The sequence below is a fragment of the Ixodes scapularis genome, unplaced genomic scaffold, assembly GCF_016920785.2.
Source record: "Ixodes scapularis isolate PalLabHiFi unplaced genomic scaffold, ASM1692078v2 PGA_scaffold4__175_contigs__length_147842914, whole genome shotgun sequence".
NCBI lineage: Eukaryota > Metazoa > Arthropoda > Arachnida > Ixodida > Ixodidae > Ixodes > Ixodes scapularis.
The window spans coordinates 96,950,989-97,018,043 of NW_024609879.1; the positions used below are offsets into that span (position 1 = coordinate 96,950,989).

Consider the following 67,055-nt stretch of genomic DNA (forward strand, 5'->3'; position numbering starts at 1 on the left):
GGGAGAGAGGGGGCGTGGGGACTCGTCCTTGGTAGTCATCATAATTACACACGGAGTCTCCGGCTCGTCTCGGCTTCACCCTCCCCTCGCGTCGGCTTCGAGTGAAGGTCGGTAAACAGGGAAGCGAGTGACCCGTCTCGGGTAAGATTTCTGGGAAAACCGGGTCGTCTGGTATACGAATGGGGCTGCCAGTGACATTCCAGAGCAATCTGTTTGCCGGCAAATAATCTACCAGAGACTGGTAAACTGGTTTCGGATGAAAACGGGTGGAAGTGCCCACCTTTTTCATGGTCAAAACAGTTCACTGCACGCACTTCCTGAGGATTGCAACGTCGTCCCGAGCTAAAACTCGCACTCACGCCAATGCCGCTCGAGTGGTCTCGTACCTGTTCTGGCCCAGACTTTTGCCTGTCGCAAATATCAAGTTGCCGGTGATCGCTGCCCACCTTTTGGATCGTCAAAACAGTTCGCTCCTCGCACTTCTTGCAGAATTGCAACGTCGTTTCGAGCTAAAACACGCACTCACGAGAATGCCGCTGCATCGGCGGCCACCATTACAAACACAGTCCCCCTGCTCGTCTTGGCTTTCTTGACTTTAGCCGTTCCCCTTGCGTCGGCTTCCAGTGATGTTCAGTATCCAGCAAACGGGAGTGGCTTCCGGTAGGATTCCAGTGGCGGGTAATCGAAAGTGGTTCTGGCATAACTTCCAGCGAAAGTGGCAACGCTGGTTTCTGGTGAAAATGAGTGGAAATTAACCCGTTTCCGCCGATTGTCACGGGAAGTTTTTGCCGGATTTTAACCGCAAGTGGCTCCGGTAAAAGGTCCAGCGAAATCTGGTTACTGGAAGTGGCGGCCGGTAATATTTCCACCAAAGACTGGTAAACTACGCTGGTTTCTGGTGGAAATGAGTGGAAATTAACCCCTTTCCACCAAATGTCACTAGAAGTTTTTGCCGGATTTTTCAATAGGGTAGCGTAATTTTACAAACACGTCACATAAGTAACACATAGGACATTTCGAACACCATAGATTTAAGTAGCTCGTGTCGCAGAAAAGCCGGTGGCATGACGCCAAAATCCTGATTGGTCGACAGGGCCACAACCACATGAGCTTGCGCAACTGCACAGTTCACGTCCAACGACATATCGAGCTGGAATGAAAGTAATTAAAATATGGCATGCAATCCGAATTATTAAACGTCGACCGCATGTCCTAAACGATTTTACTTCAAAAAGTAGTGATTTCGACTCAGAAAAAAAATTGAAGAATTTTAGGCGAATTCGAACCCACGACCGTGCGGTTGCTAGGCAGACACGTTGCTGACTAGGTCACGATGGTTACCAAACGACAAAAGATCCGGCCTTTTGAAACTGAAATTTTATCGCAATCACGTTATACAACTAGTACAAGAACGCCAATAAATAAATAATTGTTTTTATCACTCTCGATTTATTGTTCTAGAAATAAATAAAGTTTTATACCTGTTCAATATTTTTAGATCATGACGGTTTGTCACGGTTTAGACTTTGACAGTCCCATGCTGCCTTAGGATTACGCATGGTCGTCTCAGACAGCTTAACAAAGCGACATTTAAGCACGGTTTCTAAAACGCAGACGCAATATTTAGCCACAATGCTTAGGAATCAATATATTTCTGGTTTAATGAAGTTAGAAAAAACGAAAATCTAGCAGATACGTTTTTTACCCTGACCCCTTTAAATTAAAGAGCCAGTGTATAAATATCAAAAATTAAAATTGAGGGTAAGCGTAATCTAGTCGATTATTCTATATTCATCTCGGAGTGATTTCTCTCATTGGTGGTCGGTAGGCATGATTAAGGTGGTAAGCCGTCTGGGGTACCTCAGGGGTCTGTTCTACGTCCTCTTTCGTTTTTAATATATATTAATGACCTTCCAATATCGGTAGCTTCTAACATTCGTCTTTTTGCCGTTGATTGCGTAATATATCGTAGCATTATTTCTCCCGCCGATAATATTATCTTGCAGAACGACCTTATAACCATCGAAAAGTGGTGCACAGACTGGCAAATGTCACTCAACGCTGATAAATGCATGCTCCTTTCATTCCACCGCCGCACTAACCCAATGTCATTTGTGTATTGCTTAAATAGTTTCGCCCTAACATCCTGCACATCGCATAAGTACCTTGGTGTATATCTCACCCCAAACCTCTCATGGGCAACTCACATTGAGCATCTAATTAAATCTACTAACCGCTCTTTAGGTTTCCTCATGCGTAACTTAAAGTCAGCCCCACATCACCTCAAACTTCTCGCCTTTAAAACACTTGTTCGCCCTAAACTAGAATTTGCTTTATCTGTGTGGGACCCTCATCAGTCATATCTCTCTTCCGACATCGAGGCAATTCAAAATTGCGCAGTCAGGTTCATTCCTTCAAATTATTCGTATAACACTAGTGTCACAGCGTTGAAGAAACAAGATAACTTACAAGATCTCAGCATACGCCGCGAAATAACCCGTCTTCTGCTCTTTCATAAACTATTTAATGACGCTACTAAGTGTGAGTCATACATTCAAGTAGCTGCTGAACGCCATCTCCGCAATTACCATCCTCACCAAGTCATACCTGCAAAATTTAAAACAACTACTTTCATGAATTAATTTTTTGTCAAAACTGCTAACGACTGGAACGATCTTCCCCTTGAAATCACTTCACTTGCTGACCCGTTCAAATTTAAAACAGCTCTCCTCTCATTTTTTTAACTTGTGCATATGTTTACGTTGTCCGTACAGCCAGTATTGCTATCATCAGTATACCAGTCTAACTAAACACCAGTATCATATTTAGAATTTTTCTAGCATTTATCCAGCATTTTTTTGAACCTTTCATTATTTTTTGTGTGCGTTTACTGTTTAATTTTTATTTGTATTGTATAATTTGCAAGTCCTTATTTGAGTGTTTATTTGTTACATTGTTTATTTGGTATTATACACTTGCATTTGTTTATTATATATTACACGACCACCATGCCCACCCCTTATGTAATACCCCGCAAGGGGTCCTTAAGGTATGGGAATAAATAAATAAACTGCATATCCGTCTTAATGAGGTGATGCAAATTGCCAATCTTTGCCGGCTTGCACCACCGTGGCTGTATACAAATGTGTTTTCCCCGCTCTTGCAGTGTCCTGTCCTGCAGTGACGTGAGCCCTCGCCATGTCTTTCACGCTCGGCGGCTTCTTCGTCGTTCTGTATACTTGTATAAATTCCTAAATCTCGCAGCCCCTTTTAGACGTTTTATTTATATTGCCTGCGACAGTTATTCACTACTCCAAGAAAGACTCGTCCCTCCCTTGTACGAAGACTCACCTCCCCTCTTTTATCTCAGCAGCAAATAATACACAAAATAAAAAAATACACTTATACTAAAATTTCGGCGGAGTTGTGTTCGCTGCAGGTCGTTCACATTACCGAACATTTCGACAGAATATTACGATCTTGATGCCGAACCAGTGACGCCACGGGACTAGTGATCACGTGTGATCACACGAAAATAGTGATAAAAGATGTAGACTTTTTAGCATACTCACAAATTAGTAGTAAGCCTTAGGAAAAACGACTCTCGAATATTGGGGAAAACAATCTGGTCAATAGCACTCCCTTTCCATAGTGATGGTTACAGCTTATTATTTTTGAAACATGTAATTAAAAACCAAATAATGGATAAAAAGCGTAAATTACGTTTAATTTGTTCGTCATTCTACCTAACTCAAAGCATTAACAGTAGTGCATCTCAATTTCAGGCTCTCGAACATTTTCTTTGATTATAAATTTTTCCCTCGTTAATGAAAGCTCAGTCAGACGTAAAACAACCTACAAAAATCTTGAGACTGAGGGACACATATAAAGGAGGACTACACATCAACGCTATCTCAGACGTATCTGAAGGTTCATTAACTCCGCCAAATGTTCGGTTTACCAAACATACATTTCTACTCAGGCAACTGTTTCGTTTTCTTCCATCCACTGTCGTGAAGGCTTGAATAAACGTACCTTAGAAATCCTTTTTACAGTTGGTGACATGTTAAGAGTTAAGGCGAAGCTCCTCCCGGCCTTCCACCCCTTTCCACTTTAGCAGAGAAAACGCTGGAGAGGAGGTCTTATCCTCTCCAGCGTTTGCTCCGAGTGAAATGAGGTGGGAGGAGTTTCCCCTCAATTCTTAACCTGTCACCGACTGTAATAAGTTGAAATCATGGGAAATATGTATTTCCGAAGTAGTACGTGCATCACACTGAACGCAGTAATTCAATGGGCAACACATCCATCCATTATTGAGTTATTTTCATACGTTCAAAACCGTCTGAGTGTGGATCTCTAAAAAACAGATTACGATGTTTTTTTTTCAGCTACATAATCGTTGAAATCTATCAGAGTTATTTTTCCGGTGAGTCTTTATTGTCAGAATAATGGAATTGTAAGGTTTCTTAATAAAAGTTTGGATATCTTGGCGAAAATATATGGTGAATGTTATTACATGGGTGTCCGAAATGAACTTTTACAAAAGCCTTCAAAGAGAAATGATAAGAAGTATATAAAATTCAATATTGAACCTAGCTTAAGCTCCTAAGTGGATATGAAGTGCAAGAATGTTAGTAGTAGTCAATTTATTAATTAGCTAATTTTAATATTTTAACTTATAGAGTTTATGCTGCCACGCGTCTAGATTGGAAACTTGAAGGCGGCCGTATTCCTTGACTGTTCTAGTCTCTATTTTTTTCGTAACCATCATGCGCTCCGAGATTTGCCTCTCAAACTTGCAATTCAGTACGGTTATTTATGCGTACAAAACCAGAAATATTGGTTCAAAAGCCGTCCCCAGTGCGTCCCAGGTAGGTCATTGCGGATGACATTTCCTTAGGGAACAAAGCGAAGCCGATTTGTTATTTTCCAGTCAAGGTCTAAATAAAAACTTTATTTGCTTTACCCCGTTGTCATACGGAATCTCATACGAAATGACCTGCGTCACCCTGGGAGCGCCTTCGTGGTAACCTCCGCTGTTTTATATGCGTAATTAGATGAACTAAGTGGCAGGCTCGGAAAAGCAGATGTCGTAACTTCTTCTGGTTACCAACAGTCTACGAAATGTAACATGCAATATGGCCACCTTGAAGTTTCTAACATAAACGCGGGCTATTAATGCATTACTTAAAAAGTTTGTTAAGGAATTTCAGTTGCTTAGAAAATGGACGGCTACAATAATTTTAACAATCAGTGTGTGCGCGGAAGCATAACCTAGGCGTAAGGAAATGAAGTTTGGGTACCTCGCTTAGTTTGATTCTTGTATTATAAACTTTCTATTGGACACTCTGTATAAATAGTGATAACCTTGTATGAAAATGCTACTCCTTTTACAATTGTGAGGTATACTGAAGGCACCTGCCCCTCCTCCCCCCTCCCCTCCAATACGAAGGACCCGCTCGGTGCGCGTGTGCGAGACGGTAGCTAGAGGGCGCGTGTCACACGTTGTGGACAGATCTGTATCACTTCGAGTGGAAAGGAACTCGATAATACAGCCAAACTGACCAGACGTAATCTATTATATTCGAGCCAGATAGAAAAGCCCAAATCGCGAGCAGTGCCACCGCCATCCGCCGTCTCGGCCACACGATTTCAGTGCGTTTTTCATACTGGTGGGGACTGTACAACGTCCGAACCGAGAGGAGCTGCCGTGGCACAAAATAACAATCCGACGTATATCATTTGTGTTTTAATAATACTATTAAAAATAATTCTAAATAATAAATTTTTATTTCCAACCCAAATTGATGGCGCTCTGTTTATGTTTATATTCAAGCCCATGTAAGAGACACAACCTTATGCGAAAGAATGGTGCCATGTCTTCTAAACTACAGACCGAAGAAAGTTGATAAGATGGGAGAGCTCTTCAGTTTTTTGATTAAAAATAGGTAAGTAACCCTACTTTGTCCTCCAAAGTTTCAGCCGCCGCATTCATCAATTTAAGTCGGTTATTACCCTTTTAGGGTTGTTTCAAAACTTCTATTTATGAGATTACTACAGTAATATTTTTCAGTAAAATGAGAAAATAATGCTTCGTGACCGTACTGAAAAAAAGTGTTTATACGGGTTGACCCCTTCAAATCATACGATGTTATCGGCATACAGAACCTATATTCAAACTGGTTTAACTGTATGAATACAAGTTTTTCAGAATTCAGGCAGGAGCCTATACACAATCAGGTTTGCCTGTCCAAAAGTTGGCCTAAGCTATCCAGGTGAAACCAATTAGATCAGTATTCTACAATCGACGAGGAAGAGATGGAGTCTATCAACATTACAATGTGCAACGAAAACCAAAACTCTAACGTATTAAAAATTATCTTTAATATTTTTTTTATTTTGATGTATCGTGCAGGTACAGCACGCCAAATTATTCCTAATCCTTGCCTCCTCCGTGTTCATCTGACGTATTTTGTAAAATAGGGCCACGCCTTTCTTGTTATAGTCTTTGTTATGCTGCAAGACATTGAAACAATTGATCAATACTCCGATAACTTTTCAGCATGGTTCCTCATCTGTAGCGCAAATTCTAACTTTCCGAGGCGTCTAAGCATAAGATTTCTAGTGGATCTAGTTATAAAATTTCCGAAAGTTGTTGCACTCTCACAAATATATCAGATCCCTTCGTTAGATTTCCAGAACCTCTGAAGATGACATGACAACAGCAAAGGGATAGGGAGACATTCGAATAAATATATTTCAAAGCACGTGTTTTACTTTCTTTGAAAACTTCCGTCCAGTCGGCAGAGCCAAACGACCGATAACAAACATTATATCTTGAAATCAAGGACAAAACGTTTTGTCTAGTTATCGAAGTGCTTATGAAAAACGTGGTAAAATTTTACACGGGTATCTACTCTAGAAACCCATAAAAGTAACAGTAAGAAACCTCTATTATTTTACCACATTTTCATCCAGTTTTTGTCGTAGCCCACTAGTGAGGAAACTCGTTTGGTCGAGCCAGAAATTCTAAAAACACAAAAATAGCAGATTAGGAATTCAAACTGATTTGCCGTCAAATATACTCTTGTTCGAATGCGATTCACCCAATTAAAATTTTCCAAAGGTTTAAGGTTTACAGACTTGTGTAAATACAAATACATGTGCGCCTATATAAAGTAACTATTTTTTTACGTCGTCTGAGAATTCTGGGATGCCTAACGTGGTACCGACATTGCGTAATTTTTGGGCAGTCTTGCGATTTCTCTTGGAGGGTACAATCGTTCCTTCGTGTATACCGAATATATATGTTAGTTGTTTTTTTTTACCTCGTGTATATCGGGATTTCAAGAGCGCATGAAAATGGACATTGAATGTGAGATATTCTTGAAGGGAATGCCGGGTAAAATTTTGAAATGCTGGGCCGGTGTGCCTGTATGACATACCGGCCTAGCGGCGCAGCCCACCGGTGCGTTGCTAAAGGCCACCGGTAGTGATATAGTCACATCAATGAAGATAACGATATCGGTACAATATATTGCCGTTTTTACTACCTGATCGGTCCCCTTCATTATCGTCACGGCGTTAACCCTATCCCTGTACCAGCGACCAGTAAACGTGTGGGCGGCCGGCATCTGAAACCGAATGACCCACACTCATGAACCGAAAACCGGTCTATGAATAGGAGTCGCCGGTACGGTGAGCGCGGCGCGGCGGCTGCTGACAAGCGCGGCGGCTGCTGACGAGCGCGGCGGCTGCTGACGAGCGCGGCGGCTGCTGACGAGCGCGGCGGCTCGGTCAGCTCCAGCTTGTCACTTGAGCTTGTTCTGGACCAGGCCTCCAGCAGGTGGCTGCTCAGCACGTGGTCCATGGTTCTCTGGGCTGCCCCTGGCGCGCCGACGTCCTTGGTGGCCCGGTACACCATGAGACCGGCCGCCGTGTCATTCCGATGGCGGCTGTGGTGACGGTGGTGTCCATGAGCCAGCTCCACAGAAAAACAAGGAAGCAGACGACATGGAGCTCAGTTGAGGGTTGAGCCTAACGTTATCTTCGCACCCCTTCCGGAAAGTTTGAAATAACGGATCTGAGGTGGGCACACAATCTTCTCCCCCCTCTCTTGAAAAGGGGGCAGATCCGTGGAAGTAGACAACTACCCCCAAAATGCGAGAGAGGCCAAGGAGACAAAAAAAAAGGTTCCTCTCTCTTTGGTGTCACCGACGTCGCAGGTTATACCGCCGCCTCGGTGGAGACAAGGGGGTTTCCGGAACGGGACTGCCGTCAGTGTCGTTCCGGTCCTGCGAGAAATCTTCGTCTTCTGCTTGAAAAAATCGTTTAAGGTCGGTGACATGAACAGGTCCGGTTTCCTCACTAGACTCACAGTTAACTAGTTTGTAAGTGAGTGGCGAGCAATTTTCACGCACGCGAAACGGACCTTCCCACCTGTTGGCGAGGGAGGCTGCGAAGCCTCGAGCGGCGTCACTCAGTGGGTGAGTACGCCGGAGCACAATATCTCCCACCTCGAACTGCAAGTCACGTCGCCCCCGGTTGTACTGTTCAGCCTGCTGTACCCGGGCGACGTCTAGATTTTCTCTGGCCTCTCGAAGGTTATCGGAGAAACGCTTTCGCAGGTCCTCTGCGAACTTCACGTAGGGGCGAGGCCTTCCTCCAGACTCTGTAGAAAGGAGGCTGTTAGAAAGCGGGAATGCGAGCTCCTTGCCGAAATTTAATGGGGCAGGAGTGAGACCCGTTGACAGACTAGTGGTTGCACGGGTTGCGAATGCCAGCTCGGGGCAGTTTCACGTCCCAGTCCTTGTGGCGCTCGGTGTAGGCCACTAGCATCATCTTAAAGGGATACTTCAACCAAATTTGAAATTTTCCCGTCGTGTTCAAGAATAGGTTGAATATGATCCACAATATCCGTAAATGACAATGGCACGTTTGTATTTTGAGCCTGGTGGCTGTATTTTTTGTTATAAACGGCCCACTCTGGCAAGCGCTCGGAGGAGGCCCAGCGGAGACCACGTGACATCCAACGCAATCGTGACGTAGGTCGTCTCAAGACGAGCAAAGCTACGGCGAGGCTGACGTCAAGAGGATGGCCTAGTCGTTCCAGCCACCGAAGCGGCTGCTTTTGTACAAATTTTGAGTGACGGGTTAATCTTCTATAATCTTATAGGGGGACAATAGCGACTTCTGTGACACACAAAAGGCATTCTCGGGAAGAGGGGAGTTCCTCCTGCCCCTCTTCTCTCGTCGTGGCCGGAGGTGAGACAACCTCCGTCACTAGCTGCCAAGGTTGCTAGACGGGAATTACAAGCGATGCGTTAGCGACATTCACCAGGTGCTCTTTCCTAATCATTTAATTCGTTTTAAAATTCCTTTTCGTGACTTTTTTAACAAGATATTGGTATGTTCGATTTGATGGTGCTTTTTTGAACACATATAGACCAAAAAATGAGCGCCGAAATTTCGTTGTAGTATCCCTTTAAGGTTTCGATTTACCCTTTCCGTGATGTTTGCTTGCGGGTGGTACGGGGAAGTTCTTTTGTGCTTGATTCCCAGTACCGCGCATGCGTCCACAAACACCTTACTCGTGAGATAGGAGGCATTATCGCTTACAAGCTGTGCAGGAAAGCCAAACCTAGCGAATGTTTCGAGTAGATACTCCCAGATTTTTTTCGAATCTATAGTCAGTTACAGGTTAAGAAGGTAGCGGCAAATGCCCCTCAAAGGGAGTCAGATATCCCTCCGCCACCTCCGCATCCAATAGCGTCCCACCGTTTCCGTGACGTCGCGGCCATTGCGCGAGGAAGGTCTTGCCTTTCTTTACATATTTGCTTTATCTTTCGACTTTGACTTAGCATTGTGGAAGCCACGAGAGGGAGATTAGAGTTCTCCCCCACCGATGGAAACAGATACGACTTTCGGGGATTACCTTCCCCCCCGATGGATACAAAGGCTGCTTTCAGGGGCTCGGTTCCCTCTTAGATCAATACAAAGGTCGCTTTCTTAAAAAGTGGGATCGGAGACAAGTGGGAATCCATTGAAGCGGAACAAGGAGCATTTCTAGTGGACTCTTCTTTCGACTGCGGAGAGATTTGAAACGGGCGCATCACACTTGTGGGAGGAGCTTCTCCTACCTTCTTGACTTGTAACCGACTATAGCTTCCGCAAAGGGAATAACTCGACCCCCTTCGTGAAGTGGTCGGTTACCACGAATAAGTACTGATTACTCCGGGTACTACGTGGGAAGGGGCCCATGACGTCACAGCAACAAATCTGCCAAGGGCTCTGACTCGCGATTGGTTGCATGAGACCGGGGGGCTGGCCACCACGTGGTTTTTCCTTCTGGCATACCGAGCAGCTACGAGCGTATCGGAGCACATCCTGCCTCATGCCTGGCCAGGTAGCGATTTGGGATAACTTTTCGTAAGTCTTGCTCCCACTGCTGTGTCCTGCCAAGGCAGAGTCATGCATGTATCGGATGAAAAACTTACGTAGCTTGCGGGGTATCACGGTCCGGAATGCCGAGCCATCCGGATCGTCGTCGGCCTGGGGGATGTAGCGCAGCAGGAGGCCGTCGTCGCTCATCAAGTAGGAGTTGAACTCCTCGTCACTTGGGCGGTCGACTGGACCTCTTGCTGCCAGCCAAAAGGACACGCGTTGGCAGAGTCCGTCATCCAGCTGCGCCTTGCGAAGCTCCTCGCGGCTCACCAATGTACCCCACCGTGAATCTGGGGAACCTCGTGTCGTGGCCGCGACGGTCACCAAGCCATGGGTATCCTGCGAGTGTTCCTCGGGAAGTGGAGCACGAGAAAGCGCATCAGCAACTTTGTTAGTTGACCCCGGGCGGTACACAATGGAGTAGTCGTACTGTTGTAGCGTAAGCGCCCAACGAGCAAGACGTCCAGCTGGATTCGTAAGTCCCCTTAGCCATGATAGCGCTAAGTGATCAGATTGAATCTGGAACGTTGCGCCATCTAGGCACATATCGAAGCGCTTCAAAGCATGAATAATGGCGAGACATTCACGTTCTGCGACACTGTAGTTGCGCTTGGATGGAGTTAGCGTGTGGCTCGTGAAAGCAAAACTGGCCGAAGCACACCGCCATACTCCTGCAGCAAGACAGCACCCAGGCCACAGTCGCTTGCATCTGTCTGCAGAACGAACGGCTTGTTCAAGTCTGGGAGCTGTAAACAAGCGTTGTCAGTCACGGCTCTTGAAAGGGCTGCGAATGCGCATTGTTGTTGTTCGGCCCAACACCACTTGACGCCTTTTTTTAGAAGGTGATTGAGCGGTTGCGATATCTCGGAACAGTGTGGAATAAAATCCCTGTAGAACGCAATCATTCCGAGGTATCTTTGTAGGCTCTTTACGTCATGTGGGCTTGGGTATTCCGTTAGCGCGCGCAACTTATCTTCGTTGGGGCGGAGCGTGCCGTAATCCACAACGAATCCAAGGAGGTTAATCTTCGGCGCGGCTAACTGAACCTTTCCGGGATGAATCGTGAGCCCAGCATTACGCATTCGCTCAAGTACAATGCGAAGGTGCTCGACATGCTCTTCGATAGTTCTCGAGAAAACAACCACGTCATCCATGTATGCCATGGCAAATTCGTACTTCGAGTTCCCAAGTACAACATCCATCAGGCGTTGAAAACTGGCTGGAGAGTTAGACAAGCCAAACGGCAGTCGGGTGAACTCGAACAACCCTCTGTGGCAGATGAAAGCCGTTTTTGGGACGTCTGATGGGTGAATCTCGACCTGAAGGAACCCGCGACTGCAATCCAGCGGTGTAAACACGGTCGCGTTACCGAGCGCGTACATCACGGAGGAAATGCTGGGGAAAGGGTAGCTGTGTCGTACGGACACATCGTTAAGCCGCCTGTAATCCACACAGAGCCTGGCTGTTCCGTCCTTTTTTGGGGCGAGAACAACGGGGAATGCCCAGGGGCTCTTCGACTCACGTACTGAACCGGAGTCGATCATTTCCTCGAGCGCCGCATCAAGGAGTGCCCTTTTGTGGACGCTGATCGGTCGAGGGTTGCACCTCCGAGGCGGCGCGTCACCGGTTTCAATACGGTGCAGCAGAATGTCAGTCTTTCCAGGTGTTTCCGTGAACATCGGTAAGAAAGACTCCAGGACGGCTTGCAGCTCCTGCTTCTGCTGGCTGCTTGCGGGGCACTTTCGCAACGATTCTCGAACGCCGGGAGGCAAGACGTCGGGCACCGTGGTGAAGTGGGCTGCAGTGGTCGAGTTAGGGATGCAGTCCTCCCTTTTGGTAAACGGAGTCAGCTCCGGTTGTTGTCCCAGCCGGTATCCACCACCAGAAAAGTCGAGTGTCATGCTTTTGCCTGTAATGAAATCTCGGCCCAAGATCACAGGTTCCACAAGTCCTGGCATATAAAGAAATCGCTGACGCCGCTTCTTTCCATTAAACCGAATCTGCAGCCTCACGGCTCCTCCAGCTGTTGCCGCTGTACCAGAAGCTAGCTGCAAACGGGTTTCGCACTCCCGGAGGCTTATCTTTTTTGCTTTGCAGAGTTCGAAAACGAAATCCCCTATGAGCGAGATAGCGGCCCCAGAATCCAAAAGTGCGGCAATGGGAGAATCGAGCAGTGATATTGTCATGCGCGGTTCAATGATGTTAGGCTCGGGCTGGATTCGACATACCGATGGAATCTGTGCCGCGGCCTGACCGCTCCCAGGGACTGCACCGGCCGTCGGCGAGTGGCTGTCTGGTTTCAGCGTCGCCGGCCGTAGTAGTTTCCCTGGTTGTTTTGGTTCCGGCCCTTTGCCGCCGTCTCGTGCCACCTCTTGCTTGTAGTGTCCAGAAGCCTTGGACACTGATTTCGGTGATGGCCGGGCTGCTCGCACTCGTAGCAGCAGTCCGACGACAGTTGCCTGCTTAGGCCACCCACACCGAGGTGCCCGTCGGACCGCCTCCAGTGATCGGATAAGGAACCACTATGGGAGGGCCTCCACCAGGCTTGCGACTGGCTGTTGTGGGGAGGGCTTGTTCCGTTGCGGCGGGGGTCAATGCTGCTGGGCTGCGGGTTTGCGACCGCACCGTGCCAGTTTTCGCCAGCACTTGCAGGAGCAGACTGATGAAGATGGTTCGCTTGAGTGGTGATCTCCGTCGGGCCCCAGCTTACGATAGGGCACGGCCAACGACCTCCCACCTGTCGCAGCGACCCCCGCCCGAAACCCTCACGGGCCTCGCTGTGACCTCCGGGGACCTCTCGGGGAGAGTTAGGCGAACATACGCTTATCCCGCACGGGATATCACCATGCATGCCATGCCAACTCTCCTGGTTGACATGGTGGGGAATGGAGGTCTCGTTCGGACAGTCCACTTGCGTGGAGGCCTCGGGGCCCCGCCATGCGCATGCCGGTTCAAGCGCGTACTTGGCTGGTGACGGCGGCACGTAGTTCCGCTCGGCATGAAGAGCTTCCTCGATGAGGCGGGCGCCCCGGGCTAGCTCTTCAAGGGTCTCAAAGGTGCGGTTCATCAGGTAGACGTGGTACCTTGGGTGACACTGTCTTCTGACCCGAGCTACTCTGTCCGACTCCGGTGAATTCGGGTCCGCCCTCTTGAAGAGCTCTTGCATGACCCGAAAGTACCGGACCAGACTTTCATCCGGGTGCTGCGTCCTTGCCTCGAGCTCTCGGAGAATCTGCGTCGCGTAGCCTGCAGGCAGGAACTCTTCGCGAAGCCTTGTCTGGAAGTCCGCCAGGCTGGTGAAGGGGGCCTGTGACCCCAATCAGCACCTGGCGCTGGCTTGCAACGCCAGCGGGACAATCCGGTCCACGATGAAGGCTTCTGAGGCACCGGAGGCCAGGTGGTACGTCTGCAGCTCGCCCAGGAAGTCTGCCACGGACTTGACGTCGTCGTACCCCATGTAGACCGGAACAGTCAAGTGTGGTCGGGGCTCTCGCGGTGGGGTATCCTGCTGGCCAGGCGTGTGGGCCAGGCGCTGCATCACGGAGTCGCACATCTCCGTGACCTTCGTGAGCAGGTTCATTTGTGCCGCTGCGGCCATCGCGGCTTCCTGCTCCAGTTTGAGCATACCTGCGAGCACAAGAAAAAAAAAAAAAAACGCCCCCGAAAACCCAGCACAAGCGCGCAAAACGATTGCCGCGGTCACAAAGACAGTCAGAAACACGCCAATACAACAAACGCGGACGTGACGGAAGCACGGAACGATGATAGGAAACACGGGGTATGGGAAAAAAGCTTACCGAAAGAAGAAACCAAGCCCCGTGAAATTCCTGCGAGTGGGTAGCATACCACGGTTGGGCGCCATTGTGGTCGGTTTGCCTTGCTGCATACCCGACCCGGAGGAATAACACGGAGCCGGCGGTTTCAACAACAAGAAACTACATTTAATTGGACATGGACAAGACGATTAACATTGCTACCGGCGCTGCTGGAGTCCAGGCAGCGACTCTCCATGCGCCGCCTCTGATGCGCCTTATCAAGGCGGCGCATCCGATGTGCGCGTGGCTGGCGTGACGTCGCCGCCACGCGGGAAAACTTCGGCACCTTTGACTCGCAGTCGGGCAACTTGGCTGGGGAGCCGCCAGGGTGCCATTATATCTCGAAATCAAGGCCAAAACGTTTTGTCTATTTATCGAAGTGCTTATGAAAAACGTGGTAAAATTTTACACGGGTATCTACTCTAGAAACCCATAAAAGTAACACCAAGAAACCTCTATTATTTTACCACATTTTCATCCAGTTTTTGTCGTAGCCCACTAGTGAGGAAACTCGTTTGGTTGAGCCAGCAATTCTAAAAACACAAAAATAGCAGATTAGGAATTCAAACTGATTTGCCGTCAAATATACTCTTGTTTGAATGCGATTCACCCAATTGTTAGCGCCGTCCTCGAAGACGACGAAGAGTACCCCAAGAGCGCTCCACGATCCGCGTGACTTAGAGTTCTTTCCTCGGTAGCCATACCTGCCTGACGTATATTAACACAATTAACATTTTCCAGAGGTTTAAGGTTAATAGGCTTGTGTAAATGCAAATACATGTTCGCCTATATAAAGTAACTATTGTCTTACGTCGTCTGAGAATTCTGGGATGCCTAACGTGGTACCGGCATTGCGTTATTTTTGGGCAGTCTTGCGATTTCTCTTGGAGGGTACAATCGTTCCTTCGTGTGTACCGAATATATATGTTAGTTGTTTTTTTTTACCTCGTGTATATCGGGATTTCAAGAGCGCATGAAAATGGACATTGAATGTGAGATATTCTTGAAGGGAATGCCGGGTAAAATTTTGAAATGCTGGGCCGGTGTGCCTGTATGACATACCGGCCTAGCGGCACAGCCCACCGGTGCGTTGCTAAAGGCCACCGGTAGTGATATAGTCACATCAATGAAGATAACGATATCGGTACAATATATTGCCGTTTTTACTACCTGATCGGTCCCCTTCATTATCGTCACGGCGTTAACCCTATCCCTGTACCAGCGACCAGTAAACGTGTGGGCGGCCGGCATCTGAAACCGAATGACCCACACTCATGAACCGAAAACCGGTCTATGAATAGGAGTCGCCGGTACGGTGATACCGGCGGCCGGTACAAACCTCTGTAGAAAAGTATAAAATCGTACAACTGTTCTCAGTTGCGGATATAAGGTTCACTTACCATAAACATCAAAAACCTGTCTCTCTATAAGGATTATTGAAAGACATAAAATAAATTTGACTCTTCAGAGTTCAACATATGTGGGTGGCTTCTGGTAACCGCACGATAATTAATATTTATACTATGAAAGAATTTCACTTATTGAAAACTTATTGCAAAATGTTTCTTTACTTGTCGCTTCTCTAAATGAAATTATATACAACGGCCTATATTTCTCATTTTGTAATCAAACAAAAGATCGCATGGCTTATCACCAAGAAGAATCATTTCTTCTCAAAGTCGCAAAATAAATTGATATAGTGTTATATGAGAACCTGCCAAAGGTGTTTTATTTTTTGCGTCGAGAAAAAAAATATGTACTTTACACTGTGAATATTATTACTGTCCAGAGATCAGCCGAACTTCATTGTGGTAGACATATGGTATAATACATTGCGTTTGCGAACTTGATGTGAACGCTGAGTTTAGCTCAAACCTTCCTACAGAGAACAACGGTTGTAGCGCAGGTAAAGTAACTGCAACACCGGAATATTTATACCATTTAATTTTAATGGTCGTTATAAAACAACTTCTCATCAAATGTGTCATAATCTAAGTTTTCACTGCAACTTCATCAGCTACAAAGACATCTGGAACAAATGCACATACGCATTGTTCCGCTTGTCTGCGACCTGCTGACACATGGATATGCAATTATTGGTACCTTACGCGTTATAATAAAAACGACTGCTTGCTTTGCACCTGGGGTTGGTGCTACCCTACTGAATTCGGATAAAATATTTTATACATGCTTTTCAAAGCCAGTGTGATAAAACCAGAAGATATTAAACTCGTGATTCGTTTTTATTATGCTTAAGGTTTATGAATTCGTTCCTACAATTACAAAATACATCCAAGAAATCCAATATTGAAAGAGATCACAGCAACAACAAAAGAAAAACGCTTACGTGTTGCTTTGAAACTGTTAAAGTGAAAACAAATTTATTTTTCAATAATTTATAAAACGAGACAAACCACTAAGCAGCCTTCGCGGCTGCGAAAAAATACCATGGTTGCAGATTTTCATTCTGTAGGCAGGTTTCAAAACAAGCAGAGGTACCCCGATTTTGATGGTAAACTCTTGGTGTGAGAGTGCATGTAAGTAAGATATCGGTTTTCATAAAACGATATTCATGTGATCGACGAGTAAGCTAATCCTCAAAACTTCCCTGCGGCCTGCCAGGTGTGCTTAATTGATTTGCCAGGTGGTTTGAATAAAGTTAAAAATATATTTAAATATGTATAGCTACTCATACATTTAAGTTATTACACCACGGATTAGAGCAATATTAGATTCAGTTGTGAAGCATTAAAAAGGTGATGTACTTATTAATAGGGATTCGGTATCAATCAAGTGTGTTTCAACTGAACTGAATTTATTTTCTAGCATTACGTCGGGGAACGCGGAGAAGAAGGACTTTAGGTAAGAGGAGAATTCAATGATTTTGAAGGTCACTATTTTTGCTTTAAACAACTTTGGCCTATGCAAAACTTTATATTTAAACAGTACACAGTTTATGTGAAAAATCGCGCCTCCCTTTACCCTTTCTATTGTAGAGAAAAAAGTTTAGTGGTAGCAGATTTATATCTGAAATTGACCAATCAGGTTAGAGCAGGGCAAATATGTCCTTCAACAAAGTCCACTGCTGAAAATTCTACACAAAAAGCATTGCGCAAATTCGTGCTACAGTTAGAGCTTACTTCTTCTTTTGTTTAGGTTTAAATAAAATGATTATTGTTGCTCTACTTTGAAACGTTTGGCCACTCATTACATTGTAGATTTTATGTTATAATATTTTGAACTTTTAAATTTTTATCACTGAAAAGTTTAGGCGAAATTAGAAAAACTCCTTGTTTGGCGAAAGCTTTATCTTAGGGGTCTAAACTGGGCCTAATACGGCTTTGCTCTTAGGCATTAGTTAGTACCAGAGAACTCTTCTTTGGCGTTTCTATGGATTATGCTTGGGTCTCCACTTGACTGCCGAAGTGCCAGACTTGAACCAAAGGTGCCATGTAAGAACCGAGGAACATGCAGTAAAGCCTAAACCGGGCAGTTTGGCAATTTAGGCACGAGGTTGCCACATGAAAATCAAACAACCAGAAGTGAAGCCTAACTTTGACACTTGTTAGGCGATTGAGGCCCAAAGATGCCTAATCACAGCTAAACTACCAGCAGTGAAACCTAACTTTCGCGCTGGTTTGGCGAATTAGGGCCAGGATACCGAGACTGGCCAAGAAAGGTCAATTTTGCCTTTCCCTTGGATCTCTTTGCGCGTTTTAATGCCCTAAATTTCAAGACAAAAACCTTATTTGACCCAAAGAGCTGTGCTATCGGAGGCTGTTTAATACATGCAAGTCTTACGAGTATAAGATGAAGTAAGAGCAGGATGGATTGCACTAATATTTCTACCACGGAGATTCAGTTCTTTTTTCGAACAGCGTCACATGTGTGAGCTGTAGAACAACAATTCGAACTGCCAAACTGAGCTATTCAACTCGTACGACGCTCACGTTATTTGACGAAGAACTAACCGGCTGTATTGAGACATGACATCGTAATTTTTATCCCTTTGCATGAGCTTTTGGTTTACGTGTTGTTCAGTATAGATGAATTTATGCCTGTGCAGGTAATCACTCTAGTGCGGTTTCTTTTATATTTACTATAACAACTTGATATTTCATATTACGTATCTTCACTGCAATTTTTTCATTTCAGAAAGTGCAGGCAAAATAAGAAACCCCAAAGGCTCATGTCAAAACAATGAAAGCGCTGTTTGAATTAAGAAATGTAAATAAAACAATATCTAAACTTGCTTGTGAGGAAGTTTGTAATTAAATAGTTTTGATAATTGCTACCTTTGTTCTCACTTTGACGCCCCCTACACATACAAAGACGTTCATTCAATACAAACGGTTTTGAAAATCTCTGCTGGATATCTTGCTATGTATTAATAACAGCACTGCCCGTATTCAGAGAGTATTTGTGTTATGTGGTATGGGCGATGAAACACCTGGTAGATTAATTTAATAAAGAGTATGGGGTGTTTTCCCCTAAACTCAAGCACATGTTTAGGGTTGAATTTTTAATTAAAAATGTTTACCACAATTCTTCAAATAAACGCCAGTCTAAAGGGCAAGACCGGCGCATTTTTAGTTTTCCAGGTATTGAACATTGGAAGTGGTCGAGGCGAAAATGGACGTTTCTTCCCCCTGTCGGGGATTGTAGGTTTGACCGCTCGCTATTTTGTCACTCCTCGCACTACTGCACTACAACTCTTCTGTTACACTCAAAATAAATTTCAGTATGGTCAATCTATAATTTTAACTTGTATTTTAAAATAGTTTTTTTTTTTTCAAATGTCGAGCTATCTTCCTTTCATTACCTTTGGCAAGTTGCATGTGTGACACCTCTAGGTGTTTCGACATCTCAGTATTTATGTGTTGTAGAATGCCATTTTAAATTGAGAAACTTTGTCAAATTAACTTGTGTTACTTTGGGACTCAGCATAAGATTAGCAAAAAGGAAAGAAAACTTTGAAAAATTTGAGCGTAGATTTATATAAATGAAGAAGAAAAGCTATTTACATGAAGCAAGAGTGACTGTCATAGTTAGTGGATATCGGGTCTCGGGAGTTCAATGCAGGTGACTCAATTAGCTCTCGTCTGCACCACTCACGGCCGGCCGACTTCTTTCCGTCTTTGCCCGTTGTTGCGAATAATGGGGATCAAAGTCGATGTGAACTTTTCGAAGTTCCAGGGTTGAAGATGGTGTCTTTCCTGACTCCTGGAAGGTTACCTTCTACCGATCCGCCCAACAGGCCTCTTTTTATCTGACAGTTCTTCCCTCTCTTCTATCTTGTTTTCTTTTTCAGTGGCACCGTTCTCACGCACAATACACAGCTTTGACAGAAACAAAAAATCCATCGAAACAAAGCTTTGTCACACACGCTCAACCATAAAAAAAATTTCTTCTAGACAAATTGTAAAATTTTCTTAACTGCTTCCGAAACAACAATTTCCCTTGTATTTTCATTAAGCACTTAAATATTTAGTTAGGTACAGTACAAAACCAACTTTCACACTAGGAACTCAACATTATATACGCGGATTTTATTAAAAAAATAAAACTTAATACCCCCACGAATAAATATCTGAGAGTGTAAGAGAGTTCTGTTCACACGACTCCACGACTGCGGAGGGCTTAAAGGTGTACTCCGCCGATTTTTGAGCTACCTCAACTAACTATATTTTCTGACTCCCAGGCCTTTACCCTTTCTGGAAGGCTATTTAATATCGTGAAATTCATAATAGTTATTGCGAAATCGGCAAATGAAAATGATGCAAAAACAGACATTCAAATATACCCGCCCTTTTCAGGGCCGTGACGTCAGTGGAAGTTCAGCTTGCCAGTCGGGCGAGTAGTCTAAAAAATAGAATATGCCAATTATTTGTTCCGTGCTGGAGCGCGGGGACTGGAGCGAGCTTCCAAGGCATTCATTTGACACCATGAAACTGCTTCAAATCAGTTGGGAACAAATTCTACAGTCCAAAGAGTGAACCCCTGCACTTCCAATGACGTCACTTTTTCATTGTTGCCAGTAGAGACTTTCAGTTTGAAAAACACGGTGAGGACCAAAATTGTAAATTCAATAACTTCGTGAAAAAAAATTATTTTGACCTAATATTTGGGATACTATTTTGGCGATGTTGTTTGGCGAGTTTAGCAAAGTTTAAAGCAAATCGGGGACCATGAAGAAATCGCCGGAGTACACCTTTAAGAATGGGACATTAAAGAAGATTCCTGGGTCGCCATTGGCAGCTCCTCCAGGCGTTCAACTGAAGATATTGAGGGCATTCTTCCTGCACACTGATCGCCATTCTTCTAGTCATCTCGAGCTCTTATAAAAACCCCAGCGCAATCAGTTACTCAGCTGGATACCCGACGGTTGTCATTTGGTGCTTGGCAGATTCTCGTGGAGCTAACTGGAGCGTTCTGAATGAGAAAGAGCCTCCCTCGTCCTCAGGATGATTCTAATGGTTGTCCGCAAACTTCAGGATGCGCGTTTTGCCTACTGTTATTTTTCTCATCATGTTCACAAACAGCACATTCCGCTCTCCAGTGCGCGCATTCCTGACACGACACGTTGAATCATAACTTTTTCAATCACGTGGTACGGGCTTTCCCTCTTTGGAAACAGCTTCTTTGAGATTCCTCGTTCAACGGCCATTACTTCAGTGTACACGAGATCGCCCACGCTGTCAATTGATGCTCGGGAATTCCGATCATACAGATCCTTTCAGTGTCCAGCAAATTTTGCTAGTTTCTCTCGTGCTGTTTTATGAGCCATTTGAAGTTTGTGACGTAATTCTTTGGTATAATTGTGCGGCGTATCGTTATTGACGGGTGGTGTGTTTCATATAAGAGATCCGGTAAATAAGCGTCACACCCGTATAAAAACTAGAAAAGCGTCTCAACTCTACTTTCCCGTTTAGCTCTACTCACAAACACACAATATGAAATTCATTGGTCATTGTATTTCTGGTCCGCACGCACATAGTCGGAAAGCGTGGAGACCAAGGTCTAATTAAGACGCTGTTTTGCTCTGCCACACTATGGATGATGGACTGTTGTTTAGAGCGTCCGTATCCTAAGAAGATCGCCAACATTCCGGAAAAATATTGATGTGAAATTAGTGCTTTGATTTGTAAAGATTTGCTGAGGCACTCCTTGGCAAAGGATTACGAGTTCTACTAAGGTTTTAGCTACAGATTCAGCTTTCTCGTGTGGCATTGCGACGACGTTTGTATAATTGGCAAGAAGATCCACAAATCCCGAAACACAGTGATTTCCTTCCGCCGTAGATAGAAACGGCCCACAATATTCATTCCTGCCCTTTGACATGGTTGTGCGACCTCTTCAAATGGTTGAGAAGGTGCTCGCCTCCTATTGTGTGACGATTTATGAAGCGTACACGACAAACATTTGGCACAGTAGCTCGGTATCTTCTTTTGAATTCCGTTTCAAACGTTCTATTCTCGAATCATTTCACTTGTATCACCCGTCCCTCGGTGTGGAGAGCAAGGTTTTTTTATGATATGGTTGTATCGCTTAATTTTTAAGCGATGCAGGGACAACATTTCGGTTGTTCACAAGACGGTCTTACTTCAACGCAGTTTGTTCTTTCCGACAAAGAGGGTCTCGAGAGTCGATAAAATAGCATCCCGATGTCTTATGAGCTTGCTCTTCGCACATCGTGATGAGCGCTATTAACTTTCTATGCCCAAATAAAACCATCGCCATAAAAATGTGGTTCAGATTGAGTAACTTCTCTTACTACATCTCTGGTTAATACGTCAGCGTTCTGATCGTTTTTTCCGCCCCATGTTACACTTTAAAGTTATGTTCTTGTAGTAGCAAGTTGAACGTGGTAAACGAGAATTGGGGTCACGGGCGTTCATCAGCCGTTTGAGTGCACGGCAGTCGGTTATCACCTAGAACTTTCTTTCGTACAAGTAACACCGGAAATGCTTAAGTGCCCTGACTACCGCGAAAACATTCTTCTTCCGTTTTAGCATATTTATGTTCGGCGAGATTCAAGTTCCTGCTGGCATATGCCAATAGGGTGCTCGTTTTCCTTAAACGCCTGAGCCAACACTGCTCCCAGTGCACTCTAAGAAGCGTCCGTTATCAGAATGAAGGCTTTAGAAAAGTCCGGTAACCTCAAACAAAGGAGCCTGTGTCAGTCCATGTTTCAGAACATCAATTGCCGCTTCAGCTTCTATGCTCCAGCTGAAAGTGACCTTCTTTGACGTGAGTGCAGTCTTCTAGAGTGCCCATTTTGGATTGCGACGTACAGTCAGAAACAAAAGAAGATTGGCATCTTTCTAAGCACTCCGACTTTCACCATTCGCGAGAGGAAGAATAATCGTCGGTCCTAGATCTTTTTGCAAAGTGCAAGAGCGTCTGTTCCTTAAATCAACTATACCTTGGACGTTGCGACGTAGTAAAGCACCGCGTACAAATGTTAGTCGATACTCTTGTATACAGAAGAGCCGATATAATCCCCTATGCGAAGCGAGAAGATATGAAACTTCAGGTCAGAGAAATGCTGCAGAAAAACGTAATTGAACTCTCCACATTCCTGTAGGGAGCTCCTGCTATGTTGGAAGAAAAAGCAGGTGGGTCATTCAGGTTTGTGATCGACTACAGAGATTTGTGCAAAGAGGCTTCAGTTGATCCTTACCTATTGCCCAATATGGTAGAAACGCTTCCTCTTTTGTTATCTGCACGCTACTGTCCAGTAGTAGATAACGCCGCCGGTTACTGGCAAATAGAAACGGAACCGAGTGACAAAAAGAAGACCGCTTTTGACACATCAAGGGGGCACTATCTGTGGAAAAGAATGCCACTGGGACTGGTTAATAGCTCCGCCCTTTTTCAGCGTAAGGCGGATGCAATTTTGGCCGGTACTCTGGGCAAGACATGCTACTTCCATCGACTCAGACAATTAATCGTGACTTCACTGTCGCGTCGTGCAAGCAACTGAAAAAAAGACCAGCGTTCAAGGCACAGTGTTATGTAAGAAAAGTAACAGTGAACAGTTCCAGTCCCGATCGAAGTACCCACCTTGTGCAGAGCTTGTGAGCTCCGTTGATATGGCCCGGCCACTAGAAAGAGCTGATTTCGCGCTCCTTCAGCGCGTAAGTTATTCAAGGCTATTGCGTTCCGTCACCTCGCCGTCCTGTATACTGCGCGAGCGCTCGAGGCATTGCCGTACCCGATGACGTGTAAACAAACTTAAACGGGGTGAAATCAGGGTGGTGTTAATATTGCGAACGCTAGCCTGCATCGCCAAAAAGTAAGTAGCGGTGTGTTAGAAACGATTTCTCTTTAAACTCAGCACATCTACGAACCTCCAACGAAGTTAGCCCTGTAAACAGGAGAGCTCACAATTGGTTTTTAATTGTATTGTAATGTCACTGCTTTTCGTCTGAGGTAATTTATAAATTTATAATAATAAAAGTAATTAATTATAATTTATAAATAATTACTTTTTGAAAGTAATTTAGCCATCTCTGGCTAGTGCAGACCAGAGCCGTAGATGTAGCGAGTTTGGCCATTCGTTGGGAAGAATAGAAAACAAAGGACGAGGCGCCATCGGCCGAAAGTGGGCTGGGCGTGTTCCAGGGCGTCTTTGGAAATTCGAATGTGGCCAACCAGAAACCGGAAATAATGCCCTGGTGGTGGTCGCGAGAAACAATCTTGATAAGTGCGTTGAAGTAACTCTGGATGACTGAAAGTATGGTGCACGTGATGTTTCAATCACAATCATCCAAATTCATGGTGGAAGACTGCTACTAGCGGAAAGATCGACATAATTCGTACGCCAGGCGCCGATTGCCGGGATTTTGTCATTCGAGTAGTCACACTCTATCCGAGCGAAACCGACTTGAGTGGCACATTCGTTTCTTACATCTTTCTGCATGATCATGATAGAAACATCGCGTGCACCCTACATTCAACCAAGAAGAGTTACTACATTGAACCCTCACGCGCTTATTAAAATAATATACCTATGATTAAAACAGTTTCTCGCTACCACCGCTAGGGGACTCTTTTCGGCTTCTGGTTGGTCAAGAGAGCATGTCGAGCCCTCTTTCTGAGTCTGGTGCACGCCCTGGCTCTGCTCGCGCCTCCCATTCACCAAAATCTCTCTATACACGGCCCTGGTGTGCGTCCGGTGCATCGAGCCTGTTGTCTGACACCACCTGCTAGTCGTGCCAGCAAACGCGCGGCAGCCTCAGGCATCGTCTGCTCTTCCACCTCCGTCTATTGTCTATCAAAGATTTCCATGACAGTGACATCGCGGCACAATACCGCGCCGACACACCACCGCGGTGTCCACGTGTCGGAAAAACTTGTTTACCGCCTGCGGCGCCTCCTAACGAGGGCACGATTGCGTGTTTCGCTAACGAGGGACTGCGCGCCGTTCCCTGTCCGATAGGCTTTTAATCAGCGCCGATGGTATGCGAGGAATATGCCTGTGCGGTGCTTGCTAATCATGGAAGCCAGTGAGACGCGGTCATGAAAGCGGCGCGTCGGCATTTGTTACCGCCTGTGTCAGTCTGCTGTTCCGCCCTCTTCTAAAAACGTCTGCAACGCTCGCGAGACGTGACCATAGAAGCGGCGTCCTAGCTTTTTACCATGCACGAGCCACTGTCCAATACAAGTGTCTTTAAGCGTGTGTCGATGTGCAGTAAGAAAGAACCGAGAGGACTAAAAATGCAAAAAAAAATTAATCTGCAGTTCTTTTATATTTTTTGTCCTTGTTTCTTTCTCATGGCATCCAGGGGGAAGGAGGGTAAGCGTCATCGTGCACAGCTAAAACGCGACCTAAAAATATTCGCTTCGGCAGGCCAGGTGCACTGCAGTACTTGACAGCCACTTGCCTGTCGAAGCGAAATGACGGTTGTATACCTGGACAAACTTGCCTGTCGTAGTGGAATGGCGGCAACATACCTGGAGCCTCCAACCAAATGGCTCGCAAAATCTTACCAGTTAGGTATCTTCTCAAAATTAAACCGTTGTTCTTATTACGACGGTTGCGCAATTCAAAAGGCAGCGAGGCCACTTTTACGGGAACCGACATTTTTATTCAGCATCAATACGCGCCAACAAACAAATATATTATTTTTTGTTATATTGCCCTAAATTTATATATAAAAACGAAAACAAAGAAAAAGCAAGATACTTATTTATTCAATCTACAAAAAGCACACACGTGCTATGACGCTATACATTTATTTAGTACGAACAGTGAGATCCCTGCGAATAGTGGCAACTTTTTTACAACTTTAACCTTTGGAAACAGGTAAATCTGTTTACGCTACTGCATTGAAGATAGAAAAAAAAAAAACGCTGTCATGTTGCGAACTTATGGCCAGCGTTGATCAGCTATCAGGGGTTGTGCACCGGGCACAAATATATACTAAGTGCTTGGCTTAGCTGTGCGCACATGCAACTCAAGACACCAGATGGACCGCTTGTGCTGGCAGATGGCGCGACAAGTACGCGAGGCCACGCGCTCCGCTGGTTCATTTGGTTTCGTTAAGCACTGTACTACCGGGTTGGAATGAAATGCGAGCAGTTACGGAACTTGCATAGCACCGGGGGGCAGCGCCCAAGCTTGGGTTGTGTTGCGCAAGGCTCAAACACATTGGACTAGGACGCACACTCTCGCTTCCCCCCACTCTCCACCCGGCAATTTTATATGTTTCCATAGTCCTCCAGGATACGCAGTATCTGGCGACGACCACGCGCTCCGCAGTTATAATTTTATTTGAACCCAATGTACACGCCCTGTATAAGACAAAGTTTGTAAAAATGTAGTTAGTGCACGCAACACCCTCTTAAGGTCCTTTACCTTAAAAACAAAAAGGATTCCATTATACAGCGTGTTTGTTTTCACTTGTACTAGTTTTTACTTGTTTTTTACTTGATTTTACTTTACATACATGGGTTCTGTCTTCACTGTGTTTTTAACTTTTTGATTTATTTTAACTGTTTTTTTTCGGTTCCGCGGAGCTTCTTGTGCGGCTAAGTGTCAATTTGAGAATTTGATTGTAGGTGCCCCACCGAAAACAAAAAGTATAACTGTCTTCAAATTCGATTTCAGGTTTCCAACAAGGAAACCAATTAAATTTACTATTCCATAATCCAGTTGGCCAACAATTATACTGCTTTATTTGGGGAGGGGGGAGGAAGATAGGAAGTGTTTGTCGATTTGTTGTTTTCATTCTGTTCCAAATTTTTTGTTATGTCATTATTTTTATTCCTAAAGTCACTGGAACATTTTCCGAAGCACACGCATATTTTCGATGTCTAGCTTTAAATTATGTCTCTATATTTTCTTTGCATTGTCTTTCTCTCTAAAATAATGCCCCGGCAAAGGGAAATGTAGGTACCTATGTAAATAAATAAATAACAAAGCGAGCTTCGCTAACGTCAGACGGAGCAGTATTCATAACAATCAATCGGCTAATTGACTAAAATTACATTATGAACTTTTAAAGTATTGGTTTTATTATTCATGTTCAAATTACAGTTTTAAAGCCAATTACTAATAATGACAACAACGTCCATAAGCTTTCGCATGTTTGGCGGAAGATCAAAAAGTGCGAGCATAGAAGCGCGTTTGATTATTTTGGTAGTGCGTTCTAAATAATCTGCAGAAGAGTGACTGTCACTTTGTCGTTATCTAGGCAGCGTCCGGTCGACGCTTTCACCAACCGCGCGCTGCCGAAATAATGAGAATAGGGGACAGGCACGGTTACATCGATCAGGTAAACAACGTCTACTAAACAACAAAAATAATCCAAGTTTCTTAAGTACGCTGTTATAGCTGTAGTACCACATACCAGAAAAGTGTATGTTGAAAGCTATTTTAACGAGCCGTGCTTAGACACGTTCTGACGCAGTATGGTGAATACAATTCCAAACAATATAATTAAATTGAAGTTTCACGCGCACCAAGCAACAGAATAGACGCGCATAACATGCAGGCGAAGAAAAGTGTTTTGTGAAGTGAAATATTGCACCAAGAATCTTAAGCAAGGCATTAAGAATAGTTGATACATGGCGAGTAAAGTTCAATGCTGAGTCCACCAAAATTCCAAGATCACGAGTCACAAACACACGGGGCATGGCAATGCAATCTAAGGTGTATGCAAATACAAATGTGTCATGCTTCCTGCTCAGCCGCATTACCCTTGTTTTCAACTCGCTCTGAACGAGGGAGTTATGTGAACACTAATGAGACAGTGCTCAGGTGTCAACTTGAAGCACGCAGTCAAAAAGAGAGCAAATACAACGAAACAGCTTAGTGTAATCAGCAAACAACAACATTTTTGAGCTCTTCACACAAAGTACAGCATCATTTACAAAAATTAAATATAAATGTGAACCAGAAATGCTTCAGCGTGGCGCTCCAATGGGTAATGAATGGAAATCAGATAAAGCATCCGAAACACGAAGAATATTTCTTCGACGTGAAAGATATACCTTTGGAGTGGATCAAAGCAGGTAGAACACAAACTATTGCTCTCAAGGTTAGACGGAAAATGTCAAATCTCTTAGACCCATTGAAGTTAATTACAGTCCCTAAAGTTGTCAGAAAGCAAACGGAAATAATGCCGATTAATTATTTATGCCCATCGGAAGATATGACTTCTACTCATAAGCACTCTGAGTAGGATTGCCGCGTGCACAAGAAGCGTCCAAGGTTAGAACCCCTCCAGTAAATTTCCACCAATGTCAGCATGATCACGGTCTTTGCGAAATAATAAATAGCCCGGAGATAAATGTTCTTGCTAAGAATACTCACCACGAGCTCCGTTTCAGCAAGGCAAACAACGGTGCAAGAGCTGCTTATAGCTTCGGATATAAATTGTAAAAACTTACTTTCAGCGCCCGGAAACTTTTCTCATATAAATCGATGTGCCCAAAGTCTCGATCTGCCAGCTCGACCTGTCTCGGGCCATCTTCCGTACACTGTCTTTTCAGACGGTTGCGATTGTACTTTTAGAGCGTCAAAGTGGCGAAAAAAGAAGAACCCTTCCGGCCAAATGTCCTGTGTACTGATTTTATCAAATTAATTGGTTTTGTTGTGCGTATGTTTAGAGAGCCGAAAATTAGTCAGCCTCTAAGAGTGTCCGGTATTTCAGCTGCAGAGGAGAAATTTAGCCAGCCCATTACAACCGCTAGCCACGCATTAGTAATACACGACCGCTAGTCGGTGTGAGCCTCATCTAGAACTAAAAGGGCAACTATGGGGACTGAACATAGAATGCCTGGGTTCTGCAGCGCGAGCTTTCGATCCACGTGCTACGAGCCGGGGTGAGCTAACACAGCCGGCCAACGATCCCCGGTTCCTAATTTTCTCAAAATTATCGCTCTTAACAGAGACATGAAAGGTTGAGTTGCTATTATATTTTATCACAAGCTTAGCGCACGTCGTTGACTTGCATTTCAAAACATTTGTCGGGAATCTCGAGATGCCCGATTCGATGGTACTTGGCTCAAGCCGGGCCATAAATACTGCACGCTGCTTTGACTGACGTGGCAGGGTGTCGTCTCGCTAGAGCTATACGGCAAGCAGCCGGGGTCTTTCACGTACGCAAGAGGCCATAGAACCGCACCTATGTACAATATACCCGTTAATATTAAGAACGTCAAAATGAGGGTTGATATCAGAACCCTTGAGTTTAGCTGTGAGAAATAAATTGTTGCACACACAGACATCCGCGCACAAACCCGGGCAAACATATTCATGCGAATCAAAATTGTAAATAAACCGGTAAAAACCCGGGAACAAAGCCATCTCTGAAATACGAAGACACATAACAATGCTAACGAGTAGCAATGCGAAAGATTTCGTATACGTAGCGTATTCCTACAAGTTGGGCGCCGCGCTGAGCCAGGTCGGGCGACCTCTGCGTAGGCTCTGCGGCCGGCCGCTCTGCAGAGCCCGGCCACCCTCTCCCTCTTACCGGCGACCGGGCCGCTGCGTCATGAAATGGGCTTCTTCGTGGGGTGGCGTTCCTTGGAACTATGCCTCGCGGCAGTCAATGGGAGTTTTTTTTTATCTATTCGCTGCTACAGACTACAGGCTTCCTTCCATGGGACAGTTAAAGCTTTCGCATTAAAACACAAGAAGAAAAAATAATCCAACTGTGCAAATATACTATCAACTACCTTGTTTTTTTTTTGTTTTTTTTTGGGGGGGGGGGGGGTATTTTCCTCCTAAGTGGCAGTGGCGTATATGGTTCAGGTCATAAGCAGATAAAACCATTCAGAAAATGTTAAATGCTACCACAGATTATATCATCCTTGACCACACAACAAACATATGTAACCCCAAATTAATTGTTAGGTTCAGCCAATTAAGGCAGCCCAATATCACTCCAAAAATTCATGACGTCGCTTCCTTTTGTCCTAAACGCAATCCAGTTCCTCATCCGTTGAATATCTTCTGGTGAGAAGCGGTTTTTGTAGTCTCCAGGAATACCCTTGCGAACGAAGTTCCCTTTCTGCACAAACATTTCCTTACCACTAAATTTCTGACCGATTATCGATAAAGATTTGAGCTGCCTTTCAGGTGGGAGAGCAAGGAGATAAGGTATCATCTCCTTAGCGCCGTCGCTCACTTGCTTATTGAGGCCTTCCAAGCTTGTGAATTTGACCACCTTCTCGACCAACGAGTCGTCGGTTCTCAGCTTTTGACCGTACTCCTCCCCTAGAAAGTCTGCAATCTTTAGAACGCAAGCCGCGGTGTTCTTTTTTAGTCTTCGTATCTTAAGAAAAGGACATTCGAACCTTTTCGGTGTTCGTACCAGGAAAGCAATTTGGCAAAGTACTCTCCGCAGCCAACTTGTCCGGCGAGGAACAACTCGAGGAACTGGTCGAAGGTTGCGTCTGCTACCCCATAGTGAGGGATACCTTCGCAATGGTGGTAGAAGGAGACACAGCAGTCGTACGGGTTTCTAGCCACGCATGTGTACTTGGCCTTCTCCGAATAAGGCTGCTTGTGGAATGGAAGGTGGCACTTGATGGCACCTGGTCGCGCCGTTTTCTCCGCCGCTTCGGTACCCAAGAACTCTAACCAAGGAGACATCAGCGTGAATTCTGTGAAGTCGTTCGGGAGGGCACCGTCGTTCAGGATGCAGTGCACGATGTACTGAGTCCACGTCGTGCCCGACTTCGGGTAGGTGACGATAAAGATGCCGTCGGACCGGGGTTTGTAGGACAAAGCGGATCGCACGGTGTCCTCGTCGAGGGAACTGCTGGTGTAGAAGCCATCCAGGTCTTTGAAGAGAGGAGCAAAATTTACGCCCTGTCCAGATGACATTTCTCCTGCTTTATCCTGCAAGTTGGAAGAGAAAGTGTTTCAACTCTTATGGTCACCAGCAGTCTAAGAAACACGGGGCGTGGTGAGTATCGGGCATGTCACTATCGCTGTGCTGTTAATAAGCTGGCAAAATTATCTAACAAAAATTCCTAAGAAAGAATCATAAAGCAGGAAGCGTCAGCGTATTTAGCCAGGCCCTACTTGTCTAAAGTTGCTCGCACTTCTAATCTTACCCGGATTTTTACATAAACATTTCCTGATTGCTTCTGAAAAAGGTTTCGTAGAATATAAAGTAAAAAAATAGGATACGGTATTCTTTACCTAGAACGAGGTCATTCGGCCATTTTTCGTGACAATAACACCCATAGTATTATTATTACTGATTTCTGAGGTGCAATTTCAAAGAAGACAGACTGCCGGGTATTGAAAGCCGTCGAAGACTCGTGCGTGAGTGAACTAAAATGGTGAGTGTGAAGGATGCGTGTTTCGAGGGAATACTAAAAGTAAACCTCAAAAGTACACTGGAACACTACTATACGCCGTTTCACTTTACGGTGTTCGGATATCCGAGCCCCCAGAGCGAATTAATAGATGGAAGTATGTCCCATGATGTCCCCGTTGCGAGGAGCAACGCGCAGTACGCGACTCACGTGACACGTGTGACTCGTGCCGCCCACAGCTCTATGTCTACTAACAGAAGGTATGTGCACTGGATTCTTTACCTGAACTTTCTCGATTGAGCGCGGGGCAAAGATTGGGTAGTGATTGAACACCACCCTGAACATAACGCTGACGCACCGTTCGATGTCGAGGGTCAAGCGCAGAGTCAAAACGGAGACAAACAATCTACGTTGTTGTCCCCATCGCTGTAGTCCTTAATTTAGCTACTAGAGGCGCGACGGCTGGATCTATTTCCAATTGCGGATGCACGTCACGAAGTTTGCCATCACTCCCCGCTTGAGCGATCAAATGTTGCTGAGCTAACGCTGGTATCTGCCTTGATATTAACTCAAGCATGTAACCTTTTGCTATCAAGGGCTTCAGAGCAAAATTTATATCATAAAATCGCCAAGTTGATTACTGGGTCTTTTGGTGTTTGTCGATAAGTTCATAAGATAATAAAAGACACGCAGCACACTGTATCTACAGTCAGCTCTTAAATCAGCCCTGGATGAGCAACAGTTAGCTGTAAGAGAGGTACAAAAATATAAAGAGCCGCTGAAACTACCTTTGTGCGCACCCTAGCCTAGTCACATAGCACAGCATTGTTCTCTTAGATAGCGCTGGGTGCTTTCGAATCCACGAGCTCACTATGGCCTTGCAGTAACTTATCCGTCTGTACATCAAATGATCAAAAGCAAGCACCTATGTGGAATGTATTCAAAAGTTAACGCAAGGACACTCAAATTTAAATGCGCTTAATTTATTTATTTTGTGCCAATTTATGCACAAACGCTATTTTATTGTTGTGCTTTATAATTAAAAAAATGTGTCTGGGGACCCAGCCCCAGGAATTGGAACTCCGTCATTGACGTTCGGGTGGAATCCTGCCCCAGATCCAGACAATATGGTCCGGGACTTAATTGTCCCTGTTAGAGCCACTAGATGAGCTGTGCTTAGAAAATCGGCACTCTGTTCCCAGATATTGTTGTGGGCGCGGTCATATTGGTGCCTGTGCAGAGCAGACGGAACTGCCGACCGTCATGATTCAAATGTGCGACTTCCTCAACATTAGCGTCGGTGTTAGGGAACTCATGTGATATGCTTTTCTCTGTCGCGAACTATTGAAACATTCGTGAAGGTCGGTAAAGCGTTTTTTGGGATTTTAGATAAGGATTAAAAAAACTGGCAACCATGATTTTAATACACAAGATGGGTAAGTGTATTCACTCTGAGGAGTAGCTTATTTAGTGGCACCAGTCCCTGTCCCATACCTGCCCAGTTTTAGGATTTTATCGTAAAGTGCCCGCTTTCCAGCGTTTTCTTACGGTTACCGTATTAACAACAATATTTGTAGGATTTTCCGCACCCCGTGTAAAAACAAAAGTTTTTGTTTAAGCTGCATCTCGCCTGTTTACAAGTTGGGGTTGACAAAACTGGTACATCGACTTGTATGCCAGGAGGCGCAAGCTACCACTCCTCGTTGTGAGGTGAGTGTTGTAAGGGGCGGTATAGCCGCTAACCAACGTTGCCGCTAACATCCATCCATCCATCTTAATCCAAAACTGTTTAGGAGATCTCCTTTGTTGTGGCGACCTGTGGTGATGACGTTGGTTGTGGCGAACGTTGTGCATTCTGTTACTGGAACTTTTACTCATGATCCCTTGAAACCATGTTTGGAACAAGATGTCGGGAAACAAATACGTGCAAGTGCTTGTTCACAGCTATTCATCCGACTTTCCATTGATGAAGACGTCGCGTAAGGGCGAAAGGTACGGATTTGGTAGTCAGTGTCGCTGCGATGTCAACGTTTCGCACGCTGGTCGCCGGGACATTCTGTGCCATCTGAATACAAGAAAAGCTCGAGGACTCTGCAAACTTAGTTGAAACCAACGATAAGCTTGGAGAGTACTTTAGTCGATCAACGGATTACGACACAACCCGAGCAGAATTCCTTTTTACAGCATTTTTGATCGAACACAAAGTGCCGTTCACAGCGGTTGTTGTGCAGACGTTAAAGAGCCAGAACTTTTGCTCTTCGGCGTCTTCGTTAAACCAGACACAAGCGAAAGTGTTTTCAGCAGAGTAAAGAAGGCACACACGCACTTCCGCTCCTCTACGTCGAAAAGACTTTTGAACAGTTGTTAGTTGGGAGATGCAGCCAGTCCGGAAACTGCCATGAACAAGTGTTCGACAACAACTTCCTAAGAAAAGCAAAAGCTGCAACTTCCTCAGTGTTGGCCCAACCTTCTACTTCTGAAGAATAAGACATTTTGTGCAATGTAAGATGTGTTTGTGCCCTAGTTTATGCATTTTTCTTACCTAAACCAAGTTTTTGAAGAATAAAACAGTTTTCGTATTTCTTCACACAATTGTAGTGTTTTTTGGCATCCCCTGTAGTATTTTCAGCATTAAAGGGTTGGCATGTCGGCTGTCCGAATGATTTCGCAAAAAATGGCTAGTCGATATTTTTCCTGTCAAAAAAAGCCCCAAGGTCTAAACCCGGAAAATCGTCTTATATGAATTCTGCAGCACTGTTTTCTTGCATTCACCGGTTTGTCAGTAGCTTGTACTGAAAACTTAACATGCACAAACAGGTTTGACAGATGCGTATGCTACAAAATATTTACGGTAATAAAGGTATAGTACAATTTATATTAAGCTTACTTCGCATTTAAATAATTCGGTAAACAAAAGGTAGAAGTATTTTGTAGTCTACGAAATACCTACAGCACAAATTGGAAAAAAATTAAATATTTTAAGGGAGCAGTCCAAGTTTGCTTTAAGTCATACTATTGCCTCTGCATTCAATTTGCAAAAAGAAACCTAGTGAATAAACATTTCTGTTTTAAAATATGGGCACTTTTCACTTCCAATTATGAGTTTTTAATTTATTGTATGAGATTACTTTAAAAAAAGGAAAAGGTTGAGTCCCCACAAACCACGAAAGGTTGTTGTGATTGGGCTACTGTCCTTTATCAGCTTCTAAAATTTAGTTGTTGTGTCTTAATTAGGAGTGAAACAAAATTTAAATGGAAACGATTCGCTGAGGATAGGGATCGTCTACATAATTTACTTGCTTCGGAACGGAATCACTAGACGTTATGCGCTTTTCAGCCACTTCTTTAAAACAAAAGAATATACTTCGGAATTAAAAACAGCGCGGAAAGACGAGGACCAGACAAAAAAGTGACACGGACGTAGTGCCGCGCCGTTTTTAATTCCGAAGTATTTACCAACTCGCCCAAGCCTCAACTTTAGGAAAGAAGAGACTTAATTGACTCTTGAACTGGATTACGCTGAACTAGTCATTTCGCAAGAATATTGCACGCAAGTTCTAGATATAACAAAAGATGGCATGCGCATAAGCTAAGTTAATATTCCGATCATGTATACAGTACAAACAACAAAGTTCATATAAAAAAAAGTAAAAAAAATTACATATGTCTTTTTTTCTGGGGCTTGCTATTGGGAATTCTTATATCGGAGCGGTCTTGTGAGGGACCATTTAGTTCGCGATGCATTTTTCACACACCTGTGGTGTCCATGCCAGTGCATTGGTGTCAGTGTAGCCCCTTATGGCGAAGTTAATTTACTCTTGCTTTCGAAAGGTACAGAGATTCATAAAAAATACACCAAATTACTTCTACTATGTGCTCTGAAAGATAATTCTAATAAAAATTTCTTTTTCAGAAATAGGCATTCCTGTTTTTTTATAATATTGATTCTAACTATTGTGAATCATAGACTCTCAAAGCATATAACCAGTCGCATTCAAATTAAAATGCAACACACAGAAATAACGTACCCCGTCCAAAAAAAGGGGAAAAGTTACTTGGAAACATTTATCTTATTACACCAGCGCACAAAACTTATCCTCCTTAAGCTCATTCGCCATTTTTTTTCTAATTACCCTGAGTGCATTGACGTGCAAACAATTATAATGAGTTCAAATCAAAATTATTACAACCATATCTGTTGTTGAACTACAAATCGTAAGCTAATCAAAGCAGTCTTGCTTATTTACAGTAATCAAACTTTAGGTCCATGAAAAAATTTCGCCGTACATTTTCTATAGTGCCTCGATTCGTTTTCAGGTAAGAAACCCGCGCCATTGCGTGTATATCCAAAAAGAACGTTTTAAGGAACGACAAACAAAAGCATTAGGTTACAACTTGCAACAAGCACATTCAACTGAAAACATTCAGCGCTTGATTACAGTCCTCCAATTTACCTGAGAACAAGGAATTCCAGCGCGAAAAGAAGCTTGGAAAAGTAGGCGATCCTCTGGCAGCTCGCGGTAAAGACTACATTTTATTGCAGATAAAGTCAGACTCGGAGAGACATTCTTATCATTATTGCTGTCATTATTCACGTTGATATCTGCAGTGCAAAGGAGCATTGTGCAGTTACCCGCAGGCTTGATAAAGGGTTTACAAACATGAAAAAATATAGCGATTGCGTTATCTACGCTGCAATGTTTTGTGTCATGCCAATTCCTCTCTAGTCTGCCTGATGCCTCAGTGAATGAAGGGCAAAGCTCCCGGCGCGACAAAAACAGCAAAAGTAGCACGCACAAACGCATCGTTTTTTCTGCTAAGGGGTTAAACTGAAATGTCAAGGGCAACGACTCAATGTAGCAGGTTTAAAAAAAATTACTTTTAAAGCAACAGTGTTTGTAGTTATTATTAAAGCATTAATGGTTGCTTCTACCCCGTTTTCACTCCCTTTATTCAATGTCTTAAAGATTTTGACATTTTTTTATATTTGCCAATGAAATCTTCATTTTCAATTCTTCGCCTAAACAATTCGGCGAACACGACTCGCAATAACCACACGAGATCGAACAGACGAGTTCAATCGTGCTTCATTTTTCAAGCAGGTTTGTACCGATAATTTTGCACCACATAATATATGCCAATTTATGAGCCCACACTATAGTGGCTGTAGATGTTCTAAAAAAATGTATCCCTTTTATATCCACTTTCGTTGGCCTTTTGGTTTTTTCTGTAGACTTTCTGTAGAATTATAAATCCTAAACATTAATTTTAGGTTTTTCACAATGCATCTATGGAAATATGCAATCGCCACTTGCCTAGTACACATGCGCCGACAGCGCAAATACACATTCCACGGATCACTCATAACACTAATAACTCAGTAGACATAATAAGCAACGCGACAGACAAGGGCGAAGAAAGACTGTACGACACGAGCGCTGACTGACAACTCACTCTTTTACTGTCATGTAACCAAGAAAAAACATACACAAAATTGACCGTCCAATAAAGACGCAATCGCGACCAGGCATGACAACGGCTTTTGGCTCCTTCACAACACTCTATCTAATCATTGACGCTGTGCAGACCCCCTCTAACAGAGCCAATTGTTGGTAAAAGAGCATCGGGACAGGAGCAGGGAGTGCCCCTGTCCCGATATTGGAGAAGTTCGTCGTGTTGTTTGGCCACAAAGAATAAAATGCGCGGGAGATTGTCAATGCACTCAATATAAGAAAGGCAGGCCCAACTTGCGTGAGTCAAGCATCCTTGACTCTTGTGGACAGCGAGGGAAAATTTTTAGACAGGGGCAATGAGTGTGCACTGCGTCAGTCATTAGGCAAAATATTGTGACGGCGCCAAATACCGTTGTCATGCGCGGTCGCGATTGCCTTTTTATTGGAGGGACATTTTTTCTTGTTTCTTTTCATGAAAATAAAACCGTCAATTGTCAGTCTGCGCTCGTGTCGCCCAGTTTTTCTTCGTCCTTGTTAGTCGCTATGTTTATATTATGAATACGTATCAACTAGCCCCACTATCCGTTCTGTTAAACTTCAGCAGTGTTGACACGGCCATATATACCCAGTGCCTAAAGGCAACCGTTGGGGAGTGGACTAGCCCAGATGATAAAAATTACAAGTGTGTTGGATTTTCTTTCACTAATTTCGTACAAAATGTAGTTTCTAATGGTTCTTGAACTGTATCTACAACTAGAAAGCATAGCAAGAAGCGATAATTATTGAACACATTCCAAAGAAGTACCCTCCGAAAAGAGGTTTTAACTGGGTGTGGATGTCGGTTCTCCGGACTGCATTTTATTATTCTCTTAAATCTAGTCTATAAATATTATACATAAAGATAGTGAAAAAAAGTATGTAAGAAGTTGGCAATAAAAATTATGTAGCATTTCTATGGTCTCTAGTTTATAGACCTTGATAGAAAATGTATTGAAGTTGTTGATACGACGTGACTGAATAGGAAGTAGAAAGACACGTTAAAAAGTGGAGAAGTGTTTTATATGCAGCCTGGATTTTTAAGAATGTTACCCAAACGTAATCTGATTTTTTTAAGAAACATATACGAACGAAATGTTATGTTAAATATCATTTAATGTACTGGTAACGTGAAGGAATACACTTGTTCAAAGTTTCTTTTCCACTACTAATAACAGTTCTAGAGCCCTTCAATAAAACTACTGATCTTGGTCTCCGCCGACTTCTTTTGCTCACCATTTCGCCTCAGCCGACCGCTCCCATGTTAGTGTTTCTCATATATGAGAAAAAAAATGCAAACTACGTGAGGGGTGCTGCGATTGACAGCAGCAGCAGCTGTGTTGTTCAAAGATGTGTTTTACTAAATACGATTTAAGTTTGTAATATACGGTATTCGTTTCAGAAGTTTTGGTTTGAAACAGGAGAGTTGAAGGAGGCTTGCTTTTGAGCAGAGTTGGGGAAAGAGCACCCCCGTTCCATTTAAACTTTATTCCCGGGAATTAGGGTTTCTGATAAATGCACAATTCCTTTCAACCCCTAGGAATGCAGACATTTGGCCCACTTCCACCACTCTTGAAATGGCTCTACTGTTTCATTTTGTTCGTCTAACTTCGAAAGGTGCATAAGGCTCTTTATAATTACACTACATTTTGTTTCCGGAAAGAGCAGATCAAATCTGACTTTATCACACGCATGCACATCTTGAAAAATATGCAAAACGCGTTTCCAAAGCACCGATTCTAAAAACCAGAGCGGTGGTTGTCCAGCGTACTTGGTCGCACTTGGTAAATACACTGCAGACGTCGATGGCGCGATCAAGTGGGCGTCCAAAGGGAAACAGCGATGGTAAGAGAGTGATAGCACTGCCGTGTGGGGCTATCATTTTTCCAAGCAATCACGCGGGTTTTCGGCGTATGAACGCCGCCGGGTTTCGCCGGCACGGAGCACTAGCAGCTATCACCGCAAAAAAAAGTCACATCAAGCAAGATCAGGCGATAGGGAGGACGGAAAACCAGCGCCTTGTTTTTGTTTTTTGTTTTTTTTTTACTTTTTCTCTAAGAGCTTCAGCAATCTTCTCCACAGTGCGGGCCGTTTACGTCGCACGCTATCGCGCGTGCAAGGCACAGGTTTACGGAACACATGCATTTAAAACGTGTTTCCCGTAAAATTTAAAAATGAAACCGGCAGACAATTCTTGAAATCGACTGCTCATAGGTTACTCATACTTCGTTGTAGCTGAAATCCAAATGGAACCGACGCTACGAGCAAGTGGGACCAATCAAGCAGCGTCAAAAGCGCAAGTCACCGGGCATTTCATGTTTATGATTAGTTCAGCGATGATCGAACACGTGCAGAAACATGACGAGCACCAGGATGGAGCGCTTTAGACGCTGTCTGATTGGTGCCATCAGCTGCCTCTGTACTAAAGGTGAAACGAAGTGTAGCAAGTTCAACTAGCTTTGCTATCATAGAACCCTACTAAAAAATTTGGGGGTTGTACGTGCGAAACCAACGACGGGTATCTGGCACGCCCCAGCGGAGGACTGAGGATTAATTTCGACCACCTGGGGATCCTTTGACGTGCAACCGAAAGCTCGGTTACACGGCGCCTTCTCCGTAATAAGCCTCCGTCATAGAACCCTAGTGATTCCAATAATAAAGTTACGAATTTTGATAATTTTCGTCTGGCGAACAGGCAGCACTGCTCAAGTTAGTCCCACCATGGTGCCCATAAACGAAATGATTATCTTATTTAGTTGCGCGCACAATCATTCTATATATAGGCGCCCCCATGCTGGCCCAGCTCTCCCAGCACCTCCTTGACAGCAAAGCCTGCGCGTTACGTCACATGACGTCACGTCTGGGAGTTCGGCATGGGCGCTGATTGGATGCGAGTGCCGTGTCAGCGTTGGCGTGGGACTCCTTTCCTTTCATAGACCCACGCGAACTCTACGCGGCATCCAATTAGCGCCAGTGCCGGCCTCCCGGACGTGACGTCAAGTGACGTAACGCGCAGGCTTTGAAGCTGTCTAGGAGGTGCTGGCTCTCCTCGCCACAATACAATCGCACTCTTACACTACTCGGCTACTCCAACGGATACACTTGCTCTTGTCCATTTGACCTTTGATCTTCCGTCCTGCATGCAGGTGCGCGATGGTCGGGGGCGACGGTGAGTTTGTCCTTTCCAATGTCGTCGTCGTCGCTGGTCGCAAGGCGGTCGAAGTTTAAAAGTCCAACTTGTTACATCTTTTGACAACATCACTCTCACCGCTAATGCGCTCAGTGTCAAAGATTCCGACGAAGCGAGTGATGCCGAAGATGTCATCATTTCGAAACCGGGTGTTTAGAAGGTGGAAGGTAAACATGGAACAAAGTAGAAATTTGGGCTAGTTGGTTCATGATCAGTATATACAGCGCCAAAAAACGACAGGACAAAGACGAGAGTAAACAGGACGAGGCGCAATCGCAACTAAAGTTTATTTAGGAAAAAACACATAATATATAGGCCGTTAAAAATGCCTATTCATCCCATCAATCCAGAAGACCTCTTCATAAAGTCAAACTCTTTCCCTGAGAGGGCAAGGGAAGGCTCGCTAACGCATTCATCTCCCTTTGCTCTAATCTCAAACGCCTCGTGCACTTCTCGGCATATTTTATCTTTGTATTTCGCCAGAGCCTTCACATCATGCAGAACTGGTGAGCACGGGCAGCGACTACAATGAACAGCTAGATTGCCAGACGGGCTTGCTCTCATAGCTGACGCATGTTCCCGTGCACGATCATTGACACATCTGCCAGTCTGGCCGATGTACACGAAGCCGCAAGTCAGCGGAATTTCGTAAACCACTCCGACGGCACACTCAGCATATTTGGTTTTGTGTTTTGTGCCACAAATCACAAAACCAAATATGCTGAGTGTGCCGTCGGAGTGTTTTGTGTTTTGTGCCACAAAACACAAAACCAAATATGCTGAGTGTGCCGTCGGAGTGGTTTACGAAATTCCGCTGACTTGCGGCTCCGTGTACATCGGCCAGACTGGCAGATGTGTCAATGATCGTGCACGGGAACATGCGTCAGCTATGAGAGCAAGCCCGTCTGGCAATCTAGTTGTTCATTGTAGTCGCTGCCCGTGCTCACCAGTTCTGCATGATGTGAAGGTTCTGGCGAAATACAAAGATAAAATATGCCGAGAAGTGCACGAGGCGTTTGAGATTAGAGCAAAGGGAGATGAATGCGTTAGCGAGCCTTCCCTTGCCCTCTCAGGGAAAGAGTTTGATTTTATCAAGAGGTCTTCTGCATTGATGGGATGAATAGGCATTTTTAACGGCCTATATATTATGTGTTTTTTCCTAAATAAACTTTAGTTGCGAGTGCGCCTCGTCCTGTTTACTCTCGTCTTTGTCCTGTCGTTTTTTGGCGCTGTATATAGTGATCATGAACCAACTAGCCCAAATTTCTACTTTGCTGCAGTTCATTTCTTTTACAACGGGCTCTTCTTTATGTTCCCCCACCCACCATCAATCAGTGTACTTCTTAATCAACCTCATCGCCATTACGTGCTGCCGCTCAAGGATTTATGCCTATGCCATTCGGCACGGATGCTACCCAGATGACGTCAACGCTCTCTTCCATGGTGCACAGCCTTCCACCAGTCACGCCAAAAGAATTTGCCGAATTCTTCGATCCGAAGCATGTAAGCAGGTAGAAAGGTACATTCAGTGCCTTTGGGTCTGTTGCTATCAAAGGGGTGCAGCACGAGAACCGTCTGAGAGAGCCTACAGGGATCACCTGAGGACTGCCGCTCAATATACGGAATTCTTCTGGCAGCAGACGAGGCTGACGCTTCCGAAGAAGCAAAAACGAGGGGAACCACACTGTTAGCAAAAATAACACGCCCAGACGTGTAAACCGTTGTCCATAGCGGACACGTCGAAACGTGTTCGTTTTACACGAGGCCATCTGTGTTTTTCGTCTACAGATGAGGTGCTGTGTAAACGTAACACGCTAAACCGTGTCTGCCTTCTGCAAAACCGTTTCGAGCGTGTTCCTTATGAAACATGGCGGCCAGCGGCCGAAACAGGCGAGAGACGGGCCCAGCGAGCCGCGCGCCTTTCAGCCGAATTGAAAGCACACAGGGCGCGTTAGGGGGGGGGGGGTGTCGTGATATTGGGAAAGGCTGGGTTAGCTTTGCCAAAAGTGCAAGCGTTGTTCCGCCCTGGGATAGGAGGAGGGGAAAAGATGGGGCTTAGGTGAGTAGGGGGGGGGGAGGGGGGGGGGAAGGCAAAAGAAAACCAGCAGCATTCATGTCTCAGTGAGCCAGTAAGCGAGTCCGAACTGTGCTAGTGGCACTTAGCGGAAGAGCAGGAGGGGCGTCATAGTTGCTCTGCTAGACCGGTCTCTCGTAGGAAACCCAGTAGGAGGGACTGTATGATCCGCCTTCTATGCCTGGGACCTTCAGGGAAAACTACGTCTGATGCTGTCATTGGTCGGATGTGTTGTGAGGATAGGGCGGAGAGAAACGTCCTCCGAGCTTCCTCGTGAAGAGGGCAGCCCCAGACTATGTGAACCTCGTCCTCGGTGACCGCACACCGCTGACAGAGCGGAGTGTCTCTGCGTCCAAACCGGTGAGGAGCCTCCCTGTGTATGCGCTCCCTGTTCTAGGTCGGAAGAGCAGCGTCGCGTCGGACCGTTTTAACCCCTGGGTCAGGCAAGGTGGCCGCTTTGAGCTGCTCCAGGGGGAAAGATCCAAGAAGAAAGCCTGGATGGCTTGCTGGTAGCGCTTGGGATCAGAAGGCGCCCTTAGTGTAGGAGAGAGGTCGTGGGCACGTAAGGCTAAGCAGTCCACGATCTCGTTTCCGCGGAGGCCCACATGGGATGGGACCCACTGTAGCGAGATGGAGTGTCCATGTTCTTCAAGCTGGCGGACAACCCGTCTCACCTCGTTGGCAGTGGGGCATGGACCAGGTTTGCGTATGCGCTGAATTCCTCCACGTGAGTCCGTGAGGACAACGATTTGTTGTGGAGGCAGCGACTTCGTCGCAGTCAGGGCTTCCGCGATCGCCAGCAGCTCGGCGGTCGTGGACGACACCATGTGAGTAGTGCGGGCGCTCCAGTCTTTTTGTAAGTCCGGGATGTGGTAGGCTGCCGTGCTGCTTTGCCGAAACCTGTCCACCGAACCGTCCGTGTATATGTGTAGATGCCGAGGGTACCTTGCTGCTAGCTGTTCTTGTGCAGCTGCTTTGAGAACCAGAGGGGGCGTGTTGGCCTTCTTGCGGACGCCGGGTAGGAGTTCGGCTAACTGCAGGCCTGCCTCCCAAGGGGGTGTCGTGCCGTGCGGGTTGATTATCTGGGGGGGTTCCCATCCAAGTGCGGCAAGGGTCTTGGTGGCGAGGCTGAATTTGGATTGTGTTCGGGTCCTGAGCCTCTTGATCAGGGACTGGCCAGGATGAGTCTCCCCTAGACGAATGACTTGCAGCAAAAGGCGTTGGGAGGCTTGGAGGTGCAGAGGAAGCGACCGGGCCTCCTCATACACCCTCTGGTTTTTGGCGCTTCTGGGAACGCCTAGCGATGTTCTCAGGCCCGCACGGTGTAGCCGTTCGAGTTTGTCGGCCTGACTGGGGAGGAGGTCCATGTATGGTAAGCTATACATGAGTCGGCTCACCACCAAAGAAGAATGAAGGGTCAGCATGGATCGGGGAGAGTTGCCCCAGTTCTGCCCTCCGACCCGGCGCACAGCGTTCCGGGAAGAGATGGTGGAAGCCGTGACGGCCTTTATCTGGTCGTGCCACTTGCAGCGGTTCTGAAGAGTAATGCCGAGAAAGCGGTGCTTTGATACAAGGCGCAGGGGCTGGGAGTCCAGTTGGAGCTTGACCTCCCGCAACCGGCGGTTCCTTCCTGGGAAGACCATGGCTGCTGCCTTGTGACCGGAAATCGAAAGATCTTGGTTCTCGAGGAAGGCCTGGATCTTGTTTATGGCAGATTGCATTATGGCCCTCAAGGTCGGGTGTCGGAAGCCAGAGACCCAGATGCATAAGTCGTCCGCGTACATAGAAATGCCAATCGGGATCCTTCAGTTGGGAAGAGCGGCTGGGAGGCCCGCAACGGCGATGTTAAAGAGTAGAGGCGACAGGACGCTGCCCTGGGGTAGACCGCGTTGCACCGGTCTTGACTGGCTGAGTGTGTTGCTCAGTTTGACTTGGATTGATCTGTTTGAAAGGAAACCCTCTAGGAAGCCCTGAACTCTTCCCGTGATACCCCAAGAGGTTAGTTGGGCCAGGACTGATGCCGGTTCCACATTGTCGAATGCAGCCTGAATATCGAAGAATGCTGCCACGGTAGACTTACGGCTAGCTGCTGCATGCTGCACTGCACTGACAATGTCCAGGATACTGTCTTGTGCGGAGAGACGGGACCTGAACCCAGTTATATTTGACGGGAGTAGGTTGTGTTCCTCCAGCCACCAGATCAAGCGGGCGTGTACCAGCCGCTCGATGAGCTTGGCAACGCATGAGGTGAGGGACACCGGCCGGTAGGACGATAAGTCTCCTGCTGGTTTGCCACTCTTGAGTACGGGGACCACCCATGCCAGTCGCCAAACCGCTGGAAATTCTGATGAGGCCCAGATATCATTGAACGACGAAAGAAGTTCCTGTAAACGTGAATCTGGCAGGTTCTGTAACATTTGCGTCGTGACCCCGTCTGGTCCCGGTGCCCCTCGTCTCTTGGAGGCTCTCAGTGCGGATCTCAGTTCGGATTCCGTAAAAGAAGCATCCATGCAGAAAGGTGCTTTATCCGCATGGCAGCGCGGCTTTGGCTGGGAAACGGCCGCGGCATAGAGAGTAGCAAAGTCTTCGGCCAGGGCCGCTTGTAGCTTTCCCGTGCATAGGGCCAGAGAGGCGAATGGGAGGCTGTACATTCTTTTCCCGGACAGACTGTCCATAAGCCTCCAGATACGACGGGCTGGTGTGGTTGCATCCACCGAAGAGCAGATCAAATCCCACTGCCGCTTGAAGCATTTTTTGGCATAGCGCCGTAGGGCAGCGTCAATCCTGTTAAAGAGGGTCTTAAAAGTCACGCCACCCTTACGTTGCAGAAGTCTCTGGGCCCTCCGTCTTGCTGCACAAAGGTTTAGAAGGGTCAGGTCGGGTGCAGGGAAGGATGTCGGTACGGTTGCCTTGATTGTGGCTTCTTTCGCCACGTCGCTGATGGCCTCCAGGAGGGGTTGTGTAGATCGCCCTAGGTTGTCTCGGAACCGGTCCCAGTGAATGACGGAGACCTCGTGGACCCCAGGACGTTGTAGGCCTATGATGTCGATGAAGACTGGGAAGTGGTCACTGCCCATGGTGTCGGCTGCAACCCGCCAAGACAGTGGGATCTCCGGTGAATGAGCTGTGACGTCGATGGCACTGAAAGTGCAGGGTGGCCGGAAAAATGTCGGGGAGCCGTCGTTGGCCACAACAAGGTTGTGTTCTCAAAACTGTTCTGCCAGCATCCTGCCCCTTGCATCTTCTCTGGTGTCACCCCATAGAGCATGATGAGCGTTCCAGTCCCCACAGATCACAACCGGATCGGTGATCCTGGTGCGCAGGGAATTCACCAAGCCGGCGACCTCCGCAGCGCCCCCTCCTGGGCGGACATAAATTGAGATAATAGTGAGGCACCGCCCGGCGATCTCAGCACGCACCGCAACGAGGTCCCGGTTAACAGTGCAGAGGTCAGAGACATCCACGACATGGTGAGGGATAGCTTTTTGGATATAAATTGCAGCGCTGCCGTTTGGAAAGCTTGGTATGGACGGGTTTTTATAAGCAAAATATCCAGGGATGCTGCGATTTCCTGGGAGACCAGCTTCGCAAAGAGCTAAAATGGGTATCTTCCATTGTTGAAGGTAGAGGGACAACTCTGCCAGTCTGGTCAGCAGACCTGCACGGTTCCACTGTAGAGCCACAGGGGTCTGTCGTCGCCCTCTAGCAGGGGACTGATGCACTGAGGGAGGCATCAGCGGGGCTAAGGGTACCACTGCCAGTCGAGCTTCAGAGCAGCGCCCCTATGATGCCCTCGAGCGCTAGCACGCTTCAAGAAACTTACGGAACGAGGATGTTGGCAGGATGTGGATTAGGTCACGCACGGCGCCAAAGATCATGTTTACAATGGACTTGAAGGGATGCGGCGAGAAGGGGGCGGCGGCTTCCGTGTGGCCTGAAGATGGCGGCACAGGTGCGCCTTGTCAAGAAGCTTGGGTGTCGTGGCCTTTGGATGGTTTCGAGCTTTTGACAGTTTCTGCCCAGGTCTGTTTTACCGTGGTGCTGGAGGCTGAGAGGCTGGTGCCGGGAGTGGCATCGGTTTCTTGGCAGGTAGGGGATGACACCGCCGGTGCATGAGAGTCGGTCGGGGAAGGACGCGCGTCTTGGGGTGCATTCTTGTCTGAGGGGGTGCTACCCTGTTCACTGCGTGAATTCTTGTCTGACTTGGCTGACGAGGATTTGCGGAGTGCTTCGCGAGCATCCCGGAACGTTGCGTTGTTTTCTGAGCGGTAACGCGAGATGGCGACCTCTCGACGTCGGGTTGGGCAGGACGAGGACGTGGCCTCATGGCTCTGACGACAGTTTATGCACCATGGTTCGGGTGATTCGCACCCGCCGTCGTGTGAGGCGCCGCATCGTGCGCATGCCTGGGGACGATTGCAGACCGCGGATATATGGCCATAACGGAGGCACCGCCGACACTGCAGGGCTTTTACCTTGAAAGGCAGGACCGGAGTTCAAACTAGTCCGTAGTGGAGGGAGTCGGGCCGCGTTTTCCCGAGGAAGACAATCTTCACGAGATTAGACTTTTCCCCAAGTCGCCGCACGTCCCAGATCTTGACTGGAGCCCGTATCTGGTTCCGGATGTCAGCGTCGGAAAGGCCGAGTTCCACGTCCCTGATAAGCCCGATGCAGGTGTTCGGGGGACTGGGGAGGAATGCTCGGACAGGAGTGGTGCAGAGTACCTTGAGGTCCAGGAGTACTCCCTTGAGCTTGGGTGTCCGTGCTTCGACCGCGATTAAGTTCCTTGCCTTGTTGACGCGGACTTCTTTGACGGCACCTGGCGCAGCGCATTCGACGTATTCTGTAAGCTTGGATGGACTGAGCGACGCAACCGAGTCGGAGTTGGTGGGGGCGAACAAGACGGTGAACCCCTCTTCAAGTAGCCTGTGACTAGTAGTCCCGGACGTGCCCGAGCCGCCACTTTTCCGTCGGCGCTTTTTGCCTCGCGATTCGGTCCAGTCTTGGGACCCTTCAGAGTCGTCCATATCGGAGAAGCCTTCCTTGAAGGTAGAGTCGTCCTCCGAAGATTCGGCTACCTCATGAGCTTGTCGGGGAGACGGGCGAGTCCCCGACGGCATGTGCTCCGGCTCCAGGTGGTAGGTGGGCCTGTCAACTTGGGATGAAGGTTGGCCAGCAGACATTCCGTCGTCGGCAAGGGGCTGAGGTTGGCTCTGCACGAGCCCCCCGCGGCGCTTGCTTGCGGTAGACCGGGCGATGTTCGGCGTCTCCCAGAAGGCCCCAGAAAAGAGGCTGAAGTCCAACGCTCCTACCGGCGAGGTTTTCGGCGTTAGATGTGACAGCAGGAACAACACAGCGTGCTTCGACACGACAGCGAACGCAGCTCAGCAGCAACCCCGGGCGCGTTAGTTCTCGTTCGATGTCTTTCATACACAGTACAGTCTCTAAGCGGCGGACGTATCTACCTGCAAAAATACGTACGTGCGTTGTCGGCGGTCGGCGGCGTCGGTAGCTTCAACAAACCGCTAAACAAAAAAAAAATAAAATAAAACGAATGCCGAACTTACATGTGTAAATAACTTGAGCAAACTATTACAAACCGGGCGGTAACTTGCGCCACCTATCGAGATTTCTAGCAGCCTGTTTTTAAAAAAAATACGAGTCTGTTAACACTGCGAACGACCACGACTACACAGCAATCCTACATACAACGGAGGCAACACAGCACACAGCTACACAGCACCGACATGTACACAAACACAACAACCGACACTACGCCCGACACTTCCTACTCCATATCCATTTCTCCCCGCGGCGCATATAAGCTTGACATGTGCGGGTGAGCTCTTTGGTCGCTGACCATTACAGATTTATAGAAGAATACACGAAACACGGCGCAATGGACAGCCGTGTGTTAGAACTGTTTGCATTTAAAAAGTATGGAGGCAAAATCTATAATGTTAGTCCGTTGCAATAAATAACGATATGTTAACAATAAATCTTAAACCGGTCATGAAAAAGTTCAAATTTTTGTTATTTTCTTGCTTGACCAGTGTTATGAGCAGTCCGACTAGCTTGAATCAGATAGGAAAACAAATTATTGGGCTTTTGTCATTACGTATACAATAATAAATGAAAATGATCCTTGCGCAAAGCATTTTTGATATATTTTTGTGAAGGACATACGGACATCCGCCCAACACTTCACTTCCGCTAGTTGCAGCAGTTGCAGTACGGGAGAAGACGCCTTCACTTTTGGGGCGTTTTGATGCAGTTTGTTGTGGTATGTCGTGTCGGTGTCGAGAAGAGCGGTGGGGCTTGGGAGTTTGTGACCGGTGTTATTCGTGAACATTGGTGTGGGGCGCTGATGCGTCTTTTTTTATACTGCCACCACCCCGAACTTTGAAGATACACGGGCCCGTAGCAGTGCATTATGCTGAATCGCGAGCTCCTTCTCTGTTGACGTCGCTTTCCTGGTACCACTCGTGGATACTGCAAGCGTTCAAACAGTGTGCACCGTCTCGCCTACATCCCCGTTGACATACTCGACCTGTTGAAACTTATTGCTTCCGTCATTTTAGAGTACGCAAGGCAGTTATCTCGTTGGTCTGGTTTCGGTTATAAAAGCAAGGCAAAACGCTCGTAGTTCCCGCCCTCAGTACACGTTGGACATCTTCCACACTTTGACACCGGATAACTGAATGAACGAGGATTTACATTCACTTCCGAGGTTAATCTAGCCGCTTCCTCACCGTTGAGCAGCAGAATGAGCTGGCGACAAGCCGCGGTTGAAAGGCTTGAGCATCAACAGCCCAAGCGCACTCGGTGCCGATGCGGGCGACGCGGGTTTCTGTCAACCGGGAGGCCAGCACAAACCGTGACCATTCCAGCTCTTCGTCATGACACGGAGTTGCAGAGAGCAGGTTAAAATACAGCTACACGGATCACCGAAGCAAACGACTGCTATCTTAAATCTTGGCTTGTGATTGCGCCTTTGTACTAGATCATCTTATTCGTTTTGCTGGAGAGACGCAAACGACGGGCATAACAAAATCGCTTGCATATTCCGCATATCTCACAAAAGCGTTTACCCTGTCACCTTGCGAAAAGCGCGAAACACGGAGTCCGCACAGTCCTAAGCTTCCCGTTTTTTACCTGCTTTAGAGCAGTTTGTACCTGCTAGTAGATATGCCTACTGAAACTGAAACAGGGCAGTGCCAGAGAGAAAGAGACAAAGTTGAGAAAGCTTGCTCGCTCTCCAATTTCTCAACTCTCCAAGTGGTTGTACCATAATAAATGCACCAACGCGTCTTCCAAAATAAAGAAAGAGCACTACGTTCACAACATAAAAAATGGTCGCAGTACATGCATCTGTGGGCAGATAGGAAACCTTGCCCTAATTTATTCGCGCCGCATGATTGGCGCAACAAACTCGTTGCAGGACCGAATCATCTACTCGAGCGGTGTGCGTCGCTATGCAAACGCAGTCCAACACGAAGCATAAAAAACGGCAGATTTAAGACAACAATCCGGAGTCCATTATTCAATTAAAACAACGTAATTTTGTTGAAAACGCCCGCTGCTTCTTACTCACGGTATGTGTCGGGATACTTCCACAGTTTGAAACGGAACGAAGGAAGATTTACTTTTAAAAACGCTCGCTGCGTCCTCCCGGACCGGCTGGACCGGATCAGCTGACGACGACGGGACTGTACCCGTTGAACCTCCACCACGCGACAAACGTTTTGCGCTCCGTGTTAAAAGCGTGGTTCAAACAGACCCGGAATACAAAGCACCGCACCACACACGACGAATGTTTCAGCTCTTTTTCGCATCGCCGGGTTGCACCAAACAGAACGAGATCGCCGAAGTCAACGCCGCGCTGTCGTGAACCTTGGCTTGTGGTTGCGAACTCCTGGACCCTGTGACTTCCTTCGCTTTCAAAGCACACAGGACGATTACGAATGCTACTTTCCGTCTTCCAGGAACATCACAGGGGCACTTCTCCGGTCACGTCTTCATTATGTGCTCGCAAACTCCGAAGCTCTCTGCGAAGCTCCTCGCGTCCCGTCAAACCAAAACAGTAGCGGCGCCATGCGTACTTGCCAGATTTTCCCCGGTCAAACAAAAACAACGAAAGCCAACCGGCGCTTGCTTCCAGCGTACATCGGCGTTGCGCTTGCGCCGTGGCCAGATCGCTTGCAGTTGAAGGTTGAAGCAAAAACGAAACCAACTGCAATGTCCCGTGTTCACATCGAGGACACGCTTTTTATATCCATTTTAACTGTTTGGAACGAATAATTAGACCCATAACTTTATTTGTGGTGTCTAAGAAACTGTTATCAGGACCCCTAAACTAAATACAAACATGGGCGACATGAGGGAAGCCGCACTGCCATCGACCAAAAGATGGCGGCGAGCACGGTAAGCGCGGGTTTCGCCAACGTCCTGCGCCATGGCGCAATTACTTTTGGTGCATATCTGTCTCCGAGACATGTTTCTTTCCGCGGCATTTGTCTCGACGGTCCTTTCTAAGTGTGTCCCCAAGCATTCCGGTGCTTCGATAGCCGGCAATGCCGCGGTCGTCGCCGGGGGCGATGCGTGTTATCGAGGTCGGCTACACGGTTATGCGTGTATGACCGAACCAAAACACGTTTTTTACGACCTCGCATGATTTCTGAACGAATTATCCGTTACTCATCGTGTACATTTATGGTAATTTGTGTAAATAGCGTGTTTTTCACCCCAAATATTCGCCAAATACACGGGACTTGCTAACAGTGCACGGCAACAACAAGTTGCTACACTCGGGGATGTTGTACTTCCCCCCAACATCAAGTCAGCACTGGACAAGGGACCCAAGTTCAGCCAGGAGCCCAAGCTGCGACCTGTTGCCAAACTGGCTCTCTTGAGAGGCATAGCGGAGAAAACAAGCCTTGAAGACAAGGAAAGGTGCGTGGCGGACGGTGTTGATGTGCTCTTGCGTACTTCGGGACAAGCTGTGAGGTGTAAGAAAACGTCGCACATCGTAGACTACTTTAAAGACCAAGACTTAAAACTGCTTACGTCAGATAAGGAGGGTGGCTTTGTAGTGGCGCCGCGGGACTTGTACCATGAGAAGGCTCAGCAGGCTGTTCTCAAAAACTTTAAGAAAGTGAGTCCGGGACCTTTGACCAAACTGAAGACGCGCGCTAAGGAACTTTTCAGTGAAATGAACCATCCTGGACTTCTGAAAAGAGTGCAATCTAGCAAGGGACTCCATTTAGACATTTTCTTTTCTGCCAAGACGCATAAGATAGGTATTCCTTTTAGAGCGATTGTTACAGAGAGGGGATTTTGGCAATCGCAGCTGTCCAGCTTTCTCGCCAAACACCTGTCGTGCTTGGAACTACACTACCCTTTCTTGGTTAGAAATTCGGAAACGATTATTGATTTTTTGAAGGGAGGCGCTAATGGGATGCGTAGTGCTTTTTCTTTGGATGTGGAAGACCTTTTTTATTCTATCCCGCACGACCATCTCTTTTTTTGGGGGTGAGAAAATGCAAAGAACGGAACGGTGAGGTGTCATTTGCCAATTCAAGCGGCATCAGTGCGGAGAGTTTTTTGGAACTGTTGTCGTTTTATCTGTCACACACGTATGTTTCCTTTCAAGGTGATATGTACGTCCAAAAGAAGGGCATCTGTATCGGGTCGTGTGTCGCGCCGGTGCTATCCGATATTTTTTTATGCCAATGTGACAACACCATTGCCGAGAAGCTGGGGCACGACAACAGCATAAAGATTTATAGGTACGTTGATGACTACCTTGTGTTCAGCGAATTGGCAGGGCGATCGCTGGATGGCGTTGTAACCCAGATGCTCGATGTGTTTTCCTCGTGTTCGTGAGGTCTGAGGTTTACGCACGAGAAGCCGGTAGAAGGGACACTGCAGTTCCTTGACCTAAAACTACGCTTTCTGGAGAGTCACATATGTTGGGCGTACGAGCCAAGATCTAAGAAATTCATCCTGCCGTACGAGTCTGCCCATTCAAAATTAGTAAAAAGGGGCATTGCTAGCACGTGTTTGGAGATGGCCCTAGAACGATCTTGTGAACATTCTGTGCAAGACAGCTTTAATCTACAGATTTCACGCCTGCAGAAGGCAGGTTTCCCACAAGGATGCCTGACTAAGGTTGCGGAAGGATTGTTAAAAAAATTCAAAGGGGCAACTAATCGGGCAAGAGAGAAGCCAAAAACGAGACCGGTAATTATTCCGTACTTGCATGCCATGTATCATAATTTAAAGAAAGTTGCACAGCGGTTTAGAGTACCCGTAGTATTTTCAGCTCCGGAAAAGATGGCACGCTTTGGCCGTAGAATCAATAATCCCCAGACAGACATGGAGCAGTGCGGCACAAAACACAAAACCAAATATGCTGAGTGTGCCGTCGGAGTGGTTTACGAAATTCCGCTGACTTGCGGCTCCGTGTACATCGGCCAGACTGGCAGATGTGTCAATGATCGTGCACGGGAACATGCGTCAGCTATGAGAGCAAGCCCGTCTGGCAATCTAGCTGTTCATTGTAGTCGCTGCCCGTGCTCACCAGTTCTGCGTGATGTGAAGGTTCTGGCGAAATACAAAGATAAAATATGCCGAGAAGTGCACGAGGCGTTTGAGATTAGAGCAAAGGGAGATGAATGCGTTAGCGAGCCTTCCCTTGCCCTCTCAGGGAAAGAGTTTGATTTTATCAAGAGGTCTTCTGGATTGATGGGATGAATAGGCATTTTTAACGGCCGATATATTATGTGTTTTTTCCTAAATAAACTTTAGTTGCGAGTGCGCCTCGTCCTGTTTACTCTCGTCTTTGTCCTGTCGTTTTTTGGCACTGTATATACTGGTAAACATGGAAGCTGAGGCGCGAGACGCCAAGAGAGCCAAGACTGCGAGTGCGAACAATGGGACGCCGCGCGTTGGACGGGTGACGTCACCATCCCAACAAACACGGGTCCGGCATATACATCTATTTATACGCAAAACTATCGTGCCATTTTCAAGACAAACTTAGTTGCGTTATAAGATAATGGTCCTAGCATTATAGTTATCTCATAATTTACTTTTGGCGCCTCCCTTTAATATTCAGCTCGCTGAAAATTTACTATCATACATTCCGTGATAAGTTTATGTCTTTGTAATCTTGTTCAATGGACATTCAATTTCATTTCCATTTATTGACCTTTAAAGGCCCTAATGGGGCATTACATAAGGAGGAAACAGTGCCGGGAGGCATGCATGTACAACTTTAATACATATCAAAAAATAAAAAGAAACAGGAATAAGAAGTGGCCTAACAGTGGCCACACAGGAAGACATGTCGCTGGGTAGGCATTATATATGAATGACACGGCATTTTCTAAATATATCGGAGTCACTGATGCACACAATATGATCCGGCAGATTATTCCCCTCTATTATAGCAAAAGGAAGAAATGAGTGGTTGAAGCTGACGGTGGAATCAGGGATGCGACATACACCCAGGAGTTTAAAAAGGCGTCGGGATGAACGATGGGGATCTAATAGCAGTGACTGTCTGAGTTGAGGGAGGTGATAGAAGATCTTATGGAAGAGCCAGATGCGTGAAATTCTCCGGCGAGTAATAAGGGTGACAAGGGATAGAGTAGCCTTCATGGCTGATTCACACAGGCAGAACGTTCATAATTAGATAGGTTCAATCGGGCGGCACGATTTTGAATAGATTATACGGTGTTAGTGAGGTAGAGTTGATGAGGAGACCAAATGGAAGCAGCATATTCAATCTTTGGGCGGACAAATGTCTCGTAGGCCAGCTGTCGTAGGGCAGGCGGGGCAGAGTACAGACATCGAATGATATAGCCAAGAGATCTAGAAGCTTCAACATATGTAGTGTTAGCGTGTAGAGACCATAACATATTAGGAGAAAAATGGACATTGAGATATTCGTATGATTTCACCCACTTGATTTGTTCAGTGAGTAGAGAATACTGGAAGAGAGATGAGGAGCTCTTGCGGGAGAAACAGAGTTGATTGTATGAATTTCTTCGGCGTGTTCATTAAACCAGCTCATCGAAGGTTGAGCAGATTCTGGTTACCCTGTTTAAAGACCGTCTGTGGGGCCTGCCAAGGTTTTTTAAATGTAAGACGTACCCTTCAAGAATTTCTGAACGGTCTAGGAGGTTCGTCATAGTTTTTTTTATGAATGTCTGTGGAGTTTGTCACGATTATTTTTAGAAAAGCACGTCACCGATCAAGATCATTTTAACGGGTTTGTGCGAGGGATCGCATGACCCTTTGGGATTTATGCGTCGGGAAAGCCATTTGGTTATTTTGTGTCAGACAGCCACAACGAACGATCGTTCATCGCCATCTTCCCGTCCCACGGGTGAGATCCATCTCCTAAACAGCTCAATGTGTGTGTCACGAGCCCGGCGACGACGGAAGGTCATCACCGAGACATGACAATAAGGGGGTGGTCGTTCGATGCCTGGCCTAGCCGGTAAGCACACGCAGAGAATGAGACGGAGGCGCGTTATGAGTTAACAACAACAAAACAGTGTTCATGGGCTCGAAACGAACATATAAAGGGAATTTAAAGGAGCAGAACGTACATTTTAAAAGACAGTGATGCTACGAACGACAAACGTGTAGAGTTAAGCACAGAGAAATACGTTACACATCCAGTTAAGTACGCGTGTACAAAGATCAAGACGAAAGTAAGAGTCCAATTAGCGACGGTCGAAAGAAAAGTTCAAAATTGAAGCAACATACAGTTGACAGGGGAGCACGGCGGCAGTCCATCCGCAGAGACGACACACGTAGAGTCCCTCGAAGCGGCGGTCCTTCCGGGGCAGCGGGTGGTCGGTCTCCGAGATGCGGTGCGGCGGCTCAAGTTCCCGGGAGTACGCGGCGGCGGCTTTTCCCCCGAAGAGCGGACTGGTGCTGGGGTCCAGTCGGCTTCTTTTTAACGGCGTCGGGCGCTCACGGCCGAGGCACTCGCGGACGCTTGTTCACGCACGGGGTCGGAGTCGAAGCAGCACAAACCAAAACAAAACAAAAAGGGAGGACCACGTGGACACGGCACCTGTGACACTGCATGGCCGCCATGTTGAAGTTAGAAAAAGTAAGATATAGATAAAACAGGAGGCCCCTACATCAACAACCTCTGCCCTGCTAAGGGCGACCTTGCAGGCGAGAAATGTTTACCAATACACAAATCGAGCTTAAGACTTTGGGTGCAGTGCGGGTGACCTTGAGGTTGGAAAAAGTAAGAGAGACACAAAACATGAATTACGTACACCCCCGTTCGCGAACCGCGAGAGGTTGAGCTAACTAGGAAGAAACTAACAGAACAAAAACAACGCGCACGTACACGTGCCTTTGCAGCAACCGAACCAGCGACGGAGAAACATACAGGCTACAAGGAAAAAATATGTGTACGCGAACGAAAACGCGTTATGTTTAAATAATGTAATAAAAATAAGTTACAGGATGCCACTACTTCTGTGACAGTATGAAAGGGTCAAGCTCACTCAGTGACCATTTTCCGCCTCATAACTGTCCGTCCGACTTCAGAAGCTGATGTATCGAGTAAAAAAGACCAAGGGCGACTCTGCCGCGACGACATTAGGAACAACAATGTGACCGTGCTACGGATTCTCTTGACAGCGACGAATACTGGTTTTGCGTTCGTGGTTTTCGCTAAACCTGTTACCCACAGTGTGTGTTTGAGTGTGTGGCGCACCCGCTTGATTTTAAGCGTTGAACTAAGGTACACCTCAGGAATTCACACGGCAGCATTGTGAGTGCCTCGAAAGCTATTTTTGGCGCCAAGGAACTCGGTCACTACAATTTTGTCTGATCGCTTTTGTCCACAGCTGCTTGCGTCTATGAATACACATTGTCTTTTATCATATGTTTGAGCTTCGACATGCATGTAAATCTTATGCTTGAAATCAATCTCATATAATGTTTTAAACAACTGCATTTTTGGTCTATATTTGTCAAGAATTTGGCTGCCAAAAAGGTTGAACAGCTGAAGGCGCTTGAAAGGCTCAAGGGTCTGAAGGGCTGAAGGTTTTAATGGCTAAAAGGGTCTGATAGTCTGAAGGGTAATGATGGGCTGAAGAGTTTTGAAGGGCGGAAGGAGTTCCATAACCAGTTACGTAGAGATTGGGCGGCCAAACACACCTCCACAACATTTGCGAGGTGGAAGAAGGGATATTGGACGAGGTTAATGCTTGGAACAACCCATTCAAACACAAGAATTAACAAATCACACAGAATGAAGTTTCTATCGAAAGCGAACAAACTCCGCTCATCCTTCTTTCCTATTCTTCTTTCCACCTTTTGCGCCCCCGCAGTCAAGTTAGCTCAGTGATTCATACGAGTTCAGTCTTCGGTGAACGCACCTCAATTTCTTTTTACAGCGTAGCTCTTAGGCGCCCGTTTCCGGCTTGAGAGGCGTCGCCATCGCCGCCGCCGTCGCCGTCGGCGGCAGCGGCGGCGACGACGACGGATCCGCCGTCGTAGTTTTATATAATGCAACTCGCGGGTCTCACTCGTGACCCGCGCATTGCATCATGGGACGTTTTCTAAAATGAAGCCACAAGTGACGTCACGTGATACGTCAAGAGGGTCACGAGTGACGTCACGAGGATCTCGCGCATTGAATTATGGGAAACGTCCCATGATGCAACGCGCGGGACTTTCGTGACCCCCGTGTTGGATCATGGGACGTTTTTTATAATGACGTCACGCGTGACGTCACGAGGGTTACGAGTGATGTCACAAGGAGCCAGGGAGGAGGGGGAGGAGAAGGGGGAAAATAGTGAAAGGAGGAGGAGAATGGAGGAGGCACAGAGGTAGGAGGGGGTGCATGAGGAGGAAAGGAGGAGGAGAGGAGGAGTAGGGGACCAGGAGATAATACGGAGGAGCAGGAGGGGCATACCCTCCTCTCCGTACTTTCTCCTCCTCCTCCTCAAGAGCTGCGCTCTATTTCGGCATTACAGGGAGTAGTAAACGTCGTCTTTTTTGTCTATTTTTCTTTTTTTTCAACCTTCCCCATCAATAGAAGAAACACCGATTAGCGCCACTGCATCGCAGCGGTCAAGTTCGATCACATCTATCATCGCTGTTTGATGTGAAGTCCCGTTTTGCCTTCGTTTTATAACTCTATAGATGGCCAACTGGCGCAGCGTCAGTTATAAATCTCTAGCTGGCCCTTCTGCGTGTGGCTGTGAGTGCCATAGGCGGCTTTTGTTTCTCTGGTGTGTGTTCATGTTGCCGGTGCCAGGAAAACAATATACGTCCACCTTTTAACACTATGCCCGCATTCGTTCACTACATGGCGGTCTGAATCAATAAAGGGATCACGGCGCCAGCTGCCATCAAAACAAGAAAGACAGACGCGCCTATTAGAGAGTTTTAGTAGATCTTTCCCATGACTCCGATAACGATACCCGATACTCCGCCACCGCCTCTCTTGTGCATGCATAGTATCGTTATCGGGGCTATCAGAGGTATTGGAACGATCTGCTAAAACTCTCTAATGTCGCTTCAAGAAGCAAACTGTTCTTTATTGACAGCCACATGAGTGGTCATTTTTGTATCAAAGTGGTTAGTTTCACAGACAAGAAAGCAAAGTCCTGCTCTCCGTGTATGCTGTATGGGCAGGGTTAAAGTGTTCATGCGAGGTGTCAGAGCCACTCCAGCCCATCTCCGATATGTGGCTGCTCCCAAAATTTACCGCCAAAGGCTCCACGCCCTGAGTAACCCACTGAATGTTCAGTTGCGAGCCGTCACTGTGAAGTGTGCAGACGGTTCGAATATCTTTACGCGCAAGTTGTATTTTGCGTCTCCATGTTTTTTTTAGGATTTCGAGAAGCCTGTATATCGGAAGACAATGGCGGCATTGATTAGAATTCGGAAAAGAAAAGGACGCTGCTGGTCGTATGGTTGCGGGATCCAAGAAAAAGTCTCTTGAGAAGGAAAAGCCACTAGAATTATCGGAGAACATCGGAAGCGCAACAGTAGAAAATCTTGAACAATGAACCACTCAGAAATCTGAGAAATCTGGTTTGGTAGGCACATCTTTCGATTTGTATATAGATATATTGTGCTCGTTTGTACGTATGTGTGGGTGTGTGTATGGGGGGTATGAGTGTATGTCATATTCAAAAATTTCTAACGTTTTACATCTATACCAGCTTAACTCACCTTGTTTACTTTGGTGATGAGGATAACGCAATTGTACAACAGCATTAAGCTTTTTTAAATCCTTTTAGACATCAGCCAAAGGTATAATAACGTTTTAAAAACTCATATTTTTTTCTTAGCTTAATTGTGTGGATTTTGATGTATTTCATTTTGTGTGTATGCAAACGCTTACCTCTGGCAATTCTTTACGGTATAAGAGTGTTTTTTTTTATACAAAAATATAACTTAACTATATCCTTTGCCACTAATATATCTCGCGTTAGAGCACTACAATCTTCTATTGAACATTTCATTTCCTGTTATATATTATTAACTATTCAGCTGCTTTAATAACTTTTGTCCCTTTGCGAAAAGAAGAATTGAACGGTCACCCAATTCTGGCGCATTTGCGTCCAGAAGGTTTATTCTGTTATTAAAGAGTGTTGAATTTCGCGACAACTTAAGATCTACAAATTAACGAACTAACGGTACACTTAGCATAGCAGCTCGTATGGGTTCAGTACCGGACGTCGAATCTTTATAATTAATTAATAATCGGGAGATTTAGTATCTGTGACAAATAAATAACCAAATAGTAAAGGTTGAAGGAAAACCACCTACTTGCTGGAACACTCCTAATGGTAAAATTGATCGCACTCAATCCTAGACAGCGAGAAGTTAGTTCAACTTAAAACGACATGTCTGTCTGCACTGTTGAATGGAAAAAAATTAACAAACGCCAAGCTAACTCTTAACATATACTTATTCGATTATTGCTCCTTTCTGAAAACCATGTGGTGTATTACATCATCTATACAGCATACCCATAGGACATTATTGTTAATAATTAAATAGGTTATAGGCTAAGCGCAACTTTATTAACAATAAACAATGTTTTCGTAATTAGGGCGTTTTCTTTAGGACCCGATCAACGCTAAACGAAATAGACCGAGTTCGTCTGAAACTTGCATGAAATATTTTTTTTCCTTTATTGCAATAGGTACAGGTATTAAATTGTTTACAGATCCACGCAGAACCAACCTGAGACTGCGAAATGAACCGTGGCACAGATATATTAGCCGCGGTGCTTTAGAGACCAGTGTACACATCTCTACTTCCAGCCAATTGAGTGTGAGTCATTCCGAGAAAGCTCCACTCGAAACTCTAAATGTATTCGAACATTCTGAAGTAATATAATCTATGTGAAAGCAATAGGTACCATAGGAACACGACGCTTTCGTCTTGCGATTGCAGATAAAGCGAAATTGCGGAGGGTGGTCTGAACGCATCAACCTGGAATATATTCAATTCGAGTCAAAGAAAAACGGGGCTTGGCCAACCCTGTATATGTCATTACCCCTTCGCCATCAATACGTACAATATGGTATGTAGCACATGCGTTTGCACTACTTGGCATGCCTGCAATGTAGCAACCACACAAAAACGCGTTTGTCTCCATGAGATTAAACTGGAATATTTCAATTATAGAATAAGGATAACAACTCTGCATTTTTCGTGATTTTATGGACTGAGATATCCTTAAAGGGCAACTCCGCTTCATTTTTGATATTTAGAAAACTATGTAGCCATCTTCAGTGTCATACAGGAAGACCCCATGTCAAATATTACGATGTAATTCTGTTTATATATTTAATAAACTGGCCAACAAACCTTCAAGCGTGCGAAGTCGCCGAAATCTACCAACTCTAGCGTGCGGCGCGAGGCTCAATCATCAGCGCAGTCAATGCAACGGAGTTGGAGCGGCCAACGTTGAACCACTACGTCAGAGGCATGGCTACGTCATTCTCACGTTTTGCTTGTTTTTACTTCTCAGAGCGAAAGTGAGCGATTACGTCATGAGTTTCTCCTCCCTGTGTTGGCTGACCGGGCGTTCACGTGATCACCGTAACACGGACGCGCTAGTTTGCGCTGCCCTTCGCGCTTATCGGTCTGTTTCTCCGCTCCCCTTCTCCTCTTTCGTCTTCTCCCCTTCCCCCTCCCCCGTGCCATCACCGTCCGCGCCATGCGAAGCAACCTGCCCGCGTCCAATAAAAAAAAAAAAATGAGACCTGCCGGCGTTGCGTGTCCTGTTTCTCGCTCCCTCCCGAACGTCACAAGACCACGTGGTTCGACGTGACGTGGCCATGACTCTGACGACCCGAGACCAATGTTGCCTGACGCAACCGAAGTTTCGGTTTCGGTATCTGCTGATGTTTAAATTAGGATTACACAAATAATACTCCACATTTCGCGAATCCGAAGACGTAAAGTTGTTTAGTAGTGCTTTGTGAATGTGAGTCACATGGAAGCCTAAATTTTTCGGAATTGAGCGGAGTTGCCCTTTAAAGGATTATAGAAATCTTTTGACGGCTTTTGTTTTTGCATTTGTGAATTTTATTTTATGTTTTAATGGCTTGGTTCTTTTATGTTTAGGTATGCAAGGCGCCATAACTATATTATCAAAATGTTGTTTTTCCTTCGGTTCAGTCGCTCTTTTTCTTTTTATGCGTGCTGGGAAATAATTGCGTCGCTGACTGAGCTTCTCAATCGCTATCTTTTTCTGAAAAATGGAGAGGGGGGAGGATCATAGCTTACTGAATCTTCTACATGCCGTATCGTCGCGCACACAGGTTGTATTAAACGGCACTTTGGGGGCACATGTGGACAATTATAGAAGAGTTCAGAAAATACGGATTGCAGCATGGGCGGTGGTGACTGCTTCGACCTAGTTCCAAAATGTGGGCAGCATGAATTGTATCTCAATTGTGGCACGAGACATTTATGGCTGTATTTACATGAATGCGACTGTAGAGCATTGCATCAACATTTGACTAGTTTGATTGGTAGCAGATGGGTCGAAGACGATGAAGTAGGAAGACAGGCTGCGTGCAATTGGTCCCTACTCAATTCAAAATGCTACACTAGCATTCATGTAAACGTAGCCATTTAGCCCCAGTCGATGTGTTTGCGTTGTATCGAAGTAAAACACCTCATCTCGAGTGAAGTCGCTATAATTGTTTTTCTTTCCAAGTACGACTGGCGTGCAAACATAAAACAGACTCCCAACACTCGTATGCACAACGTGAGCGCTGGAACCGTCCCTCGTGTAATTAAAAGCCCGTTTTAACTGTTGCCGAGCGTTTGAGTCGCAATTTTTTCTTTGTGGCGCTTCGATCGAGCCATAACGAAGTCAGAATACAAAAGGTATTGGCGCTGTCTTTCAGAAGCGTATACGGATGTACGTCGACACATGATTGCAAATTAACCCGGAAGCCAAAAGACGCAAAGGTTGCTTCTACTGCAGTTCAAAGACATATCAAGACTCTAAGTCCATTCACAAAGTGTTTTTTTTACTGAGTTTGGCTTTCTTACGTCGAGGTAAAAATGCGACTCACCTCGAGAGCCTTTTTTTTTTTTTTTTGCGTAGCGCGCCAAGTTAGAGTTTGAAACTGATGAATACCGGTCACAGGTAGCAGGGATGTCCAGGTATTCCGCGAGCACAACTCAACGTCCGTCGACGCAAAGTAGCCCCAATAAACGCTGCCGTGTGAACCACGAGAAACGAACCAAGGTGACCAAATGACGTATCTATGACGTCTTTTTTAACTGCTTTAATGGGAAAATAAACAGATGGCAAGCACATCAACAACGTCCAAGAATCAACCTGCGCCTCCATACCAAGTGAAAGAACTGGACAGGGTTGGGCAGTATCGCGATACAAATGTATCGCAATAGTATTTCAGAAATACATTTCGTATCTGTATTTCTGTATCGCGATACATTTTTTTCACCATATCTGTATCGAAATACATTTGAAATGTTTCTTTGTATCGCGATACAATCAGGATGAAATGTATTTCGTTATATTTCTTGAGAAATACTCCCCCCCTAAAAAGAAACAAAAAACAAGTCCGAACGTTTCTTTTTTCTTTTTTCTCTTACTCCTAAGGGCACCAGAGACAAGGAGATGCTGGGGCATTGTTACTGTGCTGACCAAGGTTCCTTCCGATTCTCCAAACTATTTTTCTATGCGTCCTCGCTGTGCCATCCCAGACTACGCACTCCCGCTACTCGTCTCGAGACCGCTGTTTCTCGGACAGCTCGCACCTGTGCCGGCAATATTCAAGTTTCAAGTTTCAAGTTTCAAGTTTCTTTATTCCTCTTCAAGCAAGAAGAGAGGGAGGAGGGAAAAAAGCAGTACAAAACTGCTTGACAGTGCCCTCTCCTCCCCCAACAGCAACAGCAGAAGAGGCACTCAAAACAAAAAACACTCTCAAGAGTACACAGTCAGATTTCTCACGAAACTATTAAAGATAATATGCGTTTGTTAGAAGAGTTTTCAATTGTAATATTACGCGACAAAAAATAGTTTAACATTTTGGGCAGCTGGTATCTCACCATCTGATTTCCATAGTTTGTTCTCGAGCGCGGGACCGTCCAGGCGTCGGCATGGCGGGTGGCATACGAAGTGTTTTGTGAGTGAAGGCAGGAAAGAGAAAGAAGACTGTTTCCCGGGTGGTTTATCGCTGCTTTATATGCCAGGGCAAGTTTATACTCATAATGATTCGTGATTGGAACAATTCCTAATTTCTTGAATAGTGGTGCCGTGTGGCTATCATGTGCTTCGTTACACAAAATACGAACTACTTTTTTCTGAAGTATATGAATACGATGAATATTTGCAGAAGTAGTATTTCCCCATACCAAGAAACAGTAATTAAAACAAGAGTAGAATAAAGAGTTATAAAGAAGTCGTAGTACAGACTGGGGTAATGTTTTTCTATGCTTATAAATTATACCCACCACCTTCGATAGTTTTTTCGCTATCATCTGAACTGTTTCATCCCATCGCATGTATTCATTAAACATGACACCAAGAACTTTGACGCTCTGCACAATTTCTATACCACGTGAATCTAAGGAGAGAATCTGACTTCCGCTCATTTTTACCCCCTTTGACCTGAAAACAACAGCTTCCGTTTTATTACTATTTATCACTAAAGAGTTCTGGACTGTCCACGTATAAAGTTTTTATAGAAATGTATTACCTGTCTTCATAATGTCCGAAATATCGGACCCTGCAAAAAATATACTAGCATCATCTGCATAGATTATCATGTTTGCTTCATCGTCAATGTTAGCTATGTCGTTAATATACAGGTTAAATAAAAGAGGCCCTAAAATACTACCCTGTGGAACACCTGCATTAAGTTTTCTAGACTCAGAACGTTGGCAATTTATTACAACTCTTTGAAAGCGGAACTGTAAGTAACTCTCGAGTATTTTCAGGGCTATTCCCCGAATACCAGAAAGTTCTAGTTTTTGAAGAAGAGTTTTATGATTAATGCGATCAAAAGCTTTTGAAAAATCGATAAAGATTCCCAATGTAAGAAGTTTATTTTCAATGTTGTTTAGAATTATCTCTTTTTGGTTAAGTAACGCTAACTCTGTCGAGTACCCTTTCCGAAACCCGTACTGCCGGGGACTGAGAATTGAGTGTTTCTCAAAAAAAGTGTAAAGTCTTTTATGTATGATTTTTTCCAATCCTTTTGAAAATATTGGTAAAATGGACACTGGCCTGTAATTACTAAGATCGTTCCTATCACCTGCTTTATATATGACAGAAACTTTTGCTATCTGCATTTTACGCGGAAAAACACCAGAAAAACATCAGCTCGCAATCCTAGAGGTCTCTGTTTGGATAATGCTAGGCAAAACTTGAGGACTGCAGTCCGTGCGTCGGTGGCGGAGGGTCAGTAGCAAAGGACTGTCAGAACAGGGATGCTACCCTATCGTTCTTTCAACCGTAACATAAGATAAGACATGTATTCCAAGATGCTTCAGATGGTCCACTCTTCTCAAAAATTCCAAATGGAACTGCATGCACGATCTTCAACTAGGTAACCTACAACGAAAGTACGTATTGTCCTTTCATACGGCAGCGTGGTAAAGTTTTATGTTCAGGGCCACACCTACAGATAAAGAATACTAGTTCATTCCACCGTGACATCATATGATCAATGTTCACAGTGTTCTCTCGTCAGACAGCCAGGATGTCATGGAAGGGACCGCTGTCAGCACTTGATGGAACGTTTTTTGGGCCCATTAAAGACTCCTTGTCGTCCGAAACTACTACTTTCAAGGCAAAATGCCAAGCCTGCAGGAAAGTAATTTCGGGATCGAAAACATCCAGTTGAAACTTTAAGCTTCATCTCAGTTGGCGTCTCAAAAAATTTGGAGAATGTATTGCACTATCAGTATTTCTGCATTTGTATTTCTGCCCTCCCTAAAATGTATTCCAGTATTTGTATTTCCAAATACTTTCCAATACGTATCGCGATACATTTTTACAGATATATCTTAGTATCAGTATTTTAGCTACTATCTTATTGTATCCCAGTATTTGTATTTCCATAAACATTTTTGAGTATTTCTGCCCAACCCTGCTACTGGAATAGGTCACCAGGACATATGATAGCATTAATATACCTATGCCTTTATTGGCAAGAGTGATTCGCAAAAGCAAACTTAATGTGCTTTGTTAATATTTATTAATTAAATTGTTAATTAATTAATGAAAACCAACATTCCGTGTAAGAATATACTTTTTTTAAATTATAGGCAGGCCTTAAATCTACAACTAAGTTTTCATTTTTTCAAAGACAGAATCGCATTAAAACGTAAAGCCACTATCCGAAAGTAAACTCCTATTGCCTGTCCTGTAAAAAAAAATAGTCGTCTTTATTGTCCTTTTCTTTCAGTTGCAACTGCACGGTTACTCATCATTCTTGGACAGCGGCTTGACATCCCTTCCGTTCTAGAAGCGATAAGCTCGTTCATTGGTGATATTTGCACGAGCAATCAGGGATCCACGTTGCCGAAACTGTCATGCCACAGATGGCATGACAGTTTCTAGATCAGTCATCTTTTTTTTGCCTTCAGGGACCTTCGTGTGCGCATCGGGCCTTCAGTCTATAGGGAGTATTCACTGGTGGCCATAGCTGTGTGCGCGAATGCTGAGCGCGTGCCGATGACGAGCTTCCACAGTTCTTTTGCAACGTGCATTCCGCACCATCAAGAGTGCCGGTCTTAGCAACCTATTGATGTGAGCTCGTACTGAGCATGCGCTCTAAACAATACCCACAAATACGGCGTCCAGTGAATACTCCCTATACCGCCTTGCGCGTTGCGCTTGCTCTTCCTGCGACCCCGATGAAGAGAGAATCTTTCGTGGACTGGCCATGTCTGGAAAGGGGTGGGGATCGAGCGCCGGCAGTATCACCTACCCCCCAAATGTCCCCACACAGCGCCGCTTATTTTGCGTCAGTATAGTCGAAAGCGGGTATTGCAGCGCCTCACGACGAGCGCGACACTGGCACTCGGCGATCCCAAGACGGAAACGTCTGACACATTGCGGCGTCTCACGTTGAGCTTCATCGTATTCACCGCTTGGGGCAGATCCAGAGAGAGAGAGAGAGAGAGACACGAATATGGAGCGATAGCGCGTCTTTCCCTAGATGACGTCGGTGGGCGAGGGATAACTTCGATAGGGCGACGGTGATAGCGTTGTACCGTTATCACCCTCTTACTTATAGATCACGTGGGTGTTTTTGCGTACGAACATCGCAGTAGTTTGTCGGAAAAGAGATATTACCTATTGCTATAAAAAAAAAAAAAGTCGCAAGAAGAAAAACAGCATGGCGAAATCATCGCCATGTTGTTTTTCTCCACGAACTTTAACAAAATATTAGTATTTTCCAGTTCAAGATTTTATCCGCTACTAGCGCATACAAAAGCATATATTGCTGGTCTCTTACATTTGGCCATCATAAATTTCGTGACAAGTTGCTTTTTTTGGGAACTTGTTCAAAGGTCTTTCAACCTTTTTTGTTAATTATCTGAATTACTATTTCTAGGTGCTAATTATTTCTGCTCGACAAAGCCCTCTTGACTACCTATTGAAAATAACACTTCAGCCCTCATGTGTTATGGGACCCTATTAACCCTTTACTCAGATATGAATTCCCTGTGACGAGTCCTCGTGTGCCCTAGAGGCAGTTATAAATCTTCCACAGAACTGCTGATGGTAAAGAGAGGACGATTACCTTTGCCTCGAGAACGTTAACGCCTACCGAGAAAAAGTATACCCTCAGTGTGAAAGCGAAGCTTTGGCGTAAATCTTTGCTCTAAAGAAGTTTCGTTAACTGTTTGGTCGAGAGTTCACAATCTACACAAACCATTGACCGCTCCTAGGTATTCTTGGCCAGGAAAAGCCAACACAAAACTTGGCAGCAGCACGAATGCAGCGTTGGGCCATACTACTTGCAGCGTGCAAATACCGGCTCAGATACTGCCGGGGGCAGAACACGGAAGCGGCTGATGCCCTGTCAAGATATCCGAAGTCAGACCTCGCTCAGAAAGAACCTGTTGAATGTCTCTCAGTATTTCAATGTCTCCCGCAAACCGCTGGAGAGATAGCGATATTTTCTAAACGAAGTTTAACGTTGTGCCGTGTAGCAGAGTTCACTTTTAATGGCTGGCCGAGCAAATACGCACCACAGCTCAGTCCCTATTTTGTGCACCGCGACGAACTCTCAATGGAACAAGGTGGCATAACTGGGGCGTCCGAGTAGTGATCCCGGTACAGCGAAGGAACCGCGTGCTGAAATTGCTGCATCAGCACGTGCAGAAGTGCCGTATCTGCCAAGAAGCTCAGCCCGCCTCCCGTCCGGTTCAACTTCATTCCTGTAACCAGCTGCTGGTAGCGCGTTCATGTAGATTTTGTGTCAAAGGTTGCAAATTAACACATTATTAACACAAAATTAAACCGAGGCAGATTATACATCGCACGAAAAAAGGATCTTACGTTTAGTAGCCAATGTACCATATAATAGTCATGCCGACATTTTATTCTAAAAGTTTAAGGTAACGTGTGTTTTAAACTTATATACACAGACATTAATCCAGAAATATAAATATAACATTTATTATAATAACAAATCATTCCATCGCTTAGCTTCGCTGGTTAAAAACTATTCGTTTTATCAAACGCG

At 45.7% G+C, this 67,055-nt stretch overlaps 1 protein-coding gene and 2 pseudogenes across 1 annotated transcript; all 3 read right to left on the reverse strand.

Moving 5' to 3' along the window:
- Positions 1–29,516: 29,516 nt before the first annotated feature.
- LOC115331422 lies at positions 29,517–35,542 on the reverse strand (annotated as a pseudogene).
- Positions 35,543–42,089: 6,547 nt separating this feature from the next.
- Positions 42,090–43,517, reverse strand: LOC120839895. Its single transcript, XM_040210292.1, has one exon. It carries the CDS (start codon positions 43,515–43,517, stop codon positions 42,090–42,092), a length of 1,428 nt encoding a protein of 475 aa, XP_040066226.1.
- Positions 43,518–45,564: 2,047 nt separating this feature from the next.
- LOC120839899 lies at positions 45,565–47,036 on the reverse strand (annotated as a pseudogene).
- Between the last annotated feature and the right edge of the window lie 20,019 nt (positions 47,037–67,055).

What these genes read in the sequence shown, in the direction of transcription:
- LOC120839895 (XM_040210292.1), bottom strand. Translation starts at nt 43,517, where the DNA reads ATGCAATCTGCCATAAACAAGATCCAGGCCTTCCTCGAGAACCAAGAT.